Source organism: Akebia trifoliata, chromosome 12 (genome assembly GCF_017979445.1).
Source record: "Akebia trifoliata isolate Shusen 1 chromosome 12, ASM1797944v1, whole genome shotgun sequence".
In the NCBI taxonomy this organism is placed as follows: domain Eukaryota; kingdom Viridiplantae; phylum Streptophyta; class Magnoliopsida; order Ranunculales; family Lardizabalaceae; genus Akebia; species Akebia trifoliata.
In genome coordinates, this window is record NC_141386.1 from 28,204,702 (window position 1) to 28,276,510 (window position 71,809).

The following is a 71,809-nucleotide window of genomic DNA, read 5'->3' on the forward strand; positions in this document are numbered from 1 at the left end:
AGTTTGAAGATAGAAATCATAGAATTTTGAGGTTGACGATGACTGATTTAAAAGTCTATCCAAAGAAATTAAACATGACTTGTCTTGAGAAAAATAATCGAGGATTTTTGGCTGGAGATTGAAGTCGAGGACGCGTCAGTAGGGGTGGTGGAGTCAAGATTTTGCCCTTATGAGGGCAACTAAGAGTAGAAAAAATTTTGTGGGGGGCAATTGAGAGTGAAAAAAATATTTTGTAGAGGTAATTAAAAGTGGAAAAAAAATTGTGGAGACAATAATGGTGGATTTTTTTTTATCCACTGCTAATATTTATTGCAATAGCTCATTAATCTATAGACTTTGAAAAATACAATAACAACTCTCTCACGAAAAATAAAATTAGGCTTAAGCTGCCTAGGAACCAATGATAATGATGAATCGTAAAAGGGTAATTGTCAAGAACATTGGCACATTGAATAAGGCATCTGCCATATACCACATGCAAAACAATTGAAGCGATATGATGCCACATGTCAGACAGGGTGGTAAATGCAATATTCTCGAGATTCGGATCACCTCGAGATTATTAGATTTGAATGATCTAAATGATTCCACATGCCATCTAGAGATTAGAGCAAACATGGTGTGACTTACTTAGTAAATATCCCAAGGAAACACTATTGGAGAGATTGGTTTCAAAACTCATCCGAGATCAAGACGTATTGCCCAAGTCATCTCGATATCAGGCATGGACGAGATGGACAAACAAGTCAATTTTTTGGATAGGATTTAAAATCCCACATTTATTTTTCTCATTTTTGAACAAGACGTCTCAAACATATTGAAAAACTCGTCTGGGACGACTTGGTATCTAGCATCGAAGAGACGAGATGCGAAACCGAGTTTTAAAACCATGTTGGAGAGTCATTGGTCAACGGAACCTTCCTGAATGCATCTCTCAGATGGTCGGGGAACCATCCCAAGAAGTTTTATGTTTTTATTAGGTCAAATTTCCACACATACAAAAAAAAAAAAAGAAAAAAAAAAAACATGTTACGTGATCAGGACACCAATTTCGGCAAAAATCTATGAAACTTAATCAGCAAAGATTACCTTATATATAATGCAAAAAATCAAAAGAAAAAATTACTCAATTCTAATCTCCTAGGATTTCTTTTGTGTTCATCTTTAGCGTCCGAGGATTTGATGCAAGTACACTCATGAAAATTTAACATCATAATTAAGGATTTAACCAGCCAAACAATGATCTCGTGATGGATTCTGAAAATCATATGTAGCACCGCAAAAATTCTAACACAAATCCCTATGATTTTGTGTTAGGATGTTAAGGTGCTAGCTAAAATTTTACCCAAGTGATAATCATAAAATAAATAAAACATTGAAAATAAATAAATAAATAAGCAGTGAAAAAAAATAATTAAACTTTCATAATCTCAAAATCTAACAAGTGTAGCAACGTGTTAGAATTAAACATTAAATAAAAGACAAAGATGTCATTCCTCCCTCTAACACGTAGTCATACTCTCAATGTACTTAAACTAAATCCTAATTTACTCTAGACAACTGAAAAAGATTCTCGCTAGTAATAATAGAAGAGGGCAGTCACGACCCATCAGAAGTAAATACTCCTTGGAAGCTCCTACAAAATCTCCTCAGCTAATGGTACCTCTGAACTTGAAAGTGTTGATAGGATAAGTAATTATGGTTACCCAATAGGAAAATCACCATCTCTAATTAACAATCCTCTGAACATACTATTTCATTTATAAGATAATACACAATTATATTGGATAAAAGGAAATAAGCGATAAAGATCATGCTAATAATTTTAACATAAAAAAGGGTTATAAGTATTCATTTCCATTGAATTTACTTTTCTCTACTCATGGTTCATAACTTAATGAAAATAAGACACATATACACATAAATATCATAGGTAAACTGGTTTGCTCACCTTGGTTAATCCGAAGCTCACCCAAGTGAATAGGTTTGTTGCCTTTCGATACCCACCTGACCAAACAAGTCTGTTGCATTGAATATATCTAGAGACTTACCCAACCGAACAAGTCTGTTGCACTGAATATATCCAAAGACTTACCCAACCAAACATGTTTGTTGTCTATAATGTAATCCGGGGACTCACTGTTGGGGATATTTTGTGTTCTTGAAACAAATAATCTAAATCCAGAAAACAGATTGTAGAAAGTGTAGATTAGCAAGAGGTCTTGAGTTCAAACTTTGTCCCCAACAAAACATGAGAATAAATTACATGATAAACTATGAATTTTTCAACACTTAGCCAACCAAAAAGTTATGTTATCCTCACACTATAGATGTGTGACCCACCCAATCGAACAAGTCTGTTATCCACACTATAGTCCTGAGACTCACCCAACCCAATGGGTCTCTTGTCTCTTTCAACAATATAAGACTCACCCAACTGTAAAGATCTTTTATTTCGCATAACGGCCCTTGGAATCATCCAACCGAACATGTATGTTTTCCCAACAAGGCCTACACTGTCCCCCTCCCCCACCCCCAAAGAGGTCTAGCACATAAAAGCATGCACAACCTCACCATACATATAATCGATCAACCATCGTACATCCATTAGTATTAACATCTCGATAACATTACAATTTTTGCAATAATCTTAATAGTAATTGAAGCAACAATGCAAGGAATTTAAAGAGAAATCGCATAAAATAACATGATTGAGAACACCCAAAACATGAATTGCAAGTGGCTCTGAATAGTGTTTGGTGAAAGGCGGTTTTATTTTTTAAGTCCCAGAATTTCATTTTTCAAAGTTCTTTAAAACAAAAAAATGAATTGGTGGTAATGGAAATCCTAATAAAGAGCATAGACATCATTGATCTTCTAGAATTTCATTTCAAAGAGAAACTCAAAAAGTTGGGAGTTGAAAATTCTAATCTAACTTAGAAATTCGTATTTTGTTCTTAAAACCAAAAATTAGATGTTGATTATTTGAGTTTTTATTTTTGAACCATTTTATTGAAATCGAATATGGGGTGTTTGATCAGAAACTTGCTTAGTTTGGATTGAATATCTCTTCACCACAGTTATTTCTCTCTTCTAATCGATCCTCCGATTCTTGTTTCTTGGCCTTCAAATCCTCTTCCGTAAAGTTAGGATTAGGTTAGGGTACTCTCTTAGAGTCATAAAGAATTAATTAAAACAATGTGTAAATTCTAACCTAAGTTTAGTATTTATACTAATTAGGGATATAAGCGTCATTTAAGTTTGTTTACGTCAATTAATTTTACGATGGCCCTCTAGTCAGGCCCAACCCGCTTGATAAAACAATGGTTAGGACTTTCTTATTGAGCTTTCAAAGGTAAACTAGGCTCAATAATTTTTGGCCCGCCAAATCCCATTTGGGCTAGAGCCTTATAATTACCAACACGGCCTGGCCCACTATTAAATCTTATATAAATATTTGTAGGGGCTTGTTCAAGGGACATAAGTAAAACACAATTTTTTTTTCAAAATATGGGTTAGAAGTTTCAGATTGAGCTGATTTTATGTGATGATGATCTCTATGATGAAAAGACCATCCTCACAAAAAATCAGCCGAATCTGAACCTTCTAACCCCATCAAAAGTGATTTAAAATGTGGATCGTCAATTTTTTATTAATAATTTATAAACTACTTTTGATGGATTTAGAAGTTTCAGATTGGACTGATTTGTGTGAGAATGATATTCTCATCACAAAGATCATCCTCACAAAAAATCAGCACAATCCAAAATTTCTAACCCATATTTTGAAAAATGATTGTTTTTTTACTTATGTCCTTTGAATGCCCCTCATATTTGTAATATACTTAATTAGAGAAATATTATTTTAGTAAAAATAAATTGTCTGATTACAATTTAATTCACATCTATAACTTTTATAGGTTAGTAAGACATTAATTTCAAATTTGATTGGATAATCCTCGTACATACAAAAAAAAAATTTTGAAAAATTCATTTTTTTCATAATAAAATTTGAATTTTAATCATTTTATTTAGCCCAAATTTGAAGAAGATACTAAGAATTTTGATCCTTTTAATGGAGTAAATTTTTTTTGGGTCGAGGACAATGAGTTGGAGGAGATAATTTTTTATTATTTTTTTAAAGAGAAAAGTGAGGTTAAACTAATGTGATGTGTGAGGTGAGAGGGGGGTGACTTATTTTAAAATAAAGAGTAATGTGATGGGTCATGTCACACTTCTATATTTCAACTCAAAATGAATACCATCACAGATACAGATTTTTCTTTATATATAAATGTATAACCAGATCGGGTTTTAATTGAATCGGATTAAGGTGAGTCCGAAATCGATTCAAAATTTCATCAAATTTCTAAACTTAAATCCAAATCGGATCCAAAAATCTAAAATTCATATCCAAACCCTTTTTTTTTTTTGTTTGGATATTGGATAAAAGTTGGATCATAGCCAACACTAGTTAGGGTTGGCCTAGGGCTTGGTTGACTTAAGCCTGGCAAAGGTATAGGGCTAGTCTAGTTAGAAATCGTCTCTTCAAGGCTAGTTTAGGGCTCAATTAAGCTCGACTCGAACTCACCCATTGACACCCCTAACAACACAGAGGCACCCCTCTTTCATGTAAACTCATAGTCCATGATTAATAATTTTTTGTCTCAGGTCCAAATATGTGCTTATATTTTTAAAATTCACACTTTCTAAAAACATCCCTACTAGGCCCATAACTTGGCACAGAAATCAAGGATTTTTTTTCCATTTTTTCTCCCTACTTGGACTTCAACATGCTCACAAGCTATCCTAGAGTTTTTTAATGTTCTAATCTGGTTATGGTGTCCTTTTTCCTACAAACTTATCATTTAGAGTTTTCAGTTCTAAGTTTTTCAAGTTTTCTTTAGTTTTTACTCAAATTACCTTTTTTCTCATCTTCTTCGCATACATAGATTTTTCAATGGTGATTGCGATCAATTCTAATGATTCTTTTTACCATGAATGACGGATGGAGAATGCCATACTCCTAAATTTGACCACTTAAATGTAATTTTTGAATTTATTTCGATGATTTATAATAATAAGAAATGAAAAACAAAATTCTAATTCTAATTTTTTTTTAAGATTACATCGTAACTTTTGATTTGAGTGTCTATTTTACAACAATGATATATGCATTTTGGGTATTTCGAGAAAATTTAACTAGTGTCAAAGTTGAAAAAACAAAACAAAAAAAGAATCTTGATCTCATTTACAATGTGGAATTCGCCTTGTTTAGCTTAACATTTTTATTGTTAATCACTTTTTATTATCGAGTTCAACAATTTTTAAATTTTTTGAATTCAAGCTATTGCAACAGTGTGTTGTAGTTGATATATATTTGTTGCAATAAATGGTGAACTTGACATTGTAAATGTGATCCAGATTTTTTCTTTTTTCGACTTTCATAATGGATAAATCTTCTCAAAATACCCAAAATGCATATCATAGTTGTGAAACAAACACTCCAACCAAAAGTTATGATGTAATTTAAAAAAAAAATAGAATCTCAAATTCGTTTTTCATATATATATATTTTTTTATAAATTGTAAAATATACATCAGAATATTCAAAATCAGGAGTATATTATTCTCCATACGTCATTCATGATAATAATAAAAAAAATCATTAAAAATGATCTAAATCCCTATTGGAAAACTTAAGTATGTGAATAAGATGAGAAAAATATATTTTGGGTATTTTAAAAATATTATAACGAGAGATAAGGTTGATAGACCATTAATAAAGAAATTTTTTTTAAATGAACTATCAAGCTACGGCCCAAAAGTTATGAATTATTTATCAAACAACCCTCCCATAGGGTCTATATGTTAAGTAATTTTTCTAATCTATAAGATTAGTCATGAATTTCACGACGCAATTCTTGTGGCCTTTATAATAAGAACAGGTTTCATATCTAGGAATCAAATACAAGTCTCCCAGGGTTCAAGTATCAACAATAATTTAAGTGTTTTCTAAACAATAAAAAAATTAATAGTATTTTTTTTTTCAAATTTGATAAAATAAAGAGAGTGTTTTAACGTTCTTCCTTATTTGCCAACAAGAGATTTGCTTTCTCCCTTTAGGTTCTTCCTTGTTCAATTAAAAAGAAAAAGAAAAAGTGAAAGAGTGAAGAAGAAAAGAATATTCATTGTTAACGAGAGGAAAAAGGTTCTTCGGATTAGAGTTAGGTTCACAACGTGCACCACATTGTTATGTTGCGCAAAATTCAAGGATTATTTAGAAATAAAACCCTTCACACAGGGTCTATTAAGTAATTTTCCTTTTAATTAAATTATTCAAAACATGCAACCTCGAATTTGGAGTTTGTTTTGCTCACAGACCAACATACGCTTGACATGTGGCGCAAATGACGCAAGTATTTTAGAGAGACCATTTCTCTTTCTTGCCCTAAGTGGAAAAATGAACTTTCCTCGTCAAATGACTTTGTGTCATTTAAAAACATGATCTGATGCAACTGGGTAGAGGACGAAATTCTATGAACTTCAATAAAAAAATATAAAAAATTTAAAGATTATTTTTTACTGTTGAATTTAAATTTTAAATTTAGATGCTCCGTAGTCATCCATCCTTGGATTAAGGTCGAAAAACTTCTTTTCTGATTTTTTTTTTTTTTTTTGTTGAATATAGATGTTTTCATGAGATCTAAAAGTCTGTGGTAGGGGTGTCAATGGGTCGATTCTGGTTGGTTCCTGAGGAACTTAAAACCATAACCATTATATTAATTTGGTTCTAGATCTTGTTGGTTTCGGGTTCGATTCCAAATTAAATGGAACCAGATCCGGAATTGCCAAAAATCATAGGTACCCATCTATTTCGATTATCAAGAATCGAATGAGAAAAAAAGTATGTCAAATCATTATAAAAAAAATTCATTTAAATAAATTAACATATATCAACAAAATTGTTTACTTAGTTATAATTTGCTATACTTAAAAGATACAAATTAATTATTTTTTTCAAAAATAAAAATTTATCTTTGTTAAAAGTAATAATTTTTTTGAAGAGTAATTCATTTTAACTTTCCATCAATAATTTATATGAAAAATTGAAAAAATTAATATAACATAAATTTATTTTTGAAATAAAAAATACCTTAAATCGTCTATAGTATGAAAAGAAATGACAAAATAAATCGGTTCCAGGTACCCATTGGATAGAACCTGACGGTTCCAGTTCCTATCGATTCGGTTCCATTTTAGACCCGGCTGTAATCAGTTCTAATAAAAAGGGATCCGAAACCAGGGTTTTCGGTTCTGATTTCAATTCGGTTAAATGGGTACATGTTAACTAGGGGTGCAACTTGGTCCGGTTCAAACTGAGAATCGAACTGATCGAACCTTATACAATAAATATATATATATATATATATATATATATATATAATATATATATATATATATATATGTATATATATATATATATATTATGAATTATTTTAGGAGTTAGGACAATGATTAGTGATTTTTTATAGATAAACTAATAACTTTTTATGGATATATTTGGGATTTATTGTATGAAATTTTATGTTTATTTTTTACTAAAAAATATTACCTACAATTTATAGAATATTGGCAATCCATAGAACCAAACAGACTTTAATTCGGTTTGGATTAGTTGGTTCCAATGGAATTTGATTCGGTTCTGGTTCTTATTTCATGGAACCAACCTATGTCAGTTCAGTTCCAATTTGACCTCAAACCGAATCAAGTTGCACCGCTACTCTTGACACTCCTAGTCTGAGGTGTTGGATTGTCAAATGAGATAATCCATGTGGGCCCAACAACCTATTTTAAGATTTGAAATCTTAAAATTAAAATATTTTGGCAAGGAACTTGCGGGCAGGAGAGTAGAATGGTCTTTCAATTACTTACGTCATTTTTGCCACATGTCAAGGGTATGTTGGTCTGTGAGCAAAAAATACTCAACTCTTATCGTGCAAAAATTTGGGCCTAATTAGGGGATAAAAAAGTCGTGATAATTTGACTATCCCACGAGGCACACTCAATTGACTATCCTGACATGACAAGTTCGAGAACCATAGATCTGTTCGTCTCGAGAACCATAGTATTTTTTTTTTTGTATCTCGAGACGTATAGATCTACGGTTATGAACTTGTCACATTAGGATGGTCGATTAAGTATGCCACGTGGGGGGTACTTAGATTATCACGATTCATAAAAACTAAAAAAATAAATAAAAAACCTCACACAAGGTCTATTAAGTAGTTTTTCCTTTAGATTACTCACATGCAAACCTCAAATTTATATCAAGCAATTGAATAGTGAATACTATATAAGTCCCTGTCGACAACAAATTTCACAAATCTACCTCGAGATTCATGAAATAAGATTGCAAATGATTTTATTGATTTGATGAAAAGGGAGATGCAAATCTTAGTGTTTTCCTCTAATTAACAGTTAAGTACAAAAATAAATATGATATGTGTAGCTTTCTTCTCTTTGAATTTCACGCGCAATCAGCTGAGAAGGTTGCTTTAACAATAGCTTTGTTTGTGTTTGATCTTCTATATACTTTTTTCTCTCCAGGCTTCGTGCTTTATCAACTGAGAATGATTTCTTGAGTTTCGAAAAAATGACTTTAGGCTTGATCTTCTTTTTAATTGGAATCCAAGTCTCTTGAAGAATTTTATTTTGTGGATTTATCTACAAAAATCCAAATTCAAACTACGTGAGGTCCATCTCAATCAATGTGTCATAATTAAGATGTGTAGGCCTAAATCTAATTTTAAAGACTTTCAGATAATTTAGAGAGTTGCAGGATCTCTTTAAATTTTGATGTCTAAAGTCCCTTCTCATATACTTCTATATAATTAAATAGCATGGATGGATGAGCCAGCTAATTAGCACGCAATTGAGAAAACAAAAGTTAAAGGCTTCGACACATGGGAGAGAGGGCTGAGGTGATGATCATGGACAGCACGACTAACGAAACTCAACCTCAACCAGCTGGTGAGAAGTGGTATGATTACCTTGTGTTTCTACCAGGCAGAGATTCTCCAAACGATGTGAAGAACGCCCTATTAGTGGTGGTGACGCTCATTGCTGCTGCTACCTTCCAAGCTGGAGTTAACCCTCCCTGTGGTATTTGGCAAGAAACCAAGGGGAATCATACTATAGCTGGAAAATCGATTTTAGCTTCGAGTCCAACAAACGATTACGTCGTGTTTGTTTTTTTCAACACTTCAGCATTTTCGTTCTCCATCTGCACTATCACTCTTCTGATGGTTCGATTTTTACCTTCTGCTGGAGAGGTGGTGATGGCAATATATTCAGTGATGGTCACTTATGGTTTTTCAGTTCTCTCTATTACACCCAAAGGAAAAATCTACACACAAACAATGGTCGTCTTATTTTGTTCATTATTCTTCCCCTTCATGATGCGTCCGACATTGGTAGTTCTAAAACGTCATAAGCTTCTGCAAATGTTAAATTTGAGGGGAACATAAATATTGCATGCATGCAGGGGCGGATTTAGAGTGGGGGCACTTGCCCCCACAAGAGTTTTCAAATTCCATGGAATAATGTGCTATTGCGACAGATTTGAGCAGCGATAAAGAAATTTATCACTATTGCCCCCACAAAAAAAATTTCCACTCTTAATTGACCCCACAACTATTTTTTTCACTCTTAATTATCCCCACAATTTTTCTTTTCTACTCTTGATTGCCCCCACATGAGCAAAATCCTGGCTCCGCCCCTGCATGCATGGTGCATGGTCTTGCAGTTATGTACCAACACTACCGTACATTATTTTTCTTACTTATATATGCTGTTGTGTTCTTAATTCTCTCTTATTAGATACTACTTTGATCTTAATTATTTTAGTGGCTTCTAGCCCATGTTTAATTCTCTGTGAAAGATTTGTATCAGTAACTTACCTTGAGAAATAATACAAGAGTGATTCTTTATGGTCTTATACAAAAACATATTTGATGTTCCATTAATTGAGGGGACTTTAGTCCCCCCCGTCTAGCTTGGTCTATTATTAGAAAGTTTTAAAAACCCAATCAATAATCAAACCGAAATTTTACTCAAATGGTTGGATATGAGTTTGATTAGAGTTCATTTCAGTTAAACCGATCGATTTGTATTTATTAAAGGGTAAATTACCATTCCATGAGCTACATAAGACAAAATTCCAATTTCAGATTTGCTCATTTTAATTCCCAAAACGTGAACAATGAGATCTCAGGTTTTTCAAGTGACAATCTGGCTGATATTTCTTTTTTCCAAAGTGATCATCTCGCTGGTTTATATACTGACGAGCTCACTCATTTATTTTTATTTTTTTCAAAGTAGAGAACCTGCGAGATTGTCATTTGAAAAACCTGCAATCTCATTGTTCATGTTTTGGGAATTAATCGAAATTAATTTTGTCAAAAGTTGATCACGTTTTGGAAAAAAATTCGTTATTAAATAGTTTTAAATGTATAAAAAATAGAAATCAAGTAAGGGAGGAAAGAAAAAATTGAAATTCATGGGATTTTCCATGAATCGTTGGGAAAATGCAAAAGAATTAAAGATTTTCTTTAAGCCTTTATTTTTCATTTAAATCTACAAAGGTTTCAACTTCCATTCTTAAAAAAAAAATCTTAACAAAATGATTTTAATAATAGTACTTTTTAGATTTCAAGTACATATTTATTTGTTCTTTTTCTCCTCTTGACTCTTTCACTTATTCTTTTTCTTTTAATTGAACAAGGAAAAAACCAAAAGGGAGAAAAGCTAATATATTGTTTTGTAAGACAACAGGCATTAGATTCAAAGTAGTACTGCTAGTTCTTTTTATATATGTTTAAAGTTTAATCACATCATGCTTAAAAGATCATTATTAATTCCATCATTAATGAGTAATGTCTTTGATAAGCTCCTCTAAAGAGATGAAACCTTTTTCAATTTTTGCATAATCACATCTCACATGCACGTATGCCTCTCTCAAGTCTAAAGCAAATTTCTACATAGAAGAGATGGATATATAAAGAGAAATTTTCCAAAACATGATAAACTTTTGACGAAATTCCAATTCCGGCTTATTGTTCATTTTAATTCCCAAAACGTGAACAACGAGATTGCAGGTTTTTCAAGTGACGATCTTGCAGGTAATTAAAGTGAAATTCTCACATGTTTAAAGTGACGATATATCTCACAGGTAAGTGAGATCGTCACTACATAAACCAATGGGATTGTCACTTTAAACTCCAAAATCGTCACTTGAAAAACCTGTGGTCTCATTATTCCTGTTTTGGGAATTAAAATGAACATTTATCCGGAATTGGAATTTCTTCATATCCAACTCACAAAATGATAATTTACCCATAGATAAATGTTTTTCTTTCTCTTCACAAAAGAGATAAACGAAGCAAAGATTGGTATTTGATTTCTTTCTTCATTGGATCACAAGAAGAATAAGAAGAAGAACTAGTTATTGAATGAGTTGTACAAGTAGGAGAGGGGGGGGGGGTTAATTACTTACAAAGGAACAACCAATCCCTCCAAATTAATTCAAAAAGTAAAGTTGTAGTTGTAGTACTAGTGGTGTTAGAATGGCAGGATGGAACATTTGCAAAGGAAGGCTGGGGAATGAAAGATGCGGGAGAGTCACTCCATTTACAAGGTACCTGACAACATGGCAAATATCAACAAAAAGAACATGTATGTGCCACAACTTGTGTCCTTTGGCCCTTACCATCATGATGATAATGGGTATATGGAGGTTCATAAGGAATGAGCTCTCCTTTTCATCTACTCAACAGATCCTCTCTTACAAAAATCATGCAAACTACGTGGATATAAGTGTCCAAATTTCTTAATTTCAAAATATTCCCAATAAAATCATGATAAATGACTTCAAATACCCTTAATCAATTTATGTTTAATGGTCTTTGCACCTCTTTAAGTTTTACCAATCATGGTCATCAAAACGTAAAGGTCAAAACACTCAAAGTTTTAGAGAATTTTATTTGAGAGATAAAAGTGTCAAAGTCCTTTGAATTTAGTCAAACTCTAAAAAATCTAAGAGCAATAACATATAATTTGCAATGAAAATTTGGGACTTTTAAGACAATTATATTAGGTAGACACTCAATAACTTGAAGGTAGAAGAGTTAATAGCCTAAAGGTTCTAGAGGATTTTTGTGGGTGGGCAAAAAAGTCAAGGACCTTTGAACTCTGTCATTTTGCATAGATTTAAGAGACAAAGCCTTGAATTAAGAATACGAGTGATGGGCTTAAATGTCAATTACTCTAATTGAATCTCAAGAAAATAGGGTAAAAGGGTAATTGACTCTTTAAAGGGATCAAATGTGACCAAGAGTCAAGATTAGAAGAACTAGACAACTGCTAGAAGACCAATATTATAAAATTAAGGAAGACTTAATGCATGGAAAAAATTAGAAAATCGTTGGATTTTTAAGAAGAATAAAAAATAAAGAAGAGGGTTTAAGAAGTAAATTCTTTAAGCAAATCCAGAGCAATCAAGTGCACTCATTTCAAGCATAACTGTCTAACCGAACATGGCCTTAATCAAGTACAGGTCAAAACAATTTTATGAAGAACAATAGGCAAGTGAAGGCCAAAGCAAATTTCACTTGGACATTAGGTAAGTGGATGCTAGAACAAAATTTTCCTTGACACTAGGTGACCAACGACCAAGGCAAATATTAAGCTCGATCGTTGGTCAGTGAGGGCCAAACTTAAATTGAAATTTTGGTTATGCTCGGGGTGGGTCCCACTCGATGATTTGAATTCCTCGGGTTTCACCCTTATTTATTAGATTTTGATGATCGGGCTTTGTTCGGTTAAATTGGGGTGTCTACATTGCTAATGCCCAAAAAAGGAGAATTTTTTTTGTGAAAGATAGAATTCTTGAGGATGAAAAGAATATAAGGGACTTCATTGTAAATTATTACCAAAATCTTTATTTGGAAGATTGTGATGAAAAGCCCCTCTTAAATAATTTGGAGTTTGAGTCAATCTCTTTGATCGATAAGGATTAGTTAAAAAGAACTTTGACAAAGGTGAGGTGTTACAAGCAATTAACAATATGTGTAATGATAAGGTTCCCAGTTCGGATGGTTTCACAATGGCTTTTACAAGTTGTGTTGAGAAGTTATAAAGGAGGACTTGATGACGACAATTAATGACTTTCATGAGGATTTTTTTTTGGATCATGGATCCAATACAATGTTCATAACGTTAATTCCAAAAAAAGAAAAAAAGGAGTGTAGGAATTAAGAGATTTCAGACCGAATAATTTAATAACTTCTGGTTGTAAGATTATTGCGAGATCCTTGCCTTGAGATTAAAAATGGTCATTCCAAAGATAATTCTCAATGAGCAAGAGGCTTTTTATCAAAGGGAGGCAAATCTTGGTTGAGATCTTGGTGGCAAGTGAGTGTATTGATTCAATGATAAAGTCTAGGAAGTCGAGGTTGGTTTGTAAAGTGGACATTGAAAATGCTTATGATCATGTCAATTAGAACTTTCCTTTGGTACCTTCTGCATCGTATGGGTTTCATAGGGGATGGATAAATTGGATGAGAAAATTTGTGTCCACAACCTCATTTCTATCGTGGTGAATGGTAATCTTGTAGGTTTCTTTAGAAGCTCTAAAGGTTAAGACAAGGTGATCCGCTCTCCCCCTTTCTCTTCAATATTGTGGTCAAAGCTTTGGATATGATGTTTATCAGAGCCACTTTGATGGGTGCTATTTCGAGATTCGGAGTGTCGAAGAATGGGCTAAAAGTTTCTCATCTCTAATTTGCAGATGACGCTAATTTTTCTTGACGCAACGCCTAGCCAGGTATGCTTTTTTTTTTTCTAGGGTCTTTTGTGTTGGTTTGCAATTGTATTAAGTCTTTCTATTAATTTGAGAAAGAATGAGATTTATGTGGTGGGTGAAGTTCTTGATATTGAGGCTTGGGAAAAAAATTTGGGGGTGTCAAGTGAGTTCCTTGCCTTGTTCTTACTTTAGCCTTCCTTTGGGTGCAACGTATAGAACTTCTTCGATGTGTGATATCCTAATTGAGAAGGTTTGGACTATGATTGGCTTGTGGAAAGCCAAATATTTGTTGAAGGGTGGGAAATTGATTTTGAATAGGAGTACTTTGTCCAGCATCTCAACACACTTTCTCTCTTTGTTCTCTATGCCCATAAAGGTTGAAGAGCAATTTGAAAAGTTGGTGAGAGATTTCTTATGGAATGACAAAACGGAAAATCTTAAATTTCATCTTGTGAATTGGAAGCTTGTGTGTTAGCCTAGGAAGCTAGGTGGACTTGGTATTAAAAGGCTTAGGTCCATGAATAGACCTTTGATAGGGAAGTGAGTTTGGAATTTTGGTATCGAGGAAGTGGAGCTTTGAAGAAAGATTGTGGCTAGAAAATTTAAGGAGGACCTTTTAGGTTGGGACTGTAAGCCGAGCATGATTCCTTTTGGTTGTGGTGTTTGGAGAGATATTTTAAGCATGCGGAGGGCTTTGGAGGAGCATGTTCGTTATGAGGCAGGAAGAGGAGGCCAAATTCATATTTGGGAGGATTGTTGGTGTAGCAAGTCCCCTTTATAGGTTTTGTTTTCGGGTTTGTGTACACTATCCATGAGGAAAAGAATGCATGTTTCTGTCTTTCTGTTTCCAAATGAGAATGGTGAGTCTTGAGACCTTGGTCTTAGAAGAAGGTTGAATGATTAAGAAATTGAGGATGAAATTTCTATATTTGATTTTCTAGCATTCACATGTCCTTCACTAGATAGGACACACCGTCGAATTTGGAAAGGCAGTAGTGACGGTTGCTTTCTGTTAAGTCATTTTACTCCTTACTCGAAAACAATCAAGAGGTTGTTTTCCTTCTTTGATCATTTAGTTTTCTAATGTGCCTACAAAAGTGTCTTTTTCATGTGGTTGGCTGCTTTGAATAAACTTCCCACGATTGATATTCTTAAGTGCAAAGGTCTTATAATGGTTGATTTTTATTGTATGTGTAAAGTTAGTAAGGAGTCTGTGCTGCATACTCTCATCCATTGTAATGTGACTTTCAAAGTTTGGTTTCATTTCTTGTCTTTGTCAAAGGTTTCATGATGTGTCTTTTGTTTGATTAGAAGGCCCTACCTTTTCTGGTAGGCTAAAGATTCTGTGGAAGTTGACGCCATTTGCAATTGTTGGGGTTTGTTGAAAGAGAGGAACTCACACATGTTTGATGGGAAGGAAAGCAATTTGCACGAGCTAATATTTAATATCCTTGGTTTGCTATTTTATTGGTGTAAGCAGTTTAAGGATTTTAGAGATTTATTTTTGATGACTTTTTGTTTAGATGGGAAAATGTAATTAGAGAGTATTCGCTTGGACTTGGTTTCTTTGTTATTATTATATTTTTTTAACTTTTCTGATTTTTGTATTTTTCTCTCTTTGTCCTTGTCTTCCGTAAATTTTGTGTAATAATATTTGACCTCCATCTCTGACAAACGCCCCCATCACAGAACCGTAGATCATTTGCCTTGGGATGCACATAACCATAAATCTTTTTCTTGTGTATCTTGAGACAAATGATCTACGATTCAGTGATGAGGGCATAGGTTAGAGAGGGGGCGTCATATTATCACGACTCATAAATTTTACCTATAAAAAAAAAAGGAAAAATTGTTGAGGTAATAACTTGAATTAAACTCCAAACATTTGTAATGTTTGAATGATGTGTTTTAATCTTTAAGTAAGGTGCGATAAATAATTTAAGAACCTGGTGTGTAATAAGTAAAAGTTTGTTTGCCAACGGCAGCTCTCTATATAAATGATTTAATGTAGGGTTTCTGATCTCTTTGTTTGGATTTGTGTCTCGAGGAGGGCTTCCCGCAAAACCCTAGCTAGAGATCCTCTCATCCATCTGCAGCCATGGTAAGATCATGTTTTTCTCTCCTTCACATCAAATTAATGATCCTCACTTCGACATCTTTCGAATCTGACGCATTTTGTTGATCGTACGGAAACTGTGTTTGACAGACATTATTTTGATTTTCAGATATTTAATAGCTTTTCGCTAGATCATAAGAATACGAAAAAACAGCTTTAAATTGAATTTTATGGTTCATCTTTTTGACATGTGTGGTTGATTGATCTACACAGTCTGGATTTTATCTCCATTACTTGATCGCAATTTTGCGTCTAGTGAAGTCATACTCTGTGTTACTTGATTCGTGGATTCGGTTCGTAGGGGTAGACAAAGATGAGGCATTTGAAGGTTGAAGTGATGACAAGGTTTAAAAAAAAAAAAAAAAAGAGATTGAAAATGGCAGATTTTGGGAAGAAAAAAGAATCAAGCTTTTTTAATCAGTCTATTAATAAAGACCACGGTCAAAGGGGCATGCTATCATTTTGAAATTTTAGGGGATATTTCAAATATAATCAACATGTGGAGGGGTGTGTAAAAAAATGAGGTAAAATGCAGTTCGTCTAGTTCGCTGGATTGCATGAACCAAGAGCAAATCGTACTGTGAACTGGTTCGGTTAACATAGTACGTGGCTCTAGATATGGTTGAATGGAGGAACTGGATTTATTCAGCCCTGACCCTGAACCTTTGGGTCAAGGTTTAAATGATGATGATGATATCTATGTCCATATCCATGATAGTGAAAAGGGTCGATCTAGAATGTAGTATTATACTTAAGAAATGTTTGTTTAAAAGAGTCTATATTTTGCTGAATGATTGATACCCATTCCTCTGAATGATAGTATGAACTAAACCATAATTTGGTGCACATCAAATATTGGTACATGAAAATTTGAGAATAGTTCAGGTTTTGTTGTTCAAAAGGTAAAACACAGACAATGGACATTATGTGTGTGTGAGTGAAAAGGGTCAATCTAGAATGTAGTATGATACATAAGAAATGTTCGTTTAAAAGAGTATATTTCGCTGAATGATTGAAACCCATTCCTTTGAACGATAGTATGAACTAAACCATAATTTGGTGCACATCAAATATTGGTACATGAAAATTTGAGAATAGTTCAGGTTTTGTTGTTCAAAAGGAAAAACACAGACAATGGACATTATGTGTGTTGTGAGGAGGGTTAAGTTTGAAAAGAAATTATTTCTTTTTCCCCCATCTTTGTACTGTGAAATGTTTTGCTGTATAAAATAAGTTTAAATAATTATTCGACAAATAAAGTTTATGTATTCGGATGAACTCTTGAATTTAACAGTCAAATTATTTGTTTTTTCACGTGAATTCACAGTTAATTTGTAGAATTGCTACAAGTTCAGCTATATAATTTTTATAGAGGATTCTGATTTTTTGTATAGAAATCTCATGCGATTAAATTTTGTTAAGTTTGGTTAGGTTGACATTGATTGTTCATTTTTGGCATTGTGTTTGAATGTTTTTGTTTCTTAGTTTCCTCTTCTTTTCCCCTTTTATGTTGTGCAGTTTTTTATTGTATAAAATAAATATGAGTTATTTGTGAATACTTTGACCTTGTCAAATTCAAAAAATCTATTAGATTCTTGAATTAAACGATTAAATTATTTGTTTTTTACACATAAAAAATCACAATTCATTTGCAGAATTGCTCAATGTGATCTCAACTATGTAACTTTGTTTACGGAACTCTCATGTGATGTTCAGCTCTGTTAAGTTTGCCATTAGTTGCTCATTTTTGGGCATTAGGTAATTTGTTTGTTTTCAATTTTGATTTCCCATTGTTTCTCCAGTTCCTACTGCTCTCCTCATCCTTTTCACATGATACCTTGTGGTGACATTTTCAAATTTAAATCTACATTTACCTCTATGAATTAAGAGAATCCTGTCACAATTTTTCAAAACCCCTTGCAAGTTTTGAGTAGCCTCTTATTTGCACCGTCTTATAGGGAGCCACCTTTTTCTAATTTTTTTAATGTGTCATGATGCTCTCCTGGTGAACCAATTCAAACCCACTCTTTCTGAAGAAGTCTCAACGTTGGGTCTCATGTGGAAAATTTGCTATGTCAAAAATTAGATCCATCAATTGTATATGATACTATTATTGCATCGTTAGGGCTTATCTTCATCTGGTGGAAGTAATTCCTTGATTTTTAAGGCTATATTTTTTAATATGTTTTATTTTAAAGTAGGAGCTTGTGTGAAGCAATAGCGAGGGTTAGTTGGTAGCTCTGTTGCATTTTCTTCTGTTCTTTCTTTAAGTGGGTTGTGATGGGGACATCAGAGATCCCGTCCTGCATCAGGTTGCCTTGACTTCCCTTGCTATGTTGTTTGTTTCTTTTCTGAATAATTTTAACTCAGAAAAGAAAAAATTCCTCCTCATATATGAATACCCCATATTTTTTCAAGAGAAAAAAAGGGGGGGGGGGGGGGGGGGAGGGGAGGAAAGATGGAGAAACTGAATGATATTGCTTTCGATGTTCATGATTGTACTATTTCTCTGATGTGGTTTTGATTAATTACTTGTATCGATTGCTTTCCATGACTTCTTCGTCCAGCTTATCTTTCCTTATCTTTGTATTCATTCTCTTGGTTAAATTCTTTTAGAAGTCAATTAGTAGTATTTAGTTACTGGATAGTAGTTTCTATATTTGAAGCTTTTTCTTGTGGGCGCAGACTAAGCGTACAAAGAAGGCAGGTATCGTGGGAAAATATGGTAAGTGCCCAGCATCCAGACATATCAATATGCATGATGAGTTATTCGTTAAACTAGGCTAATCCAAGGATAAAACTTAGCATACTAAAATGAGGATTATTTGTTAAACAAAGAAATTTGTACATAGTGGCTCAAAGCTCTTAGTCTTATATCTCTGCTTGGTGTATCAATGATTTATTGGGTCACATGTACTTGTCAATTTTTTTTTTTTATTTAGTCACATGTACCATGCAATTTGTATGTTCCTATCCGGATGATAGATCTTGTTGAGTGTTGTGTTATCCACCTCCGCTCCCAAGTGTCATGTGTCGTGCCCCAGTTCAACCCGTGACCCTCTAATATTCATAATTGCGCCTTCCCCATCAGATCGGTTTTTTGGGGTGAACAGTTTCTCAACATGGTATCAGAGTGCTAGGTTTGTATAGGTCACAAGTACTAGTTCCTCGACAAAAATTTTCGACCCTTGTATGAGTGAGAGGGGGGGGGGGGGGGTTTGAGTGTTGTGTTATCTGCCTCTGCTCACGGATGTTGCGTGCTCGCATATCATGCCCCAGTTCGACCTCTTATATTAATAGTTTGTGCCTTCCCCATCAGATCGGTCTTTTGGGGTAAATGGTTTCTCAATGAATCTTGGGCTCATTATATATCTAATTTTTTTTCAGGTACCAGATATGGTGCAAGTCTGCGAAAGCAGATTAAGAAGATGGAAGTCAGTCAACATGCAAAGTACTTTTGTGAGTTTTGTGGAAAGGTTAGTTATTTGCTCATCCTTTTATCCTTCAGTCATCATTTCTTGATCTCAAATATATGTGTTATTCTAATAATGATGCATTCACATCGGTGCAGTATGCTGTGAAGAGGAAGGCAGTGGGAATTTGGGGCTGCAAAGACTGCGGCAAAGTTAAAGCTGGTGGCGCTTACACATTGAAGTAAAAAAAAAAAATTCTTGATTTCTATTCTAAAAATCTTCTCTAAATTTGTTATTTCAATGAACTAATTCATTATTGATGTTCGTCTATTACAGCACTGCTAGTGCAGTGACCGTAAGGAGCACTATTCGGAGGCTGAGGGAGCAGACTGAGGGATGATGAAGCCTATAATGTTTTTCTATTTCCATGAATTATGTTTTAAGTGTTCACATGGACTTGAAGTGTTGCTCATTTTTTTACCTGACCTACGGCTTGTTAAGCAAGTAGATTTAATCTGTTTTGAGACACTGAAACTGTTCAATGCTGAGGATTCATAGTTCTCTAGTTTTTCAAAGCCAAATTGTAGGCAGGTTGCCTTTGGCCCATTTAGTTACACTCTTAGCACAGGTATTGATTTGGTTTAGGAGAACTTTTGCTGGTCCTTGGAGACTATGGGGTTCTAATAGTATATGTAGCTCTTTTTATGCCAAGTGAGTTTCACCGAGTCATTTAGTCTTTTGAGATTAATCATTTATATCTAAATATTTGTTGTTTTCTGTTATTTTTATTTTATTTTATAAAATAAGGTGAATTAGTAAAAGATGACACTGATCATATTTCTATCTAAAGAACAATATTTGAATCATTTAAAAATATTTATTTTTATAATAATAACAAAAAAAAAAAAAAAATGTACAAAGTCTAGTAGATTCTACTCGAGTTGGGTTGATGTGTTGATTCTCATTGAAAAATTTCGCCAATGATGTCATCCTGACAAGCTCATCTCAAGGTATACTTACGAGTTTTGAATAAATATAAATGATTACTCTCATTGAGGTTGGATAGGCAAATCTTCTTCCATTTTATTGTCTAGAGCAATATGAGATGCCCCCAAGTCTACTAATAAAGCACCAAACTTAACTCACTCTTATTCTGGTTCTAAATCTCAACGTCTTGCAAAATTGCAATCAATAATTAAATGTTGCCGATGAGAATACTTTTGCTCAGACTTTTCGACCACCGTGTAATACTAAACTTTGGCTTCGATCCGAACTCCACTTAGTTAAAAATCGGAATTAGTCCAACAAGAAGTTTTGTTATAATAACAATTTTAGAGAAGCTTAGAGATTATTTTTCCCATTCAATAAGCAGAAGAGAATTGTTGTCAAATCAAGGGAAAACAAACTAATATTACAGGAAATGATGGAACAAGCCTGACGACATACTCACAAATCATAATATTAGACAATAACAACCAGTTGGAGTAAGATTATAAAGGGTTGAGTTGATCCCATCACTTAGGCTTCGTTTGGGTGGAGAGAAAAAGAAAAAATCCAGTTTCTTTCCAACTTGTTTGATTTAACAATAGAAAATTTTAGTTTTGCGGAAAAAAATGGGTATTGTAGTAATTTCTTATTAGTCACGAGCATTTCTTCTCTCCATTTCTCTCTGATTTGAAGAGAAAAAAAAGTGAAAAAACTGACCTGTTTTTCTCTCCATTATGTTTCTTTTTTCTCCCCACTTAACAATCCAAACAAGAGAAATGGAGAGAGACTCACTTTTTTTCTTTTCTTTTGTTTCCATTTCTCTCAATCCAAACACACTGTCAGCTTCAAATCCTGTTGAACCCACATTCACCTCCATTAACCATTAACCTCTTGCTTGCCTAGCAAAAAAAACTATGAAAGACTAAGGATCCAAGAGACAAAAAATTTTATTTACTGATTACATCATTCTTCATGGCCAAATTGACATACAACCCAATATGTGCTTGTTTGAGGTAAAAGAAAGGAAACTGGGGTTTTCTTGAACTCATTAAACAGTCAAAAACAAAAACAAAAAAAAGAAAAAACAGGATCTGAAGAGGTCCTCCTAAAACCTTTTGTTATTTGGGTATTGGTTCTTTTATGGAGATTCATGAGAAGAGAGATCTTTTACTGTTGCGCTCCAGTCGAGCTTCCCTCTGTCAAAACAAAGAAAAAAGAGGAAGACAGATATAAAGCCCGATATGGTGAATGTGCTGTGTAAGGTTCCGGGTATGGTGCAAGCAGGATGAAGTGATTCTCTTTTAACATTTCCTTCAGCTTTATTTTGAAAGAGAGCAATAGTTGTTAAAGGAAAAAAAAAAAAAAAACGTACACGAATAAGAATGGAATGAAGCTATTCTCTCAACCTCACTACACTTTGCTATGCATCAAGAAGAGGTGGGGACCAATAATTTGATGGTTCCCACAAAAGAGATCTCTCGGACCATGACTGAACAAATTAGATGATCCTAACTATTTTAAAATATTGCTTTAGACAGTCAAACATGTTGTCACATTAAGTCTAGACAAAAAGAAAAGTGTACCTCCTTCTTCTTGCATTCCTTGTAAACATCAAATTGATCTTGACATTTGCTTTTGTCCGATTTAAATTCCTCTAGACCTGCAAAATTTTCAGTAGGAATTAGTATCGGCCAAACGGGTGAAAGAAAATGGAGGGCGTTGATGGTATCAATAAAAATACGGACATCTAAAATCTATCTGTGCAGGAAAGACATCCCATTTTTAAAGAAATTGCTCTGGCAAACATCAGAGATGTGGATGAAAACCCATTCAGAATAGACCTCACAGAACCTTTTCCCAAGTCTTTTGGTACGACTAATATAAGATTTGTACAGTTTAATGCATTTCTCTTTATTTGATACACTTTCTACGCTTTATATTAATCTCAACAAATACATTTATGTAATTTATATGTCATCTTTTTTGGAAACCGGTGTAAAAAACTTAATCATCTCCAACATGAATCACAATCCTTCATTTTTTTTTTTTGGGGGGGGTATTAGGTGCTCTAAATGGGGACACATTTCACCCTTTCCACACCTACCAGGTGTATTCATTGTTTGAATACATTTTCTCTTTATCATACATCCATATGAATTTTATGCTCAGCACATAATGCCCAGACCTATATCCATCAAGGCATATGAACCACATCTTATTTTTTGCAAAATGTTGATTTACTTGATGAAGTACTAGTAGTTCAAGTAAATACAAAAGAGAGGACAAGCAACTGTGAGAGCTCCACATAATCAAAACATCCATGAGGATAGTAATCAAACATCGCAATGACTTTCCCGCAATGTATTGTCTTGGCAAAACATTTTGAGGATCCTTTGCAAGGTCCAAAGGCACATGCAGGGGCACAACCTTGGCACCAGTGCAAAGTATGTGTTCGTGCCTCTACTACAATCTGAAATTTGTGCAAGCACATTTGTGGCACGCCGCCCCCAGGATACAACAACTCGATTTCAATCTATGTTCGTTTACCTTTTACACGAAAACAAGAACCAGTCGATTCATAAATTCGTTCTTTTGCCAAGAGAAAAAATAAAATAACAGAGAATCCCTTGGCAAACTTGCAGACATAAAACAACATAAGAAAGTAAAGTAACTAAAGAAAAATATGATGTACCTAGCTTTTGTAATGCTTTTGTATTCTCTTAGAATGAGAAAGATATGTAGAAGGAAATCCAATGGTTACATCTTAATGTCTTTAAAGAGAATAATAAAAATAGGCAATAAAATATTTGTTACTATGGTAATGCACATACTGGTCACTATTCCAACGGTTAGATGTAAAAAAATATTTTGACTCAATAATACAAATAAATTTTCAATAAAAGGATATTAATCTTCATTAAACACCACCGGCCGCCAGACCAGATTCTACTCGATGCACGTGTGCGCATGTGTGTGTGTGTGTGTGTGTGTGTGTGTTTTTACTAAGTCAATCCAGTAGTGTAAGGTTTCCCTCTTAAGGGATAAACTTGGGTGGCCCTTGGGGCCCAACCCAAGTTCCAAAACTAGCTTTTAAAAAGTGGAGAACACTCCATTCTCTAAACAATGTGAGACTAAAGTCAAAGAAGATTTAAGATGTAAATTATAAAGAGAGAGAACTCCTCAAGGACAAGTCCCTTTCAACCTTTCTCTATCAAGTACATTATGTACTTTTTGACCAACAATCAAAAGAGAGAAAAACTCAAATAAATAAATAATTTAAAAATAATAATATTTATTTATTAAAATATTCAACAATCCCCACTTATTTGAATAAAATAAAATAAAAATGAAGTACTTCGGGCAAAAGAGACAATATCATGCTTGAACGAAGGTGTCATACGACTTGAACTTTTACATAGTAATAATGTGTTTAGAGTATAAGAATAAGAATGACTACATTTTGAACTCAGATTCTTGGTAGTATAAAAAACACATCATACACACAACACTGCTTACTATGAATCTTATTAACCAGCACATCACGGCCTTGTGCTTTATCCTACAAATAATGAGTGCTCTAGAGAATTAACCCCAATTCTCATAAAAAACGGCCCCACTTCAACACTCAATACGTGAGTTTATTGGTAGTGCTTTTGCAGCTATACACCCTACTCAAATTGAGCTATAGAATTCGTTAAGAGTTTAAAAAACTCATCCTCAACGCTACAAGATATATTTGGTGAGACTATCAAGAGTAGTCTTGCAGCTAACCACCCTACTCAATAGTGAGCCACAGAAAAGTTGTTTTAACATCCATTTTGTGGATGACAACTATAACGATCAAAACTCTAACGGATGTAATCCTGAAAACTGGAGAATATGTGTCAAAGAAGTCAATATTCTTTCTTTGCTTAAACCCTTTTAGCTGCCAACCTAGCTTTATTGTTTTTATTTGCTAAATACTGACCTAGCTTTATACTTATCTATCGATCCATCAGGTTTTAATTTTCTTTTAAGAACCCATCTACATCTTATGGGTATACATCCTAAAGATAGATCAACTAGCACCCATACCCTATTGGATAATAAAAAAATTCCATCTCATCATTTTTTTTTATAAGCAAGATTCCATCTTGTCATTGATGGCTTCTCTCTAAAAATCTACATCTGAAGAGGGAAATGCTTCTTCTAAAGTTGAAGGATCCCCTTCTAAAGTATAAGCAAAAAAGTCTAGAACGAAATCTTGAACAACTCTTGCTCTTCTTGCTCCTCCTAGGAGCTATATCAGAATCTCCAGGATCTTCATTTTTAGGTTCTATTATCCTAGGTTGGGATGGTCCCTTTAGGTAAATAAATAATTTATTTATTTGAGTGTCTCTCTCTTTTGAGTGTTGGTTAAAAAGTACACAATGTACTTGATGGAGAAATGTTGAAAGGGACTTGTCCTTGAAGAGTTATCTATCTTTACAATTTACATCTTGAGTCTTCTATGACTTTTAGTCCCACATTTCTTAAAGAAATAAGTGTTTTCAACATTTTAAAAGCTAGTTTTGGAACTTGTGTCGGGCCCCCCAAGTTTTTTCCCCCAAACGGGAAACCTTGCACTACTGAGTTGACTCAGCAAAACACATACACACGTGCGCGCACGTGCCGAGTCAGGTTGAGCAGACGGTGTGGTGTCTAATGAAGATTAATGTCTTTTTATTGAAAATTTATTTGTATTAGAGTCAAAAGATTTTTTAGATCCAACTATTGGAATAATGACCAGTTTGTGCGTAACCATGGTTACAAATACAATATAACGAATATTTTATTGACGATTTTTATTATTGTCTTTAAAGATATTAAGATCAAACCATTGGATTTCCTTTTATATATCTTTCTCATTCTAAGAGAGAAAATACTCTAGCAATATTTTGATGCATTACAAAAGATAGAAATATTATATTCTTCAGCAGTTACTCTACTTTCTTATGCCGTTTTATCTCTGCGAGTTTGCCAAAAGATTCTCTGTTATTTCATTTTTTTTCTCTGGGCAAAAGAGCAAATCTATGAATCGACTGGTTTCTACCTTCGTGCAAAAGGTAGATGAACATAGATTGACATGGATTGAAATCGAGCCGTTGTATCCTGGGGGCGGCATGTCACGAATATGCTTGCACAAATTTCAAATTGGTACAGAGGCGCAAATCATCTTAAAGAAAACAACATAGTACGTGCCTCAACCTGAGATCAATCCAGGATTTTTCTTGCAGGTCAAAACATATTTATACAAATTAAAGTTTGGGAATTTGACTCCAAATATTATCCAAAATTGAGTGTCTCCTACTTAGATTCCAACTTAATTACTTCTGATTTTCTGACATTATAGAACAACAATCTGTATTATCCCAATATCCTTAGTTAAGCAAGCCAAAAACATATGGTTTATAGTGCTTCCCTTGAGAGAAGGGAATGCCATAAAATCCATCTAGAGGGATAAATTATAAAGCCTTTGTTCAATAAACAATAGCAATCTACGCGCTTCGGCCAAAACAGAAGACGCCGGAACGGAACCTACAAAGTTTGCAGCCCATAGGATCTATTCTAGTGAATATCTAGTTCAGTGTTTAACTTCATTACCATCAGAATGAGAAAGTTTAAGATTGTGTAAAAATTTATACCCATTGGAGAACCAACAAAGCCATAATTCTAATGAAATCCTTTGAGGAGTACCCATCACTAATTAGACTAATCCAACATATCATTAATCATTAACTGTCGAAATCATGGGTTTCTAACAGGAAAAAAAAAAAAACCTAAAAAGGGAGAACAAAAAAAGAATAATAGTATTTTTTAAAAATGGATCCAACAATCAAATGTAGACGAGGTTTTTTTTAAATATGTGAAAATTTTCAGATTTTCATGTAGGATTTTGAGCATCTATTGTTGTTAAAGAAGCTCTGAAGAAAAAAATTGAACTACAAAACAACATATTAGAAAAATAAAAACTTACATTTAAGAGAAGCTGTGTATTGAGGAAAGCAGGGGGAATCAGAGATTCTTGAAGCGCTGGGATACGATGGTGAAGCTCTGGAATCCATGACCGCTCTGTGTCCTCAAAGAAGGAGAGAATGAGAGAGGATCTGTACTTCCGTCTTCAGCCGTGGTGGTTTTAAGAAGGGTATTTTAGTAATGGCCCCCTGTGAAATTAGCGATATTAGGTTTACCCCTACAAAATGCAAGAATAAATTTGCCCCTTGACCGAAGTCAACGTCACTTCTTCTTCTTAAGAGAAAATTACTTAATTTTCTAACCTGAAAATCTTCATTCGGCTGACGTGGCATGGACAAGGAACCATAGATTTTTTTTCCTTGGGATAGATATGCAGTTGTGCATACCAAGGAAAAAGATCTATAGTTCAACATCCATGTCACGTCAATCGAGTATTGACCCAGTGAAGACTTTCTAATCAGAAAATCAGCACTCTAAATATTTTAATATTTATTAGAAAGAATTTTTCTTTTTCAAAAAATTATCAAAAACGAATTAAGTCACTTGATAGATTGTCCAATCCAGTATTTTAAATGAAGGCTAAATTACTGAAGTGTTAAAGCAAGTTACTAAAACACTGGACAGTCCAACGTTTTAATCATTCAGAGGACATTTTTGACAAAGCAATGTATTTTAACACATTAAAACATTGGATAGTCCAACGAATTAGTAAAACGCTGGACTATCTAGCCATTTAATTCATTTTTGATATTTTTTGAAAAAAATAATTTTTTTAATAAATATTAGAACATTTAACCCCCTTTTACTAATTTTCCCACTTCTTAATGAAAAAAAATACCTGTTTTTTCTTTTACGGTTCCGATTCTATTTATTTTGGAATCAGACCCAGAATCAAGAAGAACCATGACCGAAATAAATGTAATGGTTATATGTCTAAATTCCTTAGGAACTAATCCATAGACACCCCTATAATTTTTTATTTTATTAAAAATAAGAGTTGCTATTAAAACCCCAAGTTTTATTTATTACACCAATTTTTCTTTTAAATTCATTATCACATCCAAAGATTAAAACAGACTCTTGAAACATTAAAAAGATTTGACTTAAATTATAATCTCAACGTAACAAAACATTATAACACTTGTTAAAACAATTTCAATAGTTGTTTACAATTGTGATTAGACTCATTTAAAATCATAAACCAAAAAAATAGCAAACGGACTAGTCTGGTTAGATTTTATTTGCAACATCTCAGATTTTTTAATTTGTTGTTTGTTGTTCAAGAGTTGGTCATCCCGACCTTTTCTTTTCTGTATTGAGTCCGACTCTCCCACGCTCGTTCACGAGAGAGTAGTATATGAAATATGAATGACCTTTACTAATGTCGGATTTCGCCAATACACATTTCAATATTATTGCCACATCACTTACTTGACATGTCAAACTCCTCCTCCCACGCACTCATAGAAAAAGAAACCAAATCATCAGGGCATCTCAACCTATTATATATAAAATCATCAAACACTAAAAAATTCTAATTTTCCACAGAATTTCAATATCCCCATAATTTTCAACGCAATAAATAAACTCTAAATAGAAAAAGAGATCAAACCATTAGTTATATGTATATATATATATATATTTTTCCTATGGAATTTCTTTTAGAGATGCAGGATAGTGACCTCTCATTTAAATACTTGATACGAAAATCAACGTGAGTAGTAGATTCGATCATCTAGAGAATTGATTAGTGAGATCAAGGTGAAATTATCTCTGGAAAGCAAAAGATACGTATAATTTTAACAATTTCAATAGAAATCCGATTTTAATGTACATTTATAGAAAATTACAGATCATATAAGTCCTTCAAACATGATACCAAATTATGCTATTGGATCAAAATAAAATTGGTGTTTGGTGTAAAAATGATGTAGAAAACATGAACAACAAGTGTGAAAACCATGTTAAATTTAGAATAATGATTGTCTGATGCCCCCCTCTGACACACGCACCCTGACATGGCATGTGTTAGAACCATAGATTCTTTCCTCAGGATACACAACTGCACATATTTACGGGGATGTACAGTTGTGTAACCCAATGGGAAAAATCTATGATTCTAACCCATGCCACATCAAGGGACGTGTGTCAGAGGGGGCATCAGTAAATCACGACTCTTAAATTAATGCTAGACAGAGAATAAATGGTTCTGTAAAGAACATGTGCAAACACTCGTGTATTACAAAAAGAAAAAGAAAAAACTTACAAAAACTCTTGATTTATACAATTTTTGAAAGGTTCTTTGTATAATTTAATTTATTTGCCAAGAGCCTAGGATAATTTTGAATATGGAGAAATATTAAGAGGATACATTGAGACCCATGGGATTTGGCTAGAAGGGTCCATCCCATTATCAATGTGTGAAGTTATGGAAAATTCTATCAGCTGAAGAGGATAAGTTGTGGTAGAGTAGCTCACTCAGTGTAGAATATCTTCATATCTCATTCTCAAATATTTCCAGAATAATTAATGTACCCTATGATTTATCTAACGTCGTTATGGTCCAAATATTTTAGATTCAGTAAGATTATTAGTGTAATGTCCTAAGCCTCCATTTTGCTCGGGTCTGACATTACAATGGTAATAAAAGCTGGACTAGACTTAGATTTTACACTAATCTTTAAGTGTAGCTAGCCAGAGATAAACCCATTTCCAAACATCCATATAGTGATCATTTAAACTTTAAAATTATCAAAATGCCAATTTGCCACTCAAAACCTCCATTAATGCAAGTCATGTGGAGACAGATTCGTACCATTGTCTCTAAAATACAATGTTAGCATATATATTGCACAAACGAAATACATTTGAGGGTACTTGGGTTCCCAAGCTATAGATGAACCAACCCTCATATAATAAACCCACGCCATGGTTTAGGATTTAGGTAACAATAAATCCTAATTTTTCTTCCAATTTGTTATGTTTGCTCAGATTTTCAGAGAGAACAACTTGTTTTTCTTGATTCATAGGCTTCTTTTTTGGGGGTTCTCTATTCCTGGTGCCTCTATTCGATTTTGCTTGCTTGTTGAGCTACCTTTATTAGTTTTCAATCATGGTTCAAAAACTTGTTCGATACTGAGATGACTCAGGCAAGTCATCCTGGTTTCGAAGGCTACCCGATGAAATGGTCAATGTGAATCGTCTACCTGATAAGTTAATGAAAACTTGATTAAGTCAACCAAGTTGTGTTTTTTGATATAAAATATTTATTTATTTTAATGACTTAAACATTTGTTATCTATATTAAAAATGATTTTGTGATTGAACATCTACTAATCCACCTTATAATTAAAGAACTATAATTATTTAAAGATGAATATATATATATATATATATATATATATATATATATATATATATATATATATATATATATATATATATCAATCAATAATTTAAAACTGATTTAAATGGTTTGACTCGTCAAACATAAGTCCTTAGACTTGTTTTTGGATGCCACGAGGTGATGCAAGAAAGTTTCTTACGAACTTAGTAAGGAAAGTGTTTTTCTTTAAAGAATGGTGATTTAGACATATTCCCACACATTTTGGTGAATATTAGAGGAATGCATTTTGGAGACTGCAAGAGAACTCACATTCCTATTGATCCACATGTATTGAGGGCATCCTTAATTTAAAAAAAATACCCACCTTTGGACATCTCAATTTACAAAATTACTCACATTGGGGACGCCCTCAATACACATGAATTAATAAGAATGTGAGGTCTTTTGCAATCTCCAAAATCACACTCAATGATATCCGTTGTGTTTTTAAACCGATGACATGCCTCCCTTGACATCAAATTTCTTAATAAACTAATGGAAAGAGAGCCATGCATCTCGTGAGGGTCTTTTATTCCACCTTCTTAATGAAATTCAATGGAAAATAAATTTTATCTCTTTTATCATTCGAAATGAAAAATGAAGTGTAACAACAAAATTATGAAGATTATTGGCCAATCATCTCTTCCAGTGATGAGCCAACAATGACATAGAAAGAAATCAAGATTATTTATTGATTTTCATTAGAACTTAGCCCCCATTGATAGAAAAACATCGCTCCGCTTCTAATGGGTCATATAGTAATTTCTTTGCTATAGCTTTGGAAACACATTGTTTTCATAGATCTTACTTTAAGTATGGTTTGTGATTTATTGAGTCGGTTAAAATGTAGCTTTGGAGGTTTATTCAATCTCTGCACCTCATCCTTGTGAATGCATACCTTGTTACTTATGTTTGTTCGTAAGGGTGAAATTACTAAGGGAAAATTACTCAAAGGACCCTTGTGGACAGGGTGAGGGACTTTTTTTTTTTTTTTTTTTTAAGTCCCTAACTTTTAGGACTTCTCTTAAATCTTAATAGTCCATTTAATAAAACTTTTATTTCTAATCAGTCATTGAACCTCACTCCTTACATTTCTCACTATTGAAACGCCAAATGAGCCCTAACCATTTGAACTCACCATTTTTCATGAAAAATTTGGATTTTTGGCATCCCAATCAAATTTAAGAAATTCCATTCTAACGTTAGGATTTGAGAAGGAAGAAGAAGTCATTTTCAAGAATTTTGAAGATGTATGTAGAAAACTAGGGTTTTTTGAATTTCTTGTTTCGTTTTTGGACGAAAATCAATAAAAGATGGTTATTTTTGTTTGAAATCATCTAGATAAGTTGTTATGTCAGGTTTTTAGTCGATCTTTTCATGTATTTTAGTCAGAAATTCCTAAAAAATGGTGGGTTTTACAACGTCAAGTTCAACAATAAAAATTGTCGAACTCAACAACAAAAAGTGGTGACCTCGACAATAAATAAAAAGTGATGAACTCGACAATAAAAGTGGAGAGCACGACAATAACAAAGGACCATTAAGGATTTTTTTTTACATTAAATGGACTATCAAGCAACCATCCAAAATCCAAGGACTACTAAGAAAGAAAACCCTATGTGTTAGGGTTCTTTAAGTAATATTTTCATTCACCAATTATCCCTAGGGGTGTCAACATGCAGTTCTGATCAGAACTATTATTATTTTTTTTCCTCAATTCCAATATTTATTTGTTTCGATTCCAATTCTCAAAGCAATGGAACCAGAATTAGAATTGTCAAAAAAAATTCTCTTTATACAATTTTGATTCTCGAGTTTTATCGCTTCCTATCAATTTTGGTTTTCAAGTAGTTGGATTCTAAGAGACCCAACTCTAATCGATTCCAATAAAAATTGATTCCATCGATTGATTTTTGATAACTACTTTTTCAGAAAAATTGATTTTATTCTTAAACAAAACTAGCAAATGTTTTCTAAAAAAGTTTAAATTTATATAACTATTTTTCAGAAAAAAAAAATTGATTTTATTGAGAAAACATTTTCTGTTCAATCTACACAACCTAAAAAAATTTCCTGAGGATATTTCCTTCCAAGAGTTGACTAACGCAGAGTCAATAGTGTCCAGAAAGACCAAACTTCAATAAATCTCTATCCTCAAAATCTAGGGTTCCGTCATCGTTCTAGGGTTGGGGTTTCTGATCTTTAGTGCCTTCTCCTTCGAATTTCTAGGGTTTCTGTTATCAGTATCAAAATGCCTCCGCGAACAGTGAAGAAGGGGACGAAGAGAACCCTAGGGAGAGCTGCCAAAGGGACAGCAAAGTCCCAAATTATGCAGGAAGAAACCGTAGAGACGGTAATGGTCGAAGAGGTTTCTGTTTCTGTCGTAGAAGTTGAAAAAGAGACAATTAAGTTTGAGGAACCCCTCGATTTGAAATTAGAGCCAAACGAATCCGTCTCTGTAAAAGGTAAGATTTTCTTTTATTTATTTCAGATCCGTTTAATTGATTTATTTATGAATTCCTGATTGTTGATGCTCGCTTGAAATTGTAAGAATTATTTGTTTAATTTCATTGGTTTCACTTACCATGCGTCACTGGATTGTTTTTAATTGCTATGGTTTTTGAAATCGTGAGAAAGATTGAATTTTGTTAATGGGTTTAACGTATTAGATTATTATAGGATTCTCTAATAAGGTGTATAGTTATACACCTAATTACGTTCTTATGAAGATTAGGATGAATATTAATTTAAAGTAGATTTGATTAGATTAGGTTATCTTATCTAGGTTTTGTTTTTGTTTAGGATTTCTATGTAAAACATTTTAGGGTTTATTGCTACTCAATATAGAATTAATAGAATTATATTTTCTTTCAAGGTATTTGAGTAGGTCATCCAATGCTATATTGATAATCCTTTTGGGTATAACATTCCTCCGCCGGCAGTGCACGTTGGGTGGATCCCTGACTTTTTTTCTTAAGGGCTTATTAAATATTGCATCGCCATCCTATGCACAAACAAGAAGCTGACACGATAGCCGATGGATCCCCACTTGTGTTCTCTGACTTTTCTTCTTAAGGGCTTATTAAATATTGCACCGCCATCCTTTGCGCAAACAAGAAGCTGACACGATAGCCGATGGATCCCCACTTGTGTGCTTCACACCAACTTTCCGGTTATTCTTAATGGCATTTCATCAAACATTGCACGTGCAACGACCATCCTATGCATAAAGCAGAAGCTGATCACCGTCGGACCACCACTTATTGGCTACAAACACTTTGTAATCGTGGATTATCATTTTGAAAAAGTCTAATCAACTAATGCTTCAACCAAAAAAAAGAGAACACATTGGTGTGCCCCAAATCTAAGATCAAATGTTTAGTCACTCAAATCACCATTGACATCATCATATTCTTTTGTTCATCAAACCTTATCAAATCTCAACCCTCATCTCAAGAGCACCTTCTACGTTTTGATATCTGAGGTTGGGCTGCTATTATTGAGAACATGGAAGAGGAGCAACTTTGTTATGATGATCTAGGTCAAGCCCTTTCTCTTTATCAGGCATTATCATTGTTACCAATGTTCTTCTCAATGTTGTCCTCATGGTTGGCTTGTCAAATCCTTAATCAGATAGAAACATTCATATCATCATCTTGCTAGGTTGTTGTGGCATACATCACCACCACCAAACAAACTTTAATGATCATGGTGAACTAGATCAACTAAAGGAAGAGGCCTTTTCCCCATTTCCCAATTGTCAAAACTTGTCCCTATGACATCCATCAAAATAAGAAAAGTTAGGTGAGGGAATTCACGTTGCACCATCACCTTTTGAAAGGGTGGGGAGTTTTTTCCCAATTTGCAAGGTCATTTGTTGAATATATTGGATTTGATTTGTGCCCGTGTTTTCATTTTAAGCCCATTCGGTCATTCAACTTGTTATTGGGTCTTCCCAAGGGGTGTTTGTTGCAGACAGGCAAATCCTTGATGGTGTTCTGATTGCTAACGAATGCATCAACTCTAGGGTTAAGTCTAAAGACCTAGGGCTTGTTTGGAAAATTGATTTGGAGAAGATCTACGACCATGTGAGCTGGCCCTTCCTTTAGTGTGTTATGCGAAGAATGGGCTTTGGGGAGAAGTGGATTGGATGAATGATGAAATGTGTCCTCTCCATCGTTCTCTATCGTAGTGAATGGGGCTCCAAAAGGATTCTTCAAGGGGATCCTCTATCACCGTACTTATTTTTGTTGGTTATGGAAGCTCTTAGTAGAATGGTGGCAAAATTAGCAGAGATTGGAAACCTGTCTGGTTTCAAAATAGGTAGTGAAGGTCGTTTTGTCTCACATCTCCACTTCGCCAATGACACCCTCGTTTTTCTAGACCATTTAGCCACACAGTTGAGATTTCTTAGCATTAGTTTGGGCTGTTTTGAAGTGGTATTTAACATTCCTGTACTTGAAGAAGAGCAGAGTTTTTTGTGTGAATGTTGTTAGTGGCATCCAATTATTTGTGGCTTCGATTGGCTTTAGAGTGAAAGCTTTGCCGACTACATACTTGGGTCTCCCCCTTGATGTGTCATATAGGAATAAGAGCAATTGGGATCCATTTCTTGAAAAGATGGGGAAGAGGTTGAGCCGATGGAAAGCAAAGTACCTAACCAAAGGAGGAAAGCTAACCTTGATTAAGAGTACACTTGCAAGTATCCCTAATTATTTCCTCTCACTCTTCTCCTTGCCTCAGAGTGTGGAGTTACAAATGGACAAGATCTCTAGGGATTTCTTTTGACATAACAAAGACAACAAGAGAAAATGCCATATGGTGAGGTTGAATGGGCTGTTTATATTTTTTATTTTTTGTGGAATGGACAAATAAACTACTTAAAGTTCCCTCCAAGGTTTCGGTGTTTATGTGGCAAGTCGCAATGGAGAAAGTCACCACGTTGGATCAATTAATTAAAAAAGGATTTTCATACACTGAACAGATGCTTATTATGCCTAAAGAATGGGGAAACGATGAATCACTTGTTACTACATTATCATCTTGCTTACAAGATATGGTCACACTTTCTTGGCCTTTTCGGGATTAGGGGCTGTTTTCCGAGGTCCATCAAGGAGCTTTTGGAGACATGGGGATCATGGGGCAACTCCTTTAGAGCATCAAAACGGATCCTTTGGAATCTCGCTCCTTTTGCCATTTGTTGGGGTATTTGGAAGGAGAGAAATAGGCGCATATTTGAGGAGAAGGAGGTCACGAATGACCTTCTGTCGTCTTTTTTGGGTCTTCTGTTCTTTTAAAGTAAGTTGTATAGAGTGTTCAAAGGAATTTTCTTCGAAGATTTTGTGGCTATGTGGAACTTGGTTTGTAATTTAGAGGATGCCTAAGGGACGTTCCAATCCTTTTGATAAGTTTGTACTTCGGGGTCATCTTGTCCCCTTTTTTAAAATAAATTTTAACTTAAAATAAAAAAAAGGTTGAAATCCCAATTAACCTTTGTTTGGGTGAGAAATAGAAAAAAAAGGAAGAAAAATATTGCTTATGGGATTCACATGGCCCAAAGAGCCTATGGATCCTAGTGATTAAGCTCCTTTTTGGTCCAAAGAACCTTTGAGTATGCAGGGACAAGCACTCTTTCTATTTGAGGCCTCTGAATCCTTCATGATTGATGTAGGACATCTATAATTCTAGTTAAAATGTTAAGTAGTTTCCTAATTCTAATAGAATTTGATTCCATTTTCTAATTTTAGTAGGATTTATATTTTCTAGTTCTAGTAGGATTTCTATTTCATAGTTATTTTAGGAGTACAACTCCTTGTTAGTTTCAATTTTGTTCTAAATTCATTTTTATTATTTAGACTTCAATTAGAAATGCTTAGAAGTATCTAAATAGAGTTATAATAGGTTTAGAAAGTAGCTATTATGTTATAAATAAGTTAGGAATGTTGATTTTTATTATTTTAGAAGGATTCTAAGTTATGATGAAGTTATCGATATAAAGACCTTCACATACGAATTTTGAATTATTATTCATTCAATAAATTTTAAATTTAGTTATTTTTCTTGTTTCAAATTAATTTAGTGGTTTTTCTTTCTTTTCCAAGCTTGAATCTATTGATTCAAACTGGTTTTGTGTGTTCCATTGAACACAATATCTTAATTCCTATCGAATCTATTGATTCACATTCTTCCGCTACGTCAATGGTCAAGCTCATCTTGGTCCATAGAGGCCTAATCTCATTTTCGGTTTAAAATCCAATAGGTTCGTTCTAGCCAAAATCGATCATGGCCTAATCAAATCCCAAGTGAGTTGAACTATTTATTCTTCCTTCTCTTCTACACATCAAGGCATGTGATTCATCATTACTTCACAATCACTTACTGTTTAGCTATTATCTCATCAATGACACATTTGGCGACAACAATTCCCGGGCAGCAGGAATCATTTGCAACTGTTCAGTTCATTAGCAAGACGGTGATACAGATTTGGCAAAATCAATTTTGAACTTGCAAGACAAAAGCAATAGCTTTCGAGGACTGATTTTTCTTCAAACTCACATCGATCATTGATTGCCATGAGTTTTTTTTTTTGGGTGGTGGTGGTGGTGTGGGAGCTATTAGATTATTATAGGTGTACTGCAGTACACCAAATCATGTTTTTATTTCTATTCAGGATTGCTATGTATTTTCCATGCCAACCCTATTAGGGTTCATTGTCCTTCATTGAAGAATTAATATGATTGTAATTCTTTTTCACAATGTATTTTGCATCATTGGGTTGTTTCATTTGATGTGGTTGTTGAAATTGTGAATAAAAACTTTTTTTCTTGATGAGCTTCTTGAAATTATAGAAAATAGGATTGTGTTTTACTTATTGTACAACTGGATGGTTTTTTGCTTTCCTAGCAAAAAAAAGAAAAGAAAAGTAAAACATTGGATGGTTTTTAATTGCTAAATTGCGAGGAAGATTGTGTTTTGTTTGAGTTTGAGTTTGCATTGTTGGGTTGTTTCAGTAGAAATGATTCTTGAATTTGTGAATTAATAAAATCTTTTTCTTGGTGGGTTTATTGAAATCAGAAGAACGGGCAATTATTTGTTTTACGCCTTTTTGTCTCTATATTCAGTCAATGTTGATTTGATTTATGTTATGTGCTCTTGACTGCATTTACTAGGCTAAATCTTTGTTATTAAGTGTTCGCATTGAGTAATTTTTAGGTTTCCCTTTACCTATAAGAAAAAAGGTTAGCATGCTTTTAGTTAGATATAGCATTTGTTATTAATTGCATCATTTGATCGATCAAAAAAAATAATAATTAATTGCATCATTTGGACTTCCCTTGTTGAATTTCGGAATTATGGTTGTCATTCAATGTGTCTGCACATGAGAATTTAATGCTTATTCTCACAACAGAAGATGTGAACGAAGCTTTCGAAGAAGATAACAATGGTGAAAGATTAGAGTTGGAGGATAATGATCCAGAATATGAAGCTGAAGAAGATGCTGGGGTGGACTATGGTGAGAAAGAATTTGACCATGATGAGGATGTTCGGGAAGAAGGGGATGAAAGCGGGGAAGAGGCTGAGGAAGGAGATGTAGGTCAAGAGGAAGCAGGTGATGTGGTTGAGGAGGAAATGGAAGATGTCGCAGAGGAAGTTGAAGGTGAAGAGGACGGAGAGAATGATGAGGAAGTGCACGGAGACATGGCTGATGGAGAGGCTAAAGACCACCAGGATGTTGTTACAGAGAGGCGCAAGCGTAAGGAGTTTGAAGTATTTGTTGGGGGCTTGGAAAAGGATGTAACCGAAGATGATCTTAAGAAAGTCTTCAGTAAAGTAGGTGAGGTTACCGAAGTAAGGCTGATGATGAACCCTTTGACAAAGAAGAACAAGGGATTTGCGTTCTTACGTTTCGCTACAGTAGAACAAGCAAAGAGAGCTGTTACGGAGCTCAAGAACCCAGTGGTATTTTCCTTGATTTTTCAAAGTTGAAATATTGGTTAAATTGCACTTTACATGGTCTATTGTGTTGTCTATCAGAAAAAAAAATGTGTTTTCTTAATGATTATGGTTCCAGATCAATGGCAAACAATGTGGCGTGACTCCAAGTCATGACAGCGACACCCTTTTCCTAGGAAACATATGCAAGTCCTGGACAAAAGAAGACGTAAGTAGACTGGAAAGTTTGCTGTGTCTATTCTCTAGCAAGTTATTCATGGGTAGACGTATTTGAGAGTTGACTTTCCTAATTGTTTCATGTACATGTGAATCCAGTTGAAAGAGAAGTTGAAACACTATGGAATCGATAATGTTGAGGATTTGACGTTGGTTGGAGATGGCAACAATGAGAGAATGAATCGTGGGTTTGCCTTCTTGGAATTTCCATCTCGTCCGGATGCCATGGATGCTTTTAAGCGTCTACAGAAGAGAGATGTTGTGTTTGGAACCGATAGAAATGCAAAGGTTTCTTTTGCAGATTCTTTCATTGAACCAGATGACGAAATCATGGCAGAGGTATATGTTAATCCTAAACTGTTCTTTGGATTAATTGGGATTTAATTAGTGGTTGAACCATTGTTTAATTGGTCTGAATGTTTATCTTTTCCACGTTCATATATGCATTTCACACTTTACGATGTTAAATCATAGAAGGTGTAATTGTGGCATCGGGAATGCTATGCAACATGGATAAGCCATTCAATAAGAAGTTGCTGTTTCGAGCACATGGAACATGTTATCACAAGCCATTTTTTTTCCTTTCTTTATCACCGTTGTAATCTGTAACTGCTATAACTTGGGTAAATGATATATTTCTATAAGATATTAGTCAATATCAGTTGACACAGTTTTTATTTTAAGTTACTTCAGTTTCTGCTATAGCTGTCTTTAAGGATGTGTCAGCCTGTTGGATTTCATCTAGTTGTGATGTTGGGTACTTCGTTTCAGTTTGTTTAAATACAAGAGTGAACTTAGCAGTATATTCTGTTATGAAAAAAGAGTTATCCTCTGCTAGATATTCCTAGTGATTATTAGCAACTAATTCATGTTGTAAAGGCCATTGAAGTAATTTGTGAGCCTGGCCCCTGCATAGTTTTTTTTTATTGTTCTCAGGTTATGTAAGGAGTTATTAGATGGTAATGTCTGACTGTCTATTTTAATTTTAGGTAAAGACAGTATTTGTGGATGGCCTGCCTGCTTCGTGGGATGAGGACCGTGTGAAGGAGCAACTCAAAAAATTTGGGGAGATTGAAAAGATCGACCTTGCCCGCAATATGCCATCTGCCAAGAGAAAGGATTTTGGGTTTGTAGCTTTTGACACCCATCATGCGGCAGTTGCATGTGCTAACTCCATTAATAATGCAGAGTTGGGTGACGGAGCCAATAAGGTCTGCCTTAGTACTTCAAGAGTTCGTTGCTTTTGATACTTTTGTGGATAGATTTGGGGCTTTGGTTTGATTTGCATGTATAGATTTTCTTACTAATTTCAATTACATTTCAGGTGAAAGTTAGGGCCAGATTGTCACGACCACATCATAGAGGTAGAGGAAAGTATGCTTCTCACGGTGATTTTCGTCATGTACAAGGTGCTCCACATGGTGTCAGGGGTTCATGGGGTCGTCCAGCACCTCCTAGGTTCCTTGGACGTAGTTCAACAGGTATTGGAGGCATTATGGCACAAACACGTGGGCGTGGATTCAAGATGCCACTTGGAGTTAGAAATAGGCACCCTGTCACCTCCGTGCCAGAGAGAGTTAGGCCTTTGCCTCCCCCGCAGAGGTCCTACAACAGGATACCAAGTATGCACCAGTGACCATTTCTTTGATTCTTTTTACGAACTTATCTAATTTGGTCTTGTTTTAGTTTTCTTCCACTTGTGTGCTCAGCATTGCTATTATTTCATGCATTCTCTTTGGACAGTTCCTTCATACCCCAAAAGCAGTTCAAAGAGGGATTATGATCGGCGTGACGAGCTTCCTTCAAGAAGCAGAGCTGTGGCAGATTATGGTTCCAGAGCTGGTGCAGAGAGGCGGTCATCTTACAGGGATGACTACTATTCCCGTGGATCTGGATACTCCGATGATGTACCTCGCAATGCTTCTCATGCTTCAGGAAAGAGGAGCTATGTAGATGAAGGCTATGGACGAAGGCTTGAAAGGCCTCCTCCAAGTTACCATGAAGAACATCCTCACAACTATGACTCAATCTCTGGATCAAAACGTCCTTACTCTGCACTGGTTAGTAATTTTCTTTGCCAATGTAGTTGGGATAAGACTATGTTGACACTGATTCATGGTTATGTGACTTTCTTCTACCCTTTTTCCTGTTTTGATTTTTTTTTTTTTAAATTCTCATACAATCTAAATGTTATAAACTATGTGCATACCATTATAGGACGATATTCCTCCACGATATACGGATACCAGTATTCGCCAATCAAGGGCTCGTTTGGACTATGACGTTGGTGGGAGTGCTTCTCAGTATGGGGATGCATACAGTGATAGGTTTGCTTGACCTTTCAGAACATCATGTTCTATGGTAGTTTCCTCTTTTTGTATTCAGTATTTTAGACCTTACCTTATTGCTCTATGGTTTATAGAATTGGAAGATCTCACCTAGGATATGGGGACAGCAAAAGCTCTTTCTCTGCTCAGGACTCTCATGGAATGTATGGTAGTCGTCAGAGTACAGGTTATGGTGGAGGTATGCCAAAAGTTGTCAATACATACGACTTGCCACACTTTTTAAGTTAGTGTTTTTGGTGACTTAAATGTGCTTGGTGGATGGTGCTGTTCAGGTTCTTATGGTGGTAGTGATGATGGAATGTACTCTTCAAGCTTTGGAAGTGATTACATTTCTCGTGGGCCTGATGTATACTCCTAACCTGCCTTTAGTTATGGTGCCGCTGATTTGAGTCTGCAACCCTCCTACTATTTTCCCATTTTTATTTATAGCTCATTGGTATCACAGGTTGGTGGTAGCTCGTATTCGTCGCTATATTCCAGTCGTAGCTTGGGTGGTAGCAGTTACCTGGGAAGTAGTGGTTCACGGTCGTATTATTGAGGTAACTCCAATTGTTGGTATTTGTGCCACCTTTTTTTAAATTAATTTCTTATGGTATTTGTGAAATCATATGTGACAGCCATGCCTTGTTATGCATTTTTCTTGATGATTATTGGTAGTCAGAAGGCATTGATTTGGTTTCCTTATAAGCTGTCTGAATGGCAACAATTGAACTCTATGGTTACATGAATTTGTCTCTCACACAGATTGACATGTCAAGAGGCTGCTGTAGGCTGTGGATTATTTGAAGCTTATTCATAAATGATGCCTACGTTCTTGGAAAGAGCATAACCAAGTTTGCTCAGTATATCTGTTAGTCTGAGGGAAACAGAATATTAATATTTAAATTCTATGAAGCAAAGGGATCTTCTGCTATGGACCTTGGTAGTTCTACACTCAGGAATAACTGTCTATCCGTGTTTCTACAGTGTAAGGAGGTTTTAATTATTTGGAGCAGAAAATCCGAGAGAATTTGTATTTCATATGTTCAAATGCATATATTTATTTCCCTATATAAGAACTCCATCTGATGGGTGAAGAGGTATGCTTTGTTATAAGTTTTCAACGAGCAAAATAATTTACATGTACATAAAAGCTTGGGTGCTTCAGACTCTGATATGTAGGTGCCTATAGGTAATTTCCATTGTTGAAATCCTGGGTTAAGTTTTAGGTGGGAATGCTGTGCCATGTCCTTGAACCAATTTGGAGTAAATGTTCATTGATTTAACAGGTTGTGAATGGAAAAGTGAATCTATATACACTTTTATGAAGGCCGTTCATTTTCTTTGGAAAGAAGCTTATTTGTCCTAGTTTACGGTGTAAGTATAACTTGTTGGGTCACTAAGCATACTCGATTGAAAGGGTGGATTACTGTTAAAGAAATAGTGGAATCATTTCTTTGCTGGTTGGAGCCTTAATGATGGATAATTATGGTTGGTTTTGTCAATATTGGTTGTGAATTTAGTTTTGAACTCGGAGAACTGGATGAACACTTGTAAGGGTATTTATGCGAGTAAATGTTTATTATTTAGTGTGTGCGGTCAGACTCGCGGCACACTGAGCAAGTAACCGATGCATGCAAGAAATATAAATGTGGAAAAATCAAGTTCATACTGCATCTGAAGCATGGAAGCATAAATTAGAAATATATACATGGATGCTTGGAAATATATGTACATTCCTTTTGCATCACTTTTTTCTCCTCCGCGTTTGCTTTTGAGTTGGTAGTAAGTATATTGGAAGGATCATGAGATCACACAGATTGTTTAACATGGAATTTCCCACAGTTTCTGTCACCCTACATTTATGATCCATTTGTTGTGTTTGGCTAATGGGTTTTTGCAGCAGCAGATGTTATGTTATAAAATACATTATAATATAAGTAAATGAGGATATGAACATGGCCACTACTTGGATGTCATCTAAATGATGTCAGAGAGACTTTATAACTAATTGTGCAAAATAAATAATTCTTACAAAATCAGACAAGATTAGATAACGATATATCTGTAGACAGACACATTCTTATAATATTGTGTTTAGTGAGCTTTCATGGTAGGTGTGACGACAACAACATCAATGTTTCTTCTTTGATGTTTAATTTATCTACTCTACCAAGGTAATATGGATCTAAATTTTATTATTGGTGATGATTGAAGTAATGGACAGCCATTTTAAGGGCTGAGGTAGGACATCTGTTCCTAGATACGGATGCTTTATTGGTGATGATTACGGTGATGGATGGGTTAGGCACTAGATTTTGTTGGGGAATAATGATGAAAAATGGTCCCAGTATAACAAGGGAAGGAGAGAACTTTGGGATAGTTGGCAGTTATTCATTTGTTCTTCAAGTGTATTCTATGAGGGACTTTCATGTGGGCACTGTTTCGCTGCCCTGATAATGTTCGAGGGATTCAAGGGTTCGGCTCCAACTTTTTGTGATTTTATCGACTTTGCAATGGTTTTCAATAATGTGTATTCAGCTCTTAATCTTTGGGAATTTCTCTTTGATTTAGAGAAATCCTTAAGAATTGGAAGGCACTCCATTGACCCTTACATTCTTCGTTATTAACCGATGTTTGAACGTCCTTTCTTTCTGTTTGTGAGATCTGGCACTGGGAGTACACCTTCATATGGTTATTGCTTTTCCATGTGCATGGAGGTATGTGTGTGCATCTGTGTGGTGTTGCATGTTTTATGGATGTTTTTTTTTAAAAAGTCAAATCTTGAAGTGTCCCTCCCAATTTCTTATATATAGTTTGTTTTTTTGATAGGTGAATTCTTATATGTAGTTATTGTCATTAGTTTCTTCAAATTCGTGGATATGTTGGTGCATGTTGTTTGTTATTTTCTCAGGGTTGAATTCTTCGCAAGCTGTGTTGTCAACTAGAATTAGTTTTGTATTTTTTTTTTTTTTGATCGATTAGAATTAGTTTTGTATGTTTCCTTATTGCACTAAACTTTCCAAGAGTTACTTGATTTCCATATTATGTTGTAACCTATTATTTATTATGTAAATAGAAATTGAATTTTACTATTTTTGACTGAGTGCACACCTCGTTCTGTATGATTGGTGTTCTTTCAATCATGATCTGCAATTTTGGTGATCAAAACTAATTTTCTTAGCTTCACTAATCATGGTTTTATAAATCCCACTTCTCGAGAAATCTGGAAAAATATTAGGATTCCCACCAAGGGATATTTTGATCCTATATTGCCGTCAATGGATTGGGTTTGGATTGGATCAGGATTGATTTGGTACTAATCCAACAAGGATTGGATCGGATTTGGAACTGATTCGATAAATTGGCTTGGGCTTTTAATGGATCAGGTTTTTATATCAGATCTCAATATTAAGATCCAAACCCGATTTGATGTACAAAACTTTAATAAATTTCAATATAATATATCTTCCAACATTTTATTGCACGGGTCCTTATTGGATCAAAATTGGTCAACCTATGGGATTGGATCCTCATTGGAATCTAAATCATCTGTCAGACTCAAAGTTATTGGATCAGAGTGGATTAGATTTTTGGTCTGATCCAATCCATTGACATGGATCCCTAGTGTGATCTGACCCTAATTGTTGCTAGATGTAGGGGTGTCAATGGGTACCCATTTAACCATAATCGTCCCTTTTCATTGGAACCGATTTGAGGTATAAAATGGATTCGAACTGATTTAAAATGGAACTGTTAGGTTGTATCGGGTGGGTGGGTACCTGGAACTGACTTATTTTGTCAGTTCTTTTTACGTTATAGATGATAGAAGGTTTTGTTTAATTTTAAAATTATTACATGTTTTATAGTTCTTCAATTTTTTATATAAATTATGGAGGCTAATGTGGTTCATCTCTTCTAAAAATTTGTACTCGTAAATAAGATAATTTTTAATTTTTTGAAAAATAAAAAATAGTTTTTAACTTGTATCTTTAGTAAAACAGATTATAACTAAGTTGATATTTTGTAGGTTATATGTTAATTTTTTGAAAAAAAAAAAAAGATTTTAAATTGATTTGAAATATTTTTCTCATTCAATTATTTGGAACTGGAACTGGAACCAAGACATACCTGTGTTTTTTGGTAGTTCCAATTCTCTTTATTTAAGAGACAACAAGAACTGGAACTGAAAAAAATAAATTGTTATGATACTAAGTACCTTCGGAACCAACCCATTTACTGAGTTGTGATAACAGTTGGACGATGTAATGGAAGAACAAGATCTATTTTTATAGCATCCCGAAAAAAAGATCCATTTTTATAGAACTTTTAAGGCATTTTTTTTTTTTGGCAAAATCTAAAATTTTCCACATCTTTGAATTATTAAGCGAAATTCAAGATAACTAATTTAGATACAGTATTCCTAGCAAGGGGTTAAATTCAACTCAAAGCATTGACTGACGTTGATTTATCATATTTTGAACAAAGAAAAAAAACGAAGCTACCTGAAATCAATTTGGTTGAATGATTTTACAACTGATTGGTGATTTTCTTTGGATGGCTAAGCTGAAAAATCCGCAACTACAAATATGCAGTGATACCTAATAAAACTGCTAATTCAGAGATGGGGAGGCCCTAAAAAAGGCAAACATTTATTCACTGTATGGGTTAAAAGTTTCAGAATGGGCTGATTTTTTATGAGGATAATCTCTATGATGAGAAGATCAGCATCACTATCAATAAGCCCAATCTGAAACTTCTAGCCCCATCAAAAGTGATTTATAAAAATCGGACGATCCACAACTCTTCAACTTGTAAAGTAAAGTTTATAAGTTTCAAAATGAACAGATTTTTGGTGAGATGTAAAGATCATTCTCACCAAAAATCAACCCATCCCAAAATTCTAACCCCTATTTTGAAAAATATTTGGCACAATGTTTGACTCTCCTTGGGGCCTCCGAACACTTCACTTCGCTAATATTATACTTTTTGTTCCCATTTTCGATTTGTAAGGAGAGGTCAAACATGTCACATTTACTACATCTTCCCAACTGAAAGAAGAATTTGATCCCTATTACCAATCTCGTAAAACCTCCATCAGACCTAGTTCTTTACAGCTACTCTACAAAGAAAAATGAATATTAAGCTCATAAGTGGATAGACTACGCCCCCATTGTACTATCTTCTTCGAATTAATAACAAAAGATCACTACCCATTTTTTACTTTTCTTCAAATGTTGGAAAGTTTACCAAGCAAAGAGTATTGTACAATTTCTCATGTAGCTATCTCATCGACTTCTGAATTAAACACAAAGCTTGGAAACGTCGTCGTTATGTCCCTGTAATTTTGAGAAGAAAAAAAAAACAAATCAGATGGACCATTTGATTCATGATATATGTACATATTTATTTCATCATAAGTTCAAAAAGCAAACTTAGCTCATGATGTCAAATGTCAACAACAATAAGGTGGTAATCCTTACTCCACTTACCTGAGATATGGAAGGGTCATAATCTTCATCAGCGATGGATTGCGAGAGACGAAGTTTTGCCATTCTTCTTTATCTATCTTCCCATCCTGATTTATGTCAGCTTCCAAAAATGTCTGTTCAAATAATTAATTTAAAAATAAGCTTTTTTTTTAATCAGAGACTCCATAATTTCTACTTGAATGTTTGATAACTTAAAAAGTTTCCTTCAACTACTAATAAACAATGAAATAGCCACATATTATATTTAGTCCAGGATTTCCACTGTACAGGCCATGTAGTGCCTGCCCTTTTTGTTTTTTTACATGGCCCAATAAATGTCAACCGGATGATTCAAGAAAACCTGGTGAAAATAAACCTTTCCTTGGAAGCACATTGGGGAGAGAGGTGGGGAGTGGTCAGGATCCTTTGGTAGTGACTTAAATTTCGACTCCATTACTGCCTAGGAATTTTTGGAGCATTGGTTTGGGGTCTTAACATTTGGTATCAAAGCAAACCCCACGTCTAAGGTTCAAGTCATGGGGAGTTGATTATGGGGAAAACAAACGAAAAAAAAATGGAGCTCCTCTATAGTACGGTATATGGAAGGGGGGTGTCTGCCATAGTAGGCCACCATGATTAGTCTGGGAAGGGGCAACTTACAGAAAAACAAAACGGCGTACCTAGTACTTGGGAAGAAGGCCAAGGGGCTCGCCATAAAGTGTGGAATATGTTAGGATCCTTAGGCTATGACTTAAACTTTTCACCCCATTAACACCTAGGTATTTTTTGGAGCATTGGTTTCGGTCTTAACAGGGAGAAGGGAAGGTGTGTTCATCAATAGAAATAATAATTACCTTATCGAGTATAGTTTCAATGGTTTGGTCTGATAGCTTCATTTCTGATTCACATAGGAGTGCAATTAACATTTGCTTGACCTGCAAAAACAACATTAACAATATTGTCCAAGCTTAGGAGGAGATAAAAAAGGGCCACTAAATATATATTTGAATCACCATGAGAATCTGAAATGCTTTCCACGTTGAATCTTTTATATAATTCTGAAATAAGTTGAGGCCACCTAAAAATGTAAAATGACAACCAGCTGGTGCAACTAGAAAAAGAATAAGAACGCCCGGCTGGTTTTTACTTGAAAAGGTATTTGAACGATTGTCAGTTATCATCATTGAAGCCTTATCCCAACATTTAGAGGCTGTGTATGGGGCAAGATGAATTGTGAGTTTTTTATTTTTTATGGGTATAAGCTCGACATGAACCCACAACCTCAAAGTTGCTTTGCAATGTGTCAAAGCAACTGAGCTATGGGTCTAAACCTGAGTTGTGAGGTTTTTATCATCAAAAAAATTTCAAGCTGTTGTGGGTATGATAAGATCAATGTATTGCAAGATGTACCTAGTGAAATTTCCAAAAAAATATAGAAACATTTTTTTTTTAACCAAAACAAAAGTGTGCCCACAATAATATAAGGAAAATATGTCTAATATTGTATTTTATTTTTAAATTAAAATATACTGCCCTACTGAGCAAGCACTTCTATATATCAAAATATAAAATAGCAAGCGCTTGAAATTTTAGCAATTCTTCGCATGGTCACTAGCAGTTTTTCTCAAAACAAGTTTGAAAGTCCTAATAGCACCTGCTTTTTCACATCTCACATGAAAATGCACCAACAAAATAAAATGTAATAAATAAAAGAACAAGACAAAAATTCATTTGCAAGTCTTGTGATAATTTGGCTGGCATCCCTTAACAAGTTCCTTAGTTGGGACAATTTATTGAAAAGGGGTCTACAAGGCCCTAGTTTTTGTCATTTTTTCAAGTCTCGTGGAGAATCAGGTAATCACATCTTACTCCTTTGCTTCAGAAATTTGGTCCCATTTTCTTTCTCTCTTTCACATAGCTTGGGTGTTCCCCTTATCTGTGTTTTCTCTTTTTGAGGGGTGGAATCATAACATCTTCCCAAGGAGGAAGAGATATCTTTGGGCTATCTTACCTTTTGCCATTTGTTGGGTCATGTGGAAGGAGGAGGAACAAGAGGATTTTCAAGGAAAAGAGCAGGCCACTAGAGAAGTACTTTTGGAAATTCTTGGCCTCCTCTTCTTTTGGTACAAACTAAATGAAGATTTTAAAGGAGTCTTCTTTGAGGATTTCTTGTTTAGATGGGTTGAGCTTTGCTCTTTGTAATCCAGTGAGTCTTCTTGTTGTTTTGGCTTCCTTTTCCTTTGTTTTGGTTAGTATTGCAGTGGATTTCTCATCCTCTTTGGTTTGATTAATAAATTTAGACTTATAAAAAAAAAAGAATTAAACAAAAATAGTTCTATTTACCTCTTGACGCTCAATGAAGCCTGTACCATCCAAATCATAAAGCTTAAATGAAACTGTAATAGCATTTGAATTTAGCAAGCACAGTAAATAAGTTATTTCAACTTTCAAGTACAATGTAAAATAACAAAACCTCTTTATTTTGGAAAATACAAAGGAAACTATTAACAAAGGTTAACTTACAATCAATCTTGTCTTCTTGTGGAGCATTTGGATGAAACACGTCAATAGATCGAACGAAGTCTCCAAAATCAATGACTCCCTTTCGCTTAACATCAAAAAGATCAAAGATCTGAATGCATATTGGTCACAGTTAAAAAAACACAAAATAATCAAATTTTAGAACTTATCTTGTGAGAAAGGAGACTGAATTAAACATTAATAAAAATTAGAAACATGAACTTTACTTCAGGCAATTCAACTTAACAAATGGACAATAATCATATATGCAATGTGATGCAAAATAAATAGAATAGTATGGCCAAAATAAACAATGCTTTATTGCTTACAAGTAATCGTCAATACCCATTGACAAGAATCAATAACCCCAACTCACTACATATTTATCATCAAAGATTTAAAGCTGTTCAATATCCAACAATATGAACCCATTTTCAACCAAGATCAATTGAGTTGACTGTGATGAAAGTTTTCATTGGGTTCACTGAAGAGCTAGTTATGAACAAATGCCCTTACTCCAAAGATCATGGTGGAGGTCAATAAATTTTCTTATAAGTACACCAGTACCTCTAAGAGATCAGCAAAAGCGTACTTTTCCAGGAAAAAGGAGGTTACAGGTGTCGGTAGATTCTTCCAGGACATGATGGTTGGGATACTTAATGAACTTTCAGATACCATACGAATGATACAAATCTACTTGATTTTCCATTTTTAATAGATGAATATCTTTTGGGAAACTAATAGATGAATAGACAAGGATATAACATAGTACCCGATTTGCAAACAGGTTCTCCTTCTTTCTGTTTTTAAATAGAGCCAACTGAAATTCTTCCTGAATATGACAAAGAAACAATAAAAATTGTCAATCTTCATCAAATTAAATTCTTCAAATAGCATTCTTCATGTTTCTTGAGTGCTCAAAAAGCTTAATGAGATTTTTACTAGAAAATGCATAGAGATAAAATCAATGAAAGTATAATCCCTGACTATGAACTTGAATATATCCAATAAAGGTTAAATTGTTATATCTGTGAATCAATCAAAGATTTGTACAGAGCAACTTTATCAAGGAGAGTCAACAAAGAATACCTTATAAACTAAGGATTTTAAGAAAAGGAGTAAAATAGAATATATGCAGTGAAGTATGTAGTAAGGATAAGTGTAAGGATGTGACATTGCTTAAAAATGGAAGACCGAGAAACCTCAAAAAAGACCACATCCAATATTTAGGTTAAATTATTAATAAAAATGGAGAAATTGGTGAGGAGGTGCTCTTTAGAATTAGTGTCAGATGTCTGAAATGGAGACGCCTTTCTAGAATATTATGTGGCCAGTATTGATAAAATTAAAGAGAATTTTGCGCATAACATGAATACTAATTATATTTATGGAGCTAAATGTTGAGATGTACAACAAAGATCAATTATGGCATCAACAAAAAATGAGCATTTTGGTACAAGTTGAAGGCTCTAACAAGATGAGAGGAAGGGAAAATGATGACTTGTAATGAGGTAATAAGAAAAGAACCGAAGAAACATAAGATAACCATGAATCTTCTTATTCCACTATAATGAAGGAACGTAAGACAACCATGCATCTTCTTATTCCACTAAGTCCAACGATTGGAATTTAGCCAATAGTTGAGTGGGTTCATTTTCTTCTTCCCATATTAAAGTTTGGTTGGTCATGTATAATATGTTTCTTGGCATTAGTCAATGCTAATGTGGGGAGTCAGGGGGTTGGGAAGTGGTGTAGTGAACTAATTGTAAGGGCGTTGTGTGTGGAAAGACATACTAAAAAAGCTTCCAGAGTTTCAAAAGAGATCCATCCCTAGAGTGGGAAGGGGGAATAGAACCCTTTTGGGAAGACCAGTGGTGTTGCACTTCTCTACTAAAGACTAAAGTGCTGCTTTCAAATCTCAATCCATCACTAGGCATTATTAGTCATTAGTGTTGTATCTCCCTCCCTTTGATGGAGGAAGATCGGCAGTTTGGTCACGGGGTTGAGATGAAGTCTTTATTAGTAAATTATTTTCATCACCCTCTCCTTCAAGGTGCATCTTTAGAATTTCCAGCCTCGGGTATCTGGGGGCCTTAAGGTTCCATCAAAGGATGTTCTTTTCCAATTGGTTGGCTTCCTTAGATAGGATTTTGATCACTGATCGTATAATTGCTTAAGGTATTACTCTTCTTGATTTTTGTCTTCTTTATATTGCTTGTGGTGAGTCAGTCAATCATCTTCTCATTCCTAGTTCATTTGCTAAAGTCATCTGGTCTCATTTCACTTCTTTGGTGCATATGTATTGGACATTCCCAAGGTCAATTTTAAATCTTTTTCAAAGTTGGTGGTCATTAGTTTTCAGTAGTTGGTGTACTTCAGTTTTTGTTTTTGTTTTTTTTTCTTTAAATTTCTTTTCATCTTTCCCTTCTTCTATTAGGCAGGTCTTATAAACCTCCACTTTTTCTTACTTTTGAATAACATTATACTTATAAAAAATTTAAAACCTTTGTCAAGAACTCAACCTAACAAATTAAAATTCATGTTTCTTTCCTAGAGATTTGGATTGAGTCATTGAATTTGTTGTGGAGATTAACATAGAATACAATAAGTAATTGCCTTGTTGAATAGAAACAGTTTGATAAAAAAAAAAAAAAAAAGGTGTCCTCGATGTCTCCAATTGGCTTAGTTGGAAATGAAGAATTTTCCATCTCAAATTTCACATTTCCTTTTTTTTTTTTTATGAATCAATTTTCACATATCTTCTTCTATATCAAGTAACCAACAAACAAGAACAATACATTCTACAAGAAAAACAATATCTGCAACAACTGGTTTTATAATTAGCATGGAATATAAAATACCTTCCAAAACAATTGATAGCTTAGTGCAAAACTAAATTAGTGGAAATACATAACCTAGTGGAGAAGGAAAATAAATAAGAAATGAGATGTGAGGGATCAATATAGAAAGCCAGCACAGCTGAAGTATGCAAACAGAATAGAGCGTCTTCAACTCTAGCAAAAAGGTGAAGGATAGAAAAAATGAAACTTTGGTGGGACAAGCATGTGCTTATATAGAGTACCTTGTTTATTAGCCCATCATCAATCACAGAACTGCTAATACTCTTGAAAAGCTCAAAAAGTGCTTCAACTTCACTAACACTGACTGCAAAATAAGAAAGTAAATCTAGTTGGCCACATTCCCATAAAGCATTAATAACATATCCAACCCAAAAAAATGTCCTTATCAGTGAACCAAGATGAGAATAAATAGTAGATTCATCTTAAGAATGACTACAATATTCTTTCCAATAATAAATAAAAAGCAAGAAACTGACTGCTTAGATCTAACCATAGATCTCCATGACAGGATTAACAGTGGAACTTCAACTAAACAAGATAAGTTTTCCATATTAAGATTGTTGAAAAATAAATATCTCACCAATCATAAAATAAATAAATAAAAATCAACTTCACTTATTTATATTTGGAAGCATTGATTAACATATATGCAATGTTAAGAAAGTCTAAATGATAGCCCAAATAATAGTGCTCAATGTGTTTGTAATACTAATAGTACATATTTGAGCATTTCTGGAATTTATTTTAATCTTCCTAGAGTTTTTCTTTTTCAGTAAGGGTCTGCATATATTACATAATTTGCTAAGAAAAATGGTTTTTAAATATGAGCCATGCAAACATCTTCCTTGGATGGCCCGATACTTTAAGCCACATGGAGGGTCAATGTGGCCAGGCCAAACCATCCATTTGATATAGGACCCTCTGAATTGATCACGTAGACAATGCGCCTGTCTATATCCGCCCAAATCCTTTAGTGCATTGCCTTTTCCTACAAGAAATAGCCCTTGAATTTTTACATTTTTCAATAGAAATAATATATAAGAAGGTTCTTTATCCATATGGAATAGGCCCTTTGGGCTGAATAGATTGTTCAAAGCACCCACTGTTTAATTTTCTAACTCAATAAAGACCACATTATTAATTCCAAGCGTGTGAGATTTAGACGTGCATAGTTGTTCCCAATCCTGGATTACAGATAAGATGGTTGTGTGGAGCATTGTTCAAAGTTTTATTCAATTTCAGAATGCTTCGGCAGAACGTTCAGCTTACCATTGAATATTTTGGGAATGTTTTGGATTGAATGTTCGGTTTAGACTACCTCAGTTTTTCTTGACCATAAATTTGCCTCAAAACAAAATTTTAAAACCTGATATTAGGTTAATAGCTAATATAAAAAACAAATATTGTCAGATATCCCCACATAGATCTAAATTGTTGATTTTGACCAATATAAGGGCATTCCCTAAATGATGGGTTGCATCATAACCAAGTGCAGTGATAATTGAACAGGGTTGGATAGGACATGTTCTAGAAACAATGCGCTATAACAAGTCTGATTCTGGCAGAGAGAAAGTACGAGTTCCCACAACAAGCTAGACAAGTGCAAGAAAATTAGGTAATCTACAAGAATAAAGTTAAGATAACATGTCTACATGAAATATAATATGCTTGGTGGGGATGTCAACAGGTTTTTCACATGGAAAGTAAAATGTTAGAAATGGGGTAGGTACAAAAGTAGAGAAAGGTTTGATGACTTGCGAAAAGAATAGGTGACAAGCTTTGGTCTATTAAAGTTGTCCTAGGAGAGGGGTTGTAAGGCTCTGATGATGATGATGACGATGAAAGGAACGCTTATGTACCCAAAGTAGAACTAGATGAGAGTATCATGAGACAATTTGAGGGGGAAATCAAGAAGTTATTACAGGAAATATAAATGGAAAAAGGATATTTACAAAAGGGGGACCTAAATGAGAATGCAAGGAAAGACTGAATGGAGGTTATAAGAAGGTGCAATGAGGATAAGGGTTTACTAACAATACTTCAGAATGATTAGCAAACATGTAATGGCTTCAAAGTGTGGATCGAATAGAAAACAAATAGTTTTTTCTTTTAAAAGGGATGCAACAGCCAATATGGAAATACTAGAATGTTATTCTAGAGGAAAGAGTTTGATCATGAAACAAAAGTTAGAGATATAGATAAAGATTAAGGCTCAAACTACAAATAACAATATCAGTTGACCAATTAGGTTTCATCTCAAGAAGTTTGACTATAGAGACTATGTTCTTAAACAACTGCTAGAGAAGAGAAAAATAAAATTAGAAGGAACTTCAAGTGATCTTTATTGACTTCAAGAATAATATCATAGAGTCCACATTGAGTTAATTAGAAGGGTACAGGAAAAAAGGACCCAAGCAAGCATATTGATTTTAATAAAGACATGCATGTGCTTATCAAATAATAAGTAGTATGAATACAGGTAGTGATGATACAAGGGAGTTTCCAGCAATAATTGGCTTACACCATGGATTTTCCCTAGCCCATATCTTTTGGCACTAGCTAAGGGTGGATTCCTTATTCAATTTGAGGTCCCTTGGTGTATACTATTTGCAAATTATGTGGTGTTAGTCAATGAAAATAATAAGGGAAAAGTACAAAGGAATAGCTCAGAAACTAAGAGTTTTAAGAAGTGAAACCAAGACAGAACATATGCAGTGCAACTTCTTTCTTTGATGGCCGTAAGCAGCTGAATGATGGGTTTTGATCCCAGACATGCAACTTTAGAAAGGATTGTATTTTTAATTTGCCAAAATCTAAAACAATATGAAAAAGAAATCGATATCTACCACTAACATTGACATCACACCAATTACTAATGACCAAGTTTTACACTTTCGAATCATTCAACATATCTCAAAACCACGATCGATGCATCAATAACCCAAAGGAAAAAAAAAACGCAAGATGTTTGAAGCAATTAAACAACCCATACTAATAAAAATTGAACATTTAATTCAATTAAGACCCATCATACTAAAACTACGTATAATACTCAGAAAAGTTAAAAGAAGGATCCCTAATGCACATATTGAGACGAACAAACATAATGGAAATATCTCTTAAGCATCATAAATCACTTAATTTAAAAGAATGGGAATTGGGAAGTGGATTACAAGCAGTTTGAGATGCAAGATTCACAGGGTCCTCGTATCCAGGGGATTGTTTCCTAGCTGTTGAGGAAAAGCAGCCCATTGACCAAAGCCAAAGCTTAGGCTTCAGTTTCATAAATCAGAAACATCTCAGCCTTGCAAAATTAACCCAAAATCAACCACTTCAGTTGAGTCTCCCAAAACTAAAACCACCAAACTCGAAAAGAAAATTATGATTAAACCCAGAAAACGAAGCAAGATAACCATTTCTAAAGAAATTTTTTAACAAAAACATGTAAATAAACAAATTTATAATGAACAAAACTACTGGAATCCCTAAATCACCAAAAAATCTCTCTCTAGCTCATCCAAACGCCTCTGAACATCAAATTGAAATTTTCAAAAAATAAATCTGAGATAGAACAAACGAGAGATCGGAAGAGCAGCTTACCAGACGGAATCCTAACGGAAAATTAACAGAAGAATGGCGTTATCTGATGAAATCGAAGGAGACAGAAAGAGATTCGAGAAGATTTTGGAATCGTGAAAGAAAGATAAAAATGGAGGGTTTAACTTTCTTGAGTTAAAGAATCGCCTTAAATTTCGCTTTTGTGTTCAAAAATTAAAAATAAAACTCAATATAGATTTATTATTAAAGTTAAAAATAAAAACAAATATAAAGAGATAGAAAAGGGAGGGAGCGATCCAGAACTGTGTCCCGTTTAAATTACAATGTTGTGTCTACGTGGCATATGTTTGTTAGAGTTCAATACATCGGACTGCGTGCACGACGTGATGTTTAAAAGTCCAAGAAAACCGTGCCATGCAGACACCTAACCATTCCTCTTCGTAATAGTGTTACCTAACCAAACAATATGGTCTAATATGGAGGTTGTTGATGTCTATTGGGCAAAATATTGAAGTAGGAGTAGTAAAGTTTGACGCACTTAAAGCAATTTAATGTTGGGAAAATTACTTGGAGGTTCCTTGAGGAGTGAGGAGGGATTTTTTTCCTAATTAGTCTCTAACTTTAGGGTTTCTCTAAATTATTCATTTAGTAAAATTTTTATTTCTAATCAGTCATTGAACCTCATTCCTCGTCTTTTTCATGATTAAAACGTCGAATATGCCCTAATCGTTCAAATTCATCATTTTCATAAATTACAGAAAATAGATTTTAGACATCCCTATGGAGTTTAGGAGACTTCATTCTGATGTTAAGGATTTGAAAAGTAATAAGTCATTTCCAAATATTTTACTTCTTTTTTTTATAAAAGATGGTTCTTGTGGAGGATATTTCTCATTAGGTATCAAAGCGCGACACATGGCACATAGGGATTCGAGTTTGGTATTGATATACGAGGGTAAGCTCGGCGGCTAGAGCACAAATCAACTGTGGGTTCGGGTCTCGGTTGGGGAAAATTTGGGATTAAATCAAAAGGGGTTAAAATTCTAGTTAGGGAAACTCCCAAAAAAATGAGGAATATATAAAAACCTAATATTTACTAGATGCATTCCAAATCACCAATGAAGATCTACTTTTTAAATCGGATAAGGGTCAAATGAATAATAGGATCTAAAGGGATCCTAGGTTTCATCTCTATAAATAGATAGATAGATGTACTAAAAGGTATGAGTTCTCACCCCTTTGAATTTTACATTATTTTTGTACTAAGATTTTGACTTGGGTGTCAGAGAGATATTATTACAAGCACACACCAGGGGAACGAGAAGAGGAGATCGCAAGAGATCATTACAAATCTCAAGGTAAAGCAAATTTTTACATTTACAATTTGACGCCACTCATAGGAAACAAGTCAAAAATACTCACAAAAATCATAATGGTGGAATCGAATAAAAAACTACATCAAACAAACTAATGTCGTCACGGCTTACCCATGTCAAACGATTGGGATCTTGACAAGAAATTGGAGGCTACACCAAAATCAGAGTTCAGGTGGAACGAGAGTTTTTTATCTGATTTCACAAGGGGAAGGTTCATGATATGTGGTTCGAATCCTTTGATCTCAAATAAGATCTTATCTAATCTATTCTTTGATAGAAAGGGAGATTCGACATATCTATGTATATATATATCAATTCCTTTATATCAAAATGGTTACAACCAATTTTAAAAGGTGTTAATGGCGGTGACAAGGTGTGTTGAAGAAGTTAAAACTTACGTATTAAAAACAATTTTAGGCAGCAGTAATATGGCATGTTGACTCGGTACTCAGAGGCTCAACGATGACTCAATACTCGTGATATTCAATTACAGGTATTTACTTTAACTTTTGATTTGTCAAAAGGTGTATTGCATGCGCATCATTTTTTATGTGCATTGAATCTACTATTAGTAAAACTAAATAATATTAAATTTGAAGTTGATTAAGTGGTGAGGTACGTGCATAAAACCATTAGTTTGTAAACAAGAACGTAAATGGGTATAAGTGGGAAAATAGGCTTTAACATCAACCTATGATGCATATTGAAACCCTATATTGGCAATATATTTTGGATAATAAATGGTAAAGGGTTGGTTGGAATGTGCACCAATATCGGTAGGTGTCATCCCATTAGTGAGGATTCCCTCAAATTTAACTAGTTTGATCAAATTTAAATATTTTAAGGATCCAATTGAGATAATAAGTCAATTGAAATTGAAAAATTGATGACTCAACCGAGTCATGGGGGGTTCAATCCAAACCCGATTTGTTATTTGACGATCCGATCGAGTCGAGAGATAATTTTATTAGACAAAAACTCGCTTGAGAAAACGAGTTTTATCGGACCAAGTAGTTAAATTTATTATTTGCTAACTCGATCGAGTCAGGAGACTATTGATTTAAGGAATCAAATTTATTAATTAGAAACTCGATGAGTTGAGCGACTCTACAAAATTGAGCTACTAAGTTTGCAATTCAGAAATTTTATCGAGTCAAAGGGACTTTGTCGAATTACGTGACGAATAATTAGGAATTTGTCCAAGTCAAGTAACTCAATGGATTACTAGAAAATGTATATGAGGTTCAATTCAACCTCGACTCACCAAGTCATGTGGTATAAATAATTTGTTAATGGGGAATTGATCTCTACTCAACGAGTCAAGTGGGTTTAACCTAGGAAATTGATTTGTAAATCAAATTTGATCAAACTACGTTGTTTTAGGTAAAGACACAAATCGATAATACTAGATTGAAAATACATTATTTTTTTGTGCAATTGTAGTTATTTCTATTACTTAAAGACATGTAGCCTGCAAGGAATTTAACGCAACCTGACTCATATGGGGAGTCCAGCCCACATTCTAAGTCGGTCGTGTGGAACCACATAACACTACACATGACTCATATAGGGAGTATGATCTACATCTTAAGTCAATCGATCGGGACTACTTAACGCCACACCTGACTCATATGGAAAGTCTGGTCCACATCTTAAGTCCATCGTACGAGATCACTTAACGTAAAGTCCGATCGTTTGGGGTTGGCAAGTCTTGATTTGTGTGGTAGCCAAGCCTTGCCGTGTGAGATTAGCAAGCTTTGGCTCGTTGGGGGAGTCAAACTTGACCATTTGGGATTAGCAAGTTTTGGTTTGTGTGGGAGTCAAGCTCGACCATGTGGTATTGACAAACCTTGGCTAGTTGGGCCAGTCGAGCCTGACTATTTAGGGTTGGCAATTCTTGGTTCGTGTGAGGGTCAAGCCTGACCATGTGGGGTTGGCAAGCCTAGGCTCATTGGAAAAATCAAATCCGACCGTTTAAGGTTGGTAAGTCTTGGTTCATGTGGGAGTCGAGCCCCAACCATTGGGAGAGTTAAGCCCAACTGTTTGGGATTGGCAAATCTTGACTTATTGGGGTAACCGAGATCGATTGTGTGAGGTTGGCAAGCATTAGCTTGTTGAGGGAGCCAAGCCAGATCGTTTGGGGTTAGCAAGTTTTGATTCTTATGGGAGTCAAGTCCGACCATTTGGGATTGGCAAACATTGGCTCGTTGGGGAGTCAAATCTGATCGTTTGGGTTGGCAAGTCTTGGCTTATTGGGGGAGTTGAACCTGACTGTGTGGACTTGGCAAGCCTTGACTTGTTGGGGGAGTCAAATCCTACTATTAAGGATTGGCAAGTCTTGGCTTTTTGGAGGAGTCAAGCCCAATCGTGTGGGATTGGCAAACCTTGGTTCATTGGGAGAGTCAAGCTCAACCGTTTGGGATTGGTCAATCTTGGCTTATTAGGGGAGTCAAACCCGACCATAAGAAGGTCGGTACACAACGAAAGTCTTGGTGCGTAAAGGAAACCAAGCCCGATCATTGGGGTAGGTCATTCACTAATTAAAACTTGGTTCATGAAGGAACCAAGCCTAAGCAATGAGGATCAGGCTAACTCGTCTTTATTTTTAATAATGACATTCGTAAGGGGGCCAAGTCCAACCATTAAGGGTGGGTTTAATTGATTTTTGTTTCAAGCCCTGACTATAGGGAGTTATATCAATTAGCTTAAAAGTTTTAGTTCATAATGACACCAAGCTCAAACGATAAGCGAAAAATGACAAAAAATGGGGGATTGGACAATATATTTGTAAAATAAAAATACTTAGCAACATGTAACAAAACCAACGATTCAAATAAATCGATGTATTATAATCATCACATTTTAGAAAGTAAAAAAGGCGGATGACGCATGACATAGACATTGACTAAATAGATCTTATACCTCGAAATAAGAATTTATAAAGTGTACGGTCACGTGTTTCATGGAATCGTCATTTATACTCAGGTTCTTGGACTAAAAGTCCAAACCCTTGAGAAAGGGTATGGTGGAGAATATTTCTAGCTTAGTACCAAGGGGTGACACGTGGCACCTAGGGATTTGAGTTTGGTATGGAGATACCAGGATAAGCTCAGCAGCTCGGTCATAAACCAACCATGGGTTCGGGTCTCGATTGGAAAATATTAGGAATTAAATTAAAAAGTGTTAAAATTATAGTTAGGGAAAGTCCTAAAAAATGAAGACTGTATGAGAACCGAATATTTACTAGATATATTTCAAATCACCAATGAAGATCTACTTTTTAAATTGGATAAAAATCAAATCGATAATAGGATATAAAGGGATCCTAGGGTTCCATCTCTATAAATAGATGGATAAAGGTATTAAAAGGTATGAGTTCTCCTCCCTTTGAAGTTTACATTATTTTTGTAATAAGGTTCTGACTAGGGTGTCGGAGATGTGTTGCTGCAAGCACACCCAAGAACACGAGGAGATGCGATCATAAGGCATCGTCACAGATCTCAAGATAGAGTAAATTGTTTGCATCTACAGTTCTTTTAATTTGAAATCATCTAGATAAAATATTATGTCTAGCTTTTAGTCGATCTTTTTATGTATTTTAGTCAAAAGTTTCCACACACAAAAAACGAATGGATTTTATCTAGTCGAATTCGATAATTTTTAAAATTTGTAGAAGTCATCAATGAAAATTGTTAAACTCAACAATAAAAAACAATGACCTCGATCAATAAATAAAAAGCGGTGAGCTTGACAATAAATAAAAAGTGGTGAGCTCGACAATAACGAGGGACCATTAAGGTGGAAAAAAGTTTACTAAATAGACTATCAAGTTATCGCTCCGAATTCAAAGACTATTAAGAAAGAAAACCTTCCAACATGGACCTTTAAGTAATTTTTCCTTTAATTTTAGGGTTGTTAATGGATTGGATAGACCCAAAATCATATCTAATTTGAAACATAACTTCTTCTTTTTTTATAACGGGGGTGTCCAAACTTACGTCCGACTAGGAGGATCGGATGAGTCAGGGCCAGAGCCAAGGCGTATGGGTCCCTCCCCCAAGCATGTGCAACATCTGCACATCACACACACTATATTACTTATACTAGGTATTGAAGTTTGGATTTGTTACATAAATTTGGATCTGTTACATAAATTTGGATCTGGATCATAATAACAAAGTTTGGATTCAATAATTATTTGATGGGAATTCAATTCAAATAAATTTAAGAAAAATTTGTATAAGAAATCAAGAAATTTACATTATTTTTGTATTAAGATTCTGACTTGGGGTGTCGGAGATGTGTTGTTACAGGCACACCTAGGGGCACAAGGAGAGGAGATTGTGAGGCATCATCACAGATCTCAAGGTAGAGTAAATTTTTTGCATCTATAATTTGACGTCGTTTGTGGGAAATGAATAAAAAATACTCACGAAAATCACAATGGTGGAATCAAATAAAAAAACTAATGTCATCAAGGCATACCCACGTCAAATGATTGGGATCTTGACAAGAAATTGGAGGCTACCCCAAAATCGAAGTTGAGGTGGAATGAGAATTTCTGATCTGATTCCACTAGGGAAAGGTTCATGATATGTGGTTTAGATCCTTTGATCTCAAATTAGATATGATCTATTCTCTGATTGAAAGGGAAATCCGACAGGTTGGTGGGTAATGGCGTCTTGGATGGCATCAAATTACTTATAATGGGAATATAACACAGGTAACTTCAGGTCTGAAAATACCCTCGATTCGAGGGTGTGGATCTGATTGTACAATTTTTGGTAGTTGTCACTTAGTTTTATGGTCTAAGAACAAAAAAATGACTCTAAACGGATAAGAAATATTAAATTACAAAAAAATTGTGGTACAAGAATCAGGTTACGGGACTGGAAGGTGTTAGGCACCAATCTCGATCGATGAAAGTCGGTATCTACTCTTTCCAAAGATTTACATTGAAAAACAACCTAGATCTGAAATAAATGAAAATTTATTATTGTTTTTACTTAAGTGATTACAACGATCGATTCCCTCAGAAATTGTTAGAGACTGTTCATCGTGTGAATTTTCTCACTTTATCTCTATTATTAGATTTGCCTTCGATCTTTGAGATGAAATTTTTTTATAGATCTAGATGTTTTACTAGTTTTTTGGGTGTTTTTAGGATTTTTGAGTATTTTTTTAAGTTGAAAATTGGAGCTTAGGGGTTATGTATGGATTTAGGGTTTCAAATTTAAGATTTGGGGAGTATTAGAAGAGTTTTTGACCTTTGTTTTTTAGGATTTATTTTAACTTAAAAAATTAAGTAGTAGAAGCTCATTTTTAAAGAGTTTTGTGATAATATTAGGGTTTGATTATGTTTCTTAGAGATAAGGTCTATCTCTAATTAATCTGTTAAGTTCTTTAGATTAGTATTCAATTAGGTCTTTTTTTAATGTTGAATTTTGAATTTTTTGACTTACGTAGAATGAGTTTTTTAAATTTGGAGAACCCCATAATAGAGGATTTTTTATTAAATTATTCTAAATTTTTAGGAACCTCCGATGGAGGGTACTTTATTAAATATTAGGGAGGCCCACTTGAATAAATAGGCCATCACTTAAAATTTGGCCCATGGGCTTAATTAATTGAATTTATAATTTTTAATTTGATTTATTAAGATTTCATTTTACGTTAATTAATATTTTAATTATTGATTTTATATTTTCAAATTATAGGGTTGGAAAATTATTGATTTGCCTTCAAAGATGACTTTTGCGTTGGGATGTCATTTTTTAACGTTTTAGAATAGTTTTGAATTAGTTTTTCATAAGGAATTCGATGAGTATATTGATTTGTGTCACTTGTGAATTTTTGACATAAAATGATCGTGAACCTTGTGTATCTTGGTAATTTTGTCAAATCTTGTGGAAATTGGTAATATAATTTATTTGATTTTAATTTATTCGTTATATGTTCGAATGGGTTTTTCTAAGTATAATGTAGCATCTAAGGATGTTCTGGCATTAAGGACATTTTGATAATTTGATCATTTTTTTATGATTTTTCTCGTAAAACTTTTTTGTATATCTAAAAATGATGATTTCTATGTTTTTGGTCAAATTTTCCTAGCATAACGTGATTCTTAAAGTTTGATAGCGAGAAATATCTCATCTAAGCCTTAAAAACACATCTAATAATAAATAAAAAAATTTAGAATATTCATCTATCATCGGGAACCGTCGTAATTGGGTTGACGAGTTGATTAGTCAGGCGAGTGCAAAACTGAGGTGTCTACAGGTCAATACCTATTTATAGATTAGTTCAAAAGTAATTTATGACTATAATGAATAACCCTTATATATATCTAGGGGATCGATTCCTCCAAATCAAAATGGTTACAACCAATTTTAAAAGGTTTTAATGGTTGTGACAAGGGTTTTATGTGTTAAAGAAGTTAAACTTTACGTATTAAAAACAATTTTCGACATCAGTGATATGACAGGTTGACTCGGTACTCAGAGACTCAAGGATTAGTTAGAGTTAACAAGCCACACGATGACTCAACACTTGTGAGATTTAGTTACAGGTATTTACTTTTAACTTTTGATTTGTCAAAAGGTAAATAATTAGGTGCATTGCATGCACATCATTTTTTATGTGCATTGAATCTACTATTAGTAAAAATAAATAATATTAAATTTGAAGTTGATTAAGTGGTGAGGTACGTGCATAAAATCATTAATTTGTAATCAAGAACATGAAAGGGTATAAGTGGGAAAATAGACTTTAACATTAATGTATGATGCATATTGAAATCATATATTGGCAATATATTTTGGATAATAAATGGTAAAGGGTTGATTGGAATGTGCACCAATATTGGTAGGTGTCATCCCATTAATAGGGATTCCCTCAAATTTAACTAGTCGGATCAAATTTAAAATTTTTAAAGGATCCAATTGAGATAATAGGTCAACTGAAATTGACAAATTGATTACTCAATCAAATCACGGGGGTTCAATCCAAATTCAATTTGTTATTCGATGATCTGATCGAGTCGAGGGACAATTTTATTAGACAAAAACTCGCCTGAAAAATGTGTTTTATCAGACCAAATATTTAATTTATTATTTGCTAACTCGATCATGTCAATAGATTGTTGATTTAAGGAATTGAATTTATTAATTAGAAACTCGATGAGTTGAGGGACCCCACTAAGTCGAGTTATTAAGTTTGTACTTCAGAAATTTGATCGAATCAAAGGGACTTTGTCGGAATTACGTGACGAATACTTAGGAATTCATCCAAATCAAGTAACTCAATATATTATTGAAAAATATATGTGAGGGTTCAATTCAATCCTGACTCACTGAGTCATATGGTATAAATAGGGGTCCAATTCGAAGGACTAATTTGTTAATGGGCAACTGACCCCAATTCATTGACCTCGATTGAACGAGTCGAGTGGGTTTAACCTAGGAAATTGATTTGTAAATCAAATTCGATCAAACTACGATGTTTTAGGCAAAATCACAAATCAATAGTACTAGATTGAGAATATATTATTTTTTTGTGCAATTATTGTTATTTCTATTGCTTAAAGACATACAGGTTGAAAATGAGTTTAGTGCAACCCGACTCATATAAAAAATTTGGTCCAAATCATAAGTCTGTCCTGCAGAACTACTCATATGAAGAGTCTGGTCAACATCCTAAGTTGATCGAACATGACCACTTAGCGCCACACCCAACTCATTTGTGTAGTCTAATCCACATCCTAAGTCGATCGTATGGGATCACTTAGCATAAAATTTGACCATTTGGGGTTGGAATGTTTTACTTCATGTGGGAGCCAAGCCTAACCATATGGGGTTGGCAAGTCTTGGCTTATTGGGGGAGTCAAGCCCAATCACTTGGGGTTGACAAATTTTTGTTTGTGTGAGAGTTGAGCCTGATCGTGTGGGATTTGCAAGCGTTGACTAATTAGGAGAGCTGAGCCCGATCGTTTAGGATTGGCAAGTTTTGGTTCATGTGGAGGTCAAGCTTGACCGTGGAGGGTTGGCAAGCCTTGGCTTGTCGGGAGAGCCAATCCCGACTGTTTAAGGTTGGCAAGTCTTGGTTCTTGTGGGAGCGAAGCCCGACCTTGTGGGGTTGGCAAACCTTGACTCGTTGGGGGAGGCCCAATCATTTGAGGTTGGCAAGTCTTTGCTTATTGAAGAAGCTAATACCGATCAAGTGAGATTGGCAAGTCTTGACTCATTGAGGGAACCAAACTCGACTGTTTGGGGTCAGTAAGTTTTGGTTCGTGTGAGAGCTAAGTCAGACCGTTTGGGATTGGCAAGTCTTGACTTATTGGGGGAATCAAGCCTGACCGTTTGGGGTTGGCAAGTCTTGGCTTATTGGGGCAGTCTTGGGGTTGGCAAGTCTTGGCTTATTGGGGGAGTTAAGCCCGACCGTTTGGGATTAGCAAGTCTTGACTTATTGAGGGAGCTGAACCCAACCATAAGGGGGTTAATACACAATAAAAGTCTTGACGCGTAAAAGAAATCAAGCTCGATTGTTGAGGGTAGGTCCTTCACTAATTAAAACTTGATTTATGTGGGAACCCGATTATAAGGGGGTGGGCACGTAAAGGAAACCAAGCTCGATCGTTGGGGGTAGGTCATGCATTAATTAAAACTTAGTTCATGGGAGAATAAGTACGACCATCATTGGTCGAGCTAACTAGTCTTTATTTTTAATAATGATTGATTCATAAGAGGCCAAGTCCAACCATTGAAGGTGGGTTTAATTGATTTTTATCCCAAACCCGACCATAGGGGGTTATATCTATTGGCTTAGGGGTTTTAGTTCATGATGGCACAAACTCAATCGATAAGTGAAAAATAACAAAAAAAATGAGAGAATAGACAATGTATTTGTAAAAGAAAAATACTTTGAGACATGTAACAAAACCAACAGTCCAAATAAATTGAGGTTATTATAATCGTCACATTTTCGAAGGTAAAACAAGCGGATAACACATGACATGTACATTGACTAAACATATCTTAGACCTCGAAATGAGAATTTATAAAGTGTGCGGCCATGTGTCACATCGTACCGTTTATTTATTCTTAGGTGCTTGGACTAAAAATCCAAACCCCCGAGAGAGGGTGTTGTGGAAGATATTTCTTTTTAGGTATTAAGAGATGGCACATGGCACCTAGGGATTCGAGTTTGGTATGGAGATACCAGGGTAAGCTCAGCGGCTCGATCATAAACCAACCATGGGTTTGGGTCTCGATTGGAGAAAATCATGAATTGTATCAAAATGGGTTAAAACTATAGTTTGGAAAAATCTCAAAAGAGGAGGAATGTATGAGAATCGATTATTAACTAAATACATTCCAAATCACCAATGAAGATCTACCTTTTAAATCAGATAAGGGTCAAATCGGTAATAGGATCTAAAGGGCTCATAGGGTTTAATATTTATAAATAGATGGATAGAGGTACTAAAAGGTATGAGTTCCCCCCCCTCTGAAGTTTACACTATTTTTGTAATAAGGTTCTAATTTGGGCGTTGGAGATGTGTTGTTGCAAGCACACCTATGGGTACGAGGAGAGGAACTCACGAGGCATCGTCACAGATCTCAAGGTAGAGCAAATTTTTGCATCTACAGTTCTTTTAGTTTGAAATCATCTAGAGAAAACGTTATGTCAAATTTTTAGTCAATCTTTTCATGTATTTTAGTCAAAAATCTTCACACAAAAAAATGGATGGATTTTATATAGTCGAATTCGACAATTTTTAAAATTGTCGAAGTCATCAATAAAAATTGTCAAACTCAACAATACAAAGGAGTGAACTCGACAATAAATAAAAAGCGGTGAGCTTGACAATAAATAAAAAGTGGTGAGCTTAATAATAACAAGGGACTATTAAAAGGGAAAAAGTTTACTAAATGGATTATCAAGTTATCGTTCTCAATTCAAGGATTATTAAGAAAGAAAACCCTCCAACAAGGACCTTTAAGTAATTTTTCCTTCAATTTTAGGGTTGTTAATGGATTGAATAGACCCAAAATCAGATCTAATTTGTTACATAATTTTTTTTTTAATATATATATATTTATCCGAACTTACATCTGACTAGGGGGACCTAATGAGCCAGGGCCAAAGCCAAGGCATATGGGTCCCTCCCCCATGCATGTACAACTCCTACACATCACACACATTAAGTAAGTAAGGGAGCGACATCGTGGGTAGTCCCGAGGAAATATTGCTTATACTAGGTATTGAAGTTTGGTTTCATTTCATAAATTTTGATCTGGATCATAATAACAAAGTCTGGATTCAATAATTATTTAATGGGAATTCAATTCAAATAAATTCAAGAAAATTTTGTATAAGAAATCAAGAAATTTTCAGGAAATACATAAAGGATGTTTTGAGCTTCTTACCAAAACCTCTTTAAAAGCCCCTTATTGCTCTTGACATTTGAATGCTGAAGAAAATAAAATTTGAAGGTGAAGGCCAAACATGTTACTTAATTAGTTAATAAATAATCAATTAATTTATTGATCCACCTGTCTAATAGGCACGTTATTTGGAGAATTTTATAACTTTATTGGAAAAAAATTAGAGAATTTTGTCATTGTGATTTTGATCAAGGGGTTTTGATAAGGATATGATTTGATCGATTCCAAATCAACAATGACCTAATCCGATAAAATGAGAGAAAGTACGCAAATATATATTTAGATTTGTGCATCAAATTACATTAGTCATACCAATGGGGGTTAGTTGAGTTGATAAGGCTGACTGGGTTATCTCCCTAAGTCATGCCTTCAAATCTCTATATGTCTTTCTATAAAAAAAGGTGACTACTTAATGTTGTACACATGCCAGGTGGGGTGGTACGTACGGCTTGTTAAAAAAAAAAAAAAACATTTGTTATATTTGGATCAAAGGGTTGGTTCAATGGCAATCTCAGACCGCTAAGCGATTAATCATGTAGGTCATGAGTTCGATACCCAATATAAGCATTAATTCCTCAAGGACCACCTGCAAGGGCCAACCCTCACTTACCTGGTGCGTGTGACATGCGGGCGTTGCATGTGCCCCAAGACTAATCTTTGGACAAGACCATGGTTTACGGACTGGGCAAAGCCTCAGTCCCCTATCTATCGGGATACCCAATTATTAACAACAAAAAAACATATTTGTTATGATTCAAATGTTATTAGATCGGATTTTATTACTAATATTCAGATCCGTTAAAAACTTTGATCTGATCAAAACTAATATGATGCTTATTGAATTTGTTTACCCAAATCAACCTAGATTCAACCTGACCCGATTCGTTGACAATTCTATTTGCCAAGGTGGAAAATGACAAAAATTGGATGGTGGTACTTGGGACCACTTCCATATGTATATCAATGCTAACTAATTAATGTTAAAATCGCTTTTTACAAAAGCAAGAATCCAAAGGTGGGCAGGCGTTGAAGGAGGACTAAAGCTTGAGTAGCTGCAAGAATTTGACAAAACCTCGAGTTTAATTTTTCAAGAAGTTGAAGGTGGACTGAAGCTTGAAGTGGTTGGAGGATTTTGACAGATTTTAGTTGCATGTCTTTATCAATTTTTTTAGTTAGGAAATAAAATATTCTTATTAGAGTTTATAAGATATTATTTTATATATCAAGATATTTGAATATTTTTAATATAATTTACAAACATCAAGAGAAGGGTGTTTGTCAAATGTTCAAACAACTTTTCTAAATCAAAAATAAAAAAATTCTAGACACTCTCATCCAATGTCCAATTTAGTAATCTCTTATAATTCAGGGACATCTGCAAAAACCTTTTTTTTTTTGTTGAAAATATGTATCACAATTTCCCTTCTAAAGAAAATATGGACTCTTTAGTATTCGATTGATCAAATATTAGTCTAAGAAGGATTTTTGAAGTGAAAATGTTGTAATTACCCTTTTAATTATTTTTGAGATTTAAATAAACGTGTTTATTTGAGAATATTCGAGCTGCTCCTATGTTTTAAAATTAATGACATGCCCTTTGACTATAATTATCTCTCATAAATAAATAAATAAAAGATCTAAATAAAAAAAATAAAAACCCCCAGTTTTCTCTTCTCAAAACTAATTATCTTTAACTAACGTAGATGATGATGACTAGAACAATGATAACGACGACGATGATGGGGATGAGTATAGTCATTATCATCAAATTGATTTGGTCTACATATATTAGATTTATTAAAATATAAAAATAATTTTAAATAGTTAAAACGTAATTTTAAAATTCGCTTGAATGTTCATTGAATATATTTTTTCCCATTTCACAAAGCTGAGAAAAATATAAGAATCTTCTTTTAAAAGTATAAATGAGTAGAAATAGATTGAAGTGTATTTTACTATGAAAGTATGAACAGAAAGAAATGTATTTTACAAAATTGCTCTGAGTATTTTGCAATATAAATATATATATATATATATATATATATATTGAATCAACCATATTTTTTTGAACAGTTATGAAAATAGCTTTGCCCGATTTTATAAATATTTATTTTTACTAACTTAAGGGCATGAAAATAAATTTATAAAATTCTTCGTACAAGTGTCATACAACAAATGATCATTTGCCTTGGGATACGCATAATCATAAATCATTTTCTTTTGTATCTCGAGGCAAATGGTCTATGACTTTGTGATGAGGGCATAAGTCAGAGAGGGGCATCGTATTATCATGCACAACTCTTTTGAATATTATAAAATGATTTTAAGTTAATGACCAAAATGTGCTAAATTTCTAATGTATGTCAAAATATCCATATAAGTTATTTTTCATCAATTGCCCCTAAACATCTCTAGCTCCCTAATGAGACTTTGTAAAAAAGCAAGGCTACCCTCAAATAAGCCCTTCCTAATTGGAACCCACTTCCTCTATAGGATTCCTACATTGATTACACCTTCTTCTTTTTTTTCTTGGATAACATAGATTTGTTGTTTAGAAATTTATGTGCGAAGCTCATGAACCAATGGCATGATGTCATGTGTATTAAATGAGCAAGAGCGATTGATTAGTAAACATAAAATTTCGGGAGAAAATTCTAGAGTAGTTTGAGTGTTTTATTTTTGTAATACATGGAGAGCTAGGATTCGTTCATTTGTGAAGAATGACTCATGAGAAAACACATGCTCTCTGTCGTGTAAACATATAATTCAACAACTTAGATTTATACATATCCCCATGACACACACACAGGTGGTGCCAGGATTTTCTTGTAGTGGGGGGGCAAACTATGATTAGTTGCATAGTTGAAGAACTTGAAGATGCATGGTTTTAGGGAGAAATTCAAAGGTTTTGGTTAGAAGTTGAAGAAAATGATATTTAGGTCATTTCCAATTAATATATGAGAAGCCTGGTCAAAAGGCAATGTCATCAACAAAGAAATTGAATGAGGCCGGGGGGAGGTGAGGGTGTGGGGGCAGATGGAGAACAAGGTGAGGGAGAGGACAAATGGGACATGTAATTAGTTGAAAATATAGGGGTGTCTCAAAGTTTTGTTGGGGCAATTGCTCCCACTAGCTCCACCTAAACACACATCTTGCAGATATTTATCCCGAAAATAAATCTCAATCATTGAATTTTGTATTTGAAAGAGGGCATTTATAATTTTTTTACTACCTTAATCTTAATGTGAAGAGAAGACATTGTTTGATATGGTCTAACCAACATTAAACATGATGTCGCCCGATCCTAATCGCCTATAAATGGATCATAAAAGTTGAAAAAGGAAAAGTTGCAACTCACCACCCTCACCAAAACACCATTAAAACTACTTTTTTGTGCCCATTGTATCTGAAATCAACTTGACTGGTAATTTCTAACCATCGGATTTAAATCCTTATTTGTCAATCATGTATCTTGATATCTATTAATAAATCACCAATCAAGTAGCTTTTCCAGGCGTAGATTAGGGTGAGTACAACACCCATGAGTCATGGGCCCACAAAAGTCTTTCACATCGCATATAGGGGGTGGTGGAGCTAACTTTGCTGCTATGTATACATAAAGTGGACCGACATAACCTTTTTTTTCTTTTGGAAGATTCCATTTTGGACCCACCACATTTATTTTTTACACGCCCAATTACCCCAATTTGCACTTCATCACTTAAACGTTTCTCTTGCACTCAATTTTAGGGTTGCAACTTCGGATTGAGTTCAAGTTGGAACCGAACTGACATAGGTCAATTCCACTAAATAAGAATCAGAATCGAATCAAATTCCATTGAAACTAAACCAACCCAAACTAAATTAAAGTTGATTTGGTTCGGTTTGATTCTACAGATTGCCAATATTCTACACGTTGTAAGTAATATTTTTTAATGAAAAAACAAATATAAAATTTTATACAATAAATCACAAATCTATCCGTAAAAAATTATTAGTTTATCCATAAAAGATCACTGATCTATGTCCTAACTCCTAAAATAATATATATATATATATATATATATATATATATATATATATTTATTGTATAGGGGTCCGGTTCTCGATTTGGTTCGGTTCTGTACAAGCTTGATCTGAGAACCAAACTGCAACTTGTTCCAAACCAAACCCAACCACCCCAAAACTATCGGTTTGGTTCGGTTCTCGGTTTGAATGGACCAAGTTGCACCCCTACTCAATTTACATGATTACACTCCAAAAAAAAAAAAAAATTTGTTGCATTTCCATTTCCTTTTATCCTTTTCTTCCTCATCCATGCCTATTTTATTTTATTTTTTGTTACAAAACTTGTGCAAAAAAAAAAATTGATCTATGTTTTATCAAATTTCCCAAGTGATCAATATATGTTTCCATTAAAAAATAATAATTTTAACTCAATTAATTATTTAATAAATAATTAAATATCTTAAAACAAAGAAAACACAAGCATAACCAAGATGATGAACAAGCAAGTTATATATTCAAATGAAGTGCAACTTTTAGATTGAAAGGTGATTATAAAAATAATGATATTTTTTAAGATTGGAGTACAACCATCTATTAGTGGTGTGCAACTAGTCAGTCCCTTAAAATATTGCTTATTTTAAAAGATCTAAATATCTTTTTTTTATTTCAATTAGACTTGTAAGATTGCACTATTAGTATATTATAAACCTTGGTAATAGCCAAGGTAAGCCTTTATTTTATTTTATTTATTTATTTATTTATCACGAACATGAAAACAACACAAAAGAGACCAACAACTTTCGTCCTACTCAATTTTACTTTCTTAATTATTTAGAAACATATTGTTTAAAAAAAAAAATTCTTCGATTTCTATTAACCAACATTATTGGATAATATATATCCTCTTACAACTTATGATCAACTCTTTATAATAAAAAAAATATTCTTGTGAAGAGAAATTTGTAATGTAGTTGAAAAACTAAGGTTTGGAAGAAATTATTTGAACTTTAGAAGAGTACATGTAAATATTACTTGAATTTGAGGTCCGTAAAGATTCTTATTGGTCCCAAGATACCTACCATTTTGAATCTCTTCAAAGTTCAAATAGGTAGCCTAGAAGACTCTTCTTCATATTGTGGGACCCACATAATTTTTATTTATTTTTCTTTTTCTCTCTCACTGTTCCATCATTTTCATTAACAACCCTCTTCTTCATATTGCTTGAATTTGAGGTCCATAAAGATTCTTATTGGTCCCAAGATACCTAAGGGCGGAGCCAGGATTTTCTTGTAGTGGAGACAAACTATGATTAGTTG

The 71,809-nt window shown here is 34.2% G+C and overlaps 5 protein-coding genes across 6 annotated transcripts; 3 read left to right on the plus strand and 2 right to left on the minus strand.

The window, feature by feature from the left end:
* Positions 1-8,965: 8,965 nt before the first annotated feature.
* Positions 8,966-9,529, plus strand: LOC147389286 (uncharacterized). Its single transcript, XM_086419759.1, has one exon. The coding sequence runs from the start codon at positions 8,966-8,968 to the stop codon at positions 9,527-9,529; it is 564 nt and encodes a 187-aa protein (XP_086275885.1).
* Positions 9,530-15,828: 6,299 nt separating this feature from the next.
* LOC147389287 (large ribosomal subunit protein eL43z) lies at positions 15,829-19,967 on the plus strand. Its single transcript, XM_086418597.1, has 5 exons — positions 15,829-15,964; positions 18,665-18,704; positions 19,367-19,455; positions 19,551-19,633; positions 19,729-19,967. Exons 1-5 carry the CDS (start codon positions 15,962-15,964, stop codon positions 19,790-19,792), a joined length of 279 nt encoding a protein of 92 aa, XP_086274723.1. The 5' UTR covers positions 15,829-15,961; the 3' UTR covers positions 19,793-19,967.
* Positions 19,968-21,308: 1,341 nt separating this feature from the next.
* Positions 21,309-26,532, minus strand: LOC147389288 (Cox19 family protein (CHCH motif)). The gene is made up of 3 exons (XM_086418599.1): positions 26,375-26,532; positions 21,963-22,039; positions 21,309-21,575 (listed from the first exon to the last, which is right to left on the minus strand). The coding sequence occupies exons 1-3, from the start codon at positions 26,460-26,462 to the stop codon at positions 21,528-21,530; spliced, it is 213 nt and encodes a 70-aa protein (XP_086274725.1). The 5' UTR covers positions 26,463-26,532; the 3' UTR covers positions 21,309-21,527.
* Positions 26,533-31,530: 4,998 nt separating this feature from the next.
* Positions 31,531-43,349, plus strand: LOC147389289 (uncharacterized). Of its 2 annotated transcripts, none has more exons than XM_086419112.1 (12): positions 31,531-32,223; positions 37,167-37,717; positions 37,830-37,919; positions 38,027-38,266; positions 38,917-39,138; positions 39,252-39,549; positions 39,671-39,987; positions 40,145-40,254; positions 40,350-40,453; positions 40,548-40,621; positions 40,721-40,814; positions 43,087-43,349. In XM_086419112.1, the coding sequence occupies exons 1-11, from the start codon at positions 32,010-32,012 to the stop codon at positions 40,811-40,813; spliced, it is 2,313 nt and encodes a 770-aa protein (XP_086275238.1). In that variant the 5' UTR covers positions 31,531-32,009; the 3' UTR covers position 40,814; positions 43,087-43,349. The 2 variants fall into 2 exon arrangements, with proteins under 2 accessions (XP_086275238.1, XP_086275237.1); XM_086419111.1 differs by lacking the exon at positions 43,087-43,349 and adding an exon at positions 41,020-41,715 and having other exon boundaries at positions 31,533-32,223.
* A 2,059-nt stretch (positions 43,350-45,408) lies between these two features.
* On the minus strand, positions 45,409-54,899 carry LOC147389290 (calcineurin B-like protein 1). Its single transcript, XM_086419113.1, has 9 exons — positions 54,707-54,899; positions 54,280-54,410; positions 51,328-51,410; positions 49,018-49,077; positions 48,249-48,357; positions 48,069-48,121; positions 46,580-46,660; positions 45,747-45,859; positions 45,409-45,593 (listed from the first exon to the last, which is right to left on the minus strand). Exons 2-9 carry the CDS (start codon positions 54,389-54,391, stop codon positions 45,530-45,532), a joined length of 675 nt encoding a protein of 224 aa, XP_086275239.1. The 5' UTR covers positions 54,392-54,410; positions 54,707-54,899; the 3' UTR covers positions 45,409-45,529.
* Between the last annotated feature and the right edge of the window lie 16,910 nt (positions 54,900-71,809).

What these genes read in the sequence shown, in the direction of transcription:
- LOC147389286 (XM_086419759.1), top strand. Translation starts at nt 8,966, where the DNA reads ATGGGAGAGAGGGCTGAGGTGATGATCATGGACAGCACGACTAACGAA.
- LOC147389287 (XM_086418597.1), top strand. An exon ending in AGGTATCGTGGGAAAATATG is followed by an intron (nt 18,705 to 19,366) that starts GTAAGTGCCCAG and finishes ATTTTTTTTCAG; the next exon opens with GTACCAGATATGGTGCAAGT. An exon ending in TTTGTGAGTTTTGTGGAAAG is followed by an intron (nt 19,456 to 19,550) that starts GTTAGTTATTTG and finishes ACATCGGTGCAG; the next exon opens with TATGCTGTGAAGAGGAAGGC.
- LOC147389288 (XM_086418599.1), bottom strand. Translation starts at nt 26,462, where the DNA reads ATGGATTCCAGAGCTTCACCATCGTATCCCAGCGCTTCAAGAATCTCT. An exon ending in ATACACAGCTTCTCTTAAAT is followed by an intron (nt 22,040 to 26,374) that starts GTAAGTTTTTAT and finishes AAAATTTTGCAG; the next exon opens with GTCTAGAGGAATTTAAATCG. An exon ending in AGGAATGCAAGAAGAAGGAG is followed by an intron (nt 21,576 to 21,962) that starts GTACACTTTTCT and finishes TTGTTTTGACAG; the next exon opens with AGGGAAGCTCGACTGGAGCG.
- LOC147389290 (XM_086419113.1), bottom strand. Translation starts at nt 54,391, where the DNA reads ATGAAACTGAAGCCTAAGCTTTGGCTTTGGTCAATGGGCTGCTTTTCC. An exon ending in ATGATGGGCTAATAAACAAG is followed by an intron (nt 49,078 to 51,327) that starts GTACTCTATATA and finishes TGTCATATTCAG; the next exon opens with GAAGAATTTCAGTTGGCTCT. An exon ending in TTGAAACTATACTCGATAAG is followed by an intron (nt 45,860 to 46,579) that starts GTAATTATTATT and finishes TTATTTGAACAG; the next exon opens with ACATTTTTGGAAGCTGACAT.
- LOC147389289 (XM_086419112.1), top strand. Translation starts at nt 32,010, where the DNA reads ATGCCTCCGCGAACAGTGAAGAAGGGGACGAAGAGAACCCTAGGGAGA. An exon ending in ATGACGAAATCATGGCAGAG is followed by an intron (nt 38,267 to 38,916) that starts GTATATGTTAAT and finishes TTTTAATTTTAG; the next exon opens with GTAAAGACAGTATTTGTGGA. An exon ending in ACATTTCTCGTGGGCCTGAT is followed by an intron (nt 40,622 to 40,720) that starts GTATACTCCTAA and finishes TTGGTATCACAG; the next exon opens with GTTGGTGGTAGCTCGTATTC.